The sequence below is a fragment of the Durio zibethinus genome, chromosome 25 (genome assembly GCF_047325235.1).
Source record: "Durio zibethinus cultivar Kanyao isolate XHJ-2024 chromosome 25, ASM4732523v1, whole genome shotgun sequence".
NCBI classification, from domain to species: Eukaryota; Viridiplantae; Streptophyta; class Magnoliopsida; order Malvales; family Malvaceae; genus Durio; species Durio zibethinus.
The window spans coordinates 11834588-11906676 of NC_143186.1; the positions used below are offsets into that span (position 1 = coordinate 11834588).

General features: G+C 34.5%; 3 protein-coding genes and 3 pseudogenes across 8 annotated transcripts; 2 read left to right on the forward strand and 4 right to left on the reverse strand.

Moving 5' to 3' along the window:
• The first annotated feature begins 22242 nt into the window (after positions 1–22242).
• LOC111275974 (tyrosine--tRNA ligase, chloroplastic/mitochondrial pseudogene) lies at positions 22243–24023 on the forward strand (annotated as a pseudogene). The gene has a single exon (XR_016333794.1). The product of XR_016333794.1 is annotated as a tyrosine--tRNA ligase, chloroplastic/mitochondrial pseudogene (transcript).
• Positions 24024–25535: 1512 nt separating this feature from the next.
• Positions 25536–27667, reverse strand: LOC111275976 (protein SRG1-like; annotated as a pseudogene). The gene is made up of 4 exons (XR_016333790.1): positions 27281–27667; positions 26505–26752; positions 26098–26425; positions 25536–25913 (listed from the first exon to the last, which is right to left on the reverse strand). The product of XR_016333790.1 is annotated as a protein SRG1-like (transcript).
• A 1455-nt stretch (positions 27668–29122) lies between these two features.
• Positions 29123–31444, reverse strand: LOC111275977 (protein SRG1-like). Its single transcript, XM_022861652.2, has 4 exons — positions 31120–31444; positions 30396–30643; positions 29765–30089; positions 29123–29653 (listed from the first exon to the last, which is right to left on the reverse strand). The coding sequence occupies exons 1-4, from the start codon at positions 31366–31368 to the stop codon at positions 29411–29413; spliced, it is 1065 nt and encodes a 354-aa protein (XP_022717387.2). The 5' UTR covers positions 31369–31444; the 3' UTR covers positions 29123–29410.
• Positions 31445–32457: 1013 nt separating this feature from the next.
• Positions 32458–41963, forward strand: LOC111275972 (SART-1 family). 3 transcript variants are annotated; one of them, XM_022861645.2, is made up of 13 exons: positions 32458–32596; positions 33241–34082; positions 34547–34688; positions 34803–34857; positions 36174–36287; positions 36383–36479; positions 37944–38010; positions 38162–38221; positions 38326–38935; positions 39299–39681; positions 40221–40441; positions 41104–41188; positions 41536–41963. In XM_022861645.2, the coding sequence occupies exons 2-13, from the start codon at positions 33271–33273 to the stop codon at positions 41608–41610; spliced, it is 2721 nt and encodes a 906-aa protein (XP_022717380.2). In that variant the 5' UTR covers positions 32458–32596; positions 33241–33270; the 3' UTR covers positions 41611–41963. The 3 variants fall into 3 exon arrangements, with proteins under 3 accessions (XP_022717380.2, XP_089610973.1, XP_089610974.1); XM_089754847.1 differs by having other exon boundaries at positions 41104–41192; positions 41540–41827; XM_089754848.1 differs by lacking the exons at positions 40221–40441; positions 41104–41188; positions 41536–41963 and adding an exon at positions 39757–39934.
• Positions 41964–42686: 723 nt separating this feature from the next.
• On the reverse strand, positions 42687–43965 carry LOC111275971 (protein SRG1-like; annotated as a pseudogene). Its single transcript, XR_016333843.1, has 3 exons — positions 43820–43965; positions 43289–43613; positions 42687–43084 (listed from the first exon to the last, which is right to left on the reverse strand). The product of XR_016333843.1 is annotated as a protein SRG1-like (transcript).
• Positions 43966–46428: 2463 nt separating this feature from the next.
• Positions 46429–50019, reverse strand: LOC149511633 (uncharacterized). Its single transcript, XM_089754361.1, has 7 exons — positions 49739–50019; positions 49344–49649; positions 49157–49240; positions 47982–48142; positions 47687–47741; positions 46755–46805; positions 46429–46462 (listed from the first exon to the last, which is right to left on the reverse strand). The coding sequence occupies exons 1-7, from the start codon at positions 49981–49983 to the stop codon at positions 46429–46431; spliced, it is 936 nt and encodes a 311-aa protein (XP_089610487.1). The 5' UTR covers positions 49984–50019.
• Between the last annotated feature and the right edge of the window lie 22070 nt (positions 50020–72089).

The following is a 72089-nucleotide window of genomic DNA, read 5'->3' on the forward strand; positions in this document are numbered from 1 at the left end:
TTTAAAATATTAACTAATTTTTATTTATTATTATAAAAAAAGAATTTTTTATTTTAAAAAAATTGAAGAAAAATGAAAATTTTATTATATTGAAGATTTTCTATAAATATTTCAATACACTGGTAATATTTTACAAAAAATCTTCTCACTTAGAGATTTTGTAGGCATTACTATTCAGAATATCTTTGAATCTCATCATCGGATAAAAATTTAATTTTCCTACATTTTTTATTACTTTAGTATTATTATGTTTATTTTTATATTATTGTTTTTAAAGTTTATTTTAAAAATTAACAAAATTACAAAAAATTCAACTACATATTTCATCACTTAATCTAACAAATATAATTATTTTAATATGCATAAATATTAATAAAATAATATATAAAAATAAAAAAAATTCAAAAAAAAAAATTTTTTACCTGAACTGGACCGGTCAACGGTCTGGTCAACGTACAGTTCGGTTCGGTGGTTCGGTCTGGTAGTTCGGCTCGGTCTGAAAACGGTTCAAGCGCGGTTCGGTTCGGTCTGGGCGGTCTGGTTCGGTTCAGATGGATCGGTCAGTGGCTGATGGAGAAGTGGGTCATCGGGTCGAGTGCGCGGACCCCGGGTCAGGTCACGGGTTGACGCACGGATCCTCCTTGGTCTAAACGACATCGTTTTGGGCGTTTATTAAAACGACGTCGTTTTGGCTATTGACAGTTTATATAAAAGTTAAAAAAAAAATTTTCATTCATTTCTTCCCTTTCTCAGCAAAAAAACCTCTTTTTTTTTGTTTCTCTCTTCCCAGCCGACCTGGGGTCGGTGGCCGTCCGTCGCGACGGCTGCCGCAGTCTTTGCCGACTGCGAGCTCCGACCGCCGTCGACGATGTCGAAAAATTTTAAAAATCTCTCACAAACTCTTTTCGACCCCCTGAACACAGATCCGACGTCCTTTTCACCAAACAGAGTCTCAAAATCCATAGATCTGCTGGTGAAGTTTCGGTGAAACTATAAATTTTAGTGTTCTGACTCTTTTTTTTTTGAAACTAACTCTTTTTTTTCCTTTTTCGTGCAGAAAACTCGGCACTGGGTTCCTCTCTTATGAGGAGGACTTTGTATATTTTTTTGTGTTTTTTTTTCTTTTTTTGGCAGCCTCTTTTTCCTTCTCCTCTTTTTTTTTTGCTTCGCCAGGAGCTCTATTTATAGAGCTTTGTGTGTTTAGGGGGAAGGGCATGGGGCTCGACACGGGTGTAAACACGAGCCCCATGCGTCTTTTATTAATCTTGGCTATATCTGGTAGTTTGTAAATGAAAAAATTAATTAAAGGGATGGAGGGTAGGGTCTGGCGATCACGGGTGGTGGCAGTGTAGGGTCTGGTGGGTTTAGTGGCACGGGTGGTGGTAGTGGTGCCGGGGATGGCACTACTGCCATCCTTGATTTTTTGTTCTGTTCTACTTTTTTTTGTATTTTTTTTTATATTTCGTATTTTTTTTATATTTTGTATCTTTTTATTATATTTCATATTTTATACGTACTTTGTATCTTTTTCTGGATAAATTGATGTCTACAGCTGCCTCTCTTTGCACATTACTGGTAGTCAGTAATAGGGCAAAGACGAAGACAACAATTTTGTCCAGAATCCAAATGATTTTTTTTTATCGAAAATGCTCCTCTCACTTGAGGCTCGACAACTTTCGAAAACTTAAAATCTGAAAAAGCTCCTCTCAGCAGAGGCCCAACAACTTTAAAATCTCATTTGAAAAGGGCTCCTCTCAACAGAGGCTCAACAACTTTAAAATCTTGAAAAAGGCTCCTCTTAGTAGAGGCTCAACGACTTTAAAAATCTCATCTTGGAAAAGGCTCCTCTCAGCAGAGGCTCAACGACTTTAAAAATCTCATCTTGAAAAAGGCTCCTCTCAGCAGAGGCTCAACAACTTTAAAATCTCATCTTGGAAAAGGCTCCTCTCAGCAGAGGCTCAACAATTTTAAAATCTTGAAAAAACTCCTCTCAGCAGTGGCTCAACAACTTTAAAAATCTCATCTGAAAAAGCTCCTCTTAGCAGAGGCTCAACAACTTTAAAATTTCATCTGAAAAAGGCTCCTCTCAGCAGAGGCTCAACAACTTTAAAATCTCATCTTCTCTCAAAACTGAGTTCTTTTCTTTTAACAAGTAAATTCTTCTCTTTTGAAATCTTTTATTCGATCAGGAAATGGAAAGTCTCCGTCCTTATTAAAACTGTTCATGGATGCATGTACTGAGTGCTCTAAATGCAATGCATGTAATGCAATCAAAATTATTCATTGTAGTAAAAAGGTTCTCAAAATCTCTCACTTTTGGCTTCTTTTATCAGAATTTTTGTACGACCAATCTATTCTTTAACATCTGACCACAATATTTTTTTTCTTTAAAAGTCTGCAACATCAATGTCTTGTCATACTTTTCTCATCCTTTTTCATTTGCTTTTGTCAACTTTTAAAAAGTAATGCCAAGATCTTTCATGTTTGTTTTTCTTTTCATCATTTTAAGTCCAAGACCAATAAAATGCAATCACACATTTCTTCTATTCATATGGTGGACAAAAATAAGAATAAAAAAATGGATATGTGTTATTTTCAAAAGAAAGAAAGCATATTTTATTAGATTGGTAACAAGTACATGGTAAAGTATTTGAGTTTAAACAAAGGTGCTCAAAGGATGATCATAAGATAATCATGAACAGAATATTCCCAGATCTTTTTTCTAAAACTAAATTAGATGACTTCCTTGATCTTTCAGAGTTCATCAAACTACACTTACCCCTGTATTATGGAATGATGCTTCTTCTTCGCATCCAAGCCACCTTTTTCAGGTTTTCAGATTCGGATGAGTCATCATTTTTTTCATTTTTTTACCTTTTTTTTTTTAAGCAAAATATTTCTTCATAGCATTTGAATTTATCGGAGCAGGTAAATCACTTCCGTCCATTTTTGCCAAAATTAATGCCCCATCAGAAAATGCCTTTTTTACCATATACGGGCCTTCTCAATTTGGTGTCCATTTTTCTCGATTATCAGGTTGATTTGGAAGGATCTTTTTCAGCACTAAATCTCCTTCTCTAAAGCAACGAGGATGAATTTTCTTGTCATGTGCTCTCATCATTCTTTTTTGATATAATTGACCATGACAAAGTGTTGTAAGTCTTTTCTTTTCAATGAGATTCAACTGCTCATAGTGATTTCGAACCCATTCTGCTTCCTTTAATTCTACCTCTATCAGGACTCTTAGCGAGGGAATTTCCATTTCGATTGGTAGCACAGCTTCCATTCCATATACCAAAGAAAATGGAGTGGCCCCGGTAGATGTTTAGACTGATGTTCTATAAGCATGTAAAGCAAAGGGCAACTTCTCATGCCAATCTTTATAAGTATCAGTCATTTTTTTCAAGATTCTTTTGATATTTTTATTTGCGGCTTCTACTGCCTCATTCATCTTTGGACAATATGGTGTCGAATTACGATGACAAATCTTAAACTGAGTGCAAACTTCATTCATCATCTTGCTATTTAAATTTTTGGCATTATCAGAAATAATTATCTCTGGAAGCCCATATCTACATATTATCTCTCTTTTTATGAACTTACATACCACAGATCGGGTCACGCTAGCATATGATGCAGCTTCTACCCATTTGGTGAAGTAATCAATCATCACAAAAATGAATCTATGCCCATTCGAAGCTTTTGGAGTAATGGGACCAATGACATCCATGCTCCACATAGAGAATGGCCACAGATGAGTCATAACGTGTAATGTTGATGGCGGAGCATGAATCTTGTCAACATAAATCTGACATTTATGACATCTCCTAGCATAATCAATACAGTCACCTTCTATTGTCAACCAATAATAGCCAGCCCTCATAATTTGTCTAGCCATCATATGACCATTTGCATATGCCCCACAAACTCCATCATGCACTTCTTCAATAATCTTTTTTGCTTCAGCTGCATTTACACATCTTAAGAGCACTTGATCTCGACCTCTTTTGTAGAGGATATCTCTATCAATGAAGAAACTCACAGCCAATCTTCTAATAGTTCTCTTATCATTTTCTGTTGCATGTTCTGGGTATTGCTGGCTTTTAATGTATTGCATGATATCATGATACCATGGCCTCCCATCAACTTCTTTTTCAACACTTGAGCAATGTACCGGTACATCTTTTACATCCAGCTTGATGGGTTGGATTTCAGTATTTGCATCTATTTTAATCATTACAGCTAAAGTAGCCAGTGCATCAGCAATTTGGTTTTCCTCTCTGGGTAGATGCTCAAATTGAACTTCTTTAAATTGTTTGACCAACTTAGAGATGTATTTATGGTACTGAATCAACTTAGAGTCTCTTGTCTCCCATTCACCTCGTAACTAATAGATAACTAAAGCTGAATCTCCAAATACATCTAACACTTTGATCTTTTTTTCCATTGCTGCTTGTAGACCCATAACGCAGGCCTTATATTCAACCACATTGTTTGTGCAATTAAAATTTAACCTGGCTGTGATGGGGTAATAATGTCCATCAAAAGATATCAAAATTGTCCCAATACCATGACCTAAAGCATTAGCAGCTCCATCAAAATACATCCTTCATGATTTTTCAATAGGTTCATTTTTTTCAATGGCCATCACATCCTCATTAGGAAAATCTAATTTCATTGGCTCATAATCTTTGACTGCACGATCAGTAAGGAATTCAGCTATTGCACTCCCTTTAATAGCCTTTTGAGTCACGTAAATGATATCATATTCTGAAAGCATAACTTGCCATCGCGCTATTCTTCCTGTCAATGAGGGTTTTTCGAAGATATACTTAATAGGATCCAGCTTTGCTATGAGCCAAGTAGTGTGATAAAGCATATATTGTCTAAGCCTTCGAGTTGTCTAAGCTAATGCACAACATATCTTCTCTAATGGTGAATACTTAGACTCATAATTAGTGAATTTTTTGCTCAAGTAATATATTGCTCGTTCTTTCCTATTAGTTTCATCTCTTTGTCCTAACACACATCCCATAGAATTTTCATGCACTGTTAAGTACAAGATCAAAGGTTTTTTTGGGATTGGAGGCACCAATACAGGTGGATTTGACAAGTATTCTTTGATCTTATCAAAAGCTTCTTAGCATTCATCATTCCATTCTCCTGGATCATATTTTTTGAGAAGCTTGAAAATAGGATCGCACTTATAGGTGAGTTGAGAGATGAAATGAGCAATATAGTTCAGTCTTCCTAGGAAACCTCGCATTTTTTTGAGGTACGAGGAGGAGATAAGTTTTGGATGGCTTGTATCTTATTCGGGTCCACTTCAATTCCTCTTTCACTGACCACAAAGCCCAATAGTTTTTCTGACTTGACACCAAATGTACATTTAGCAGGATTCAACTTCAGCTGAAATCTTCTCAACCTGTCAAACAGCTTTTTAAGATTGATTATATGATCTTCTCCTTCATGAGATTTTACAATCATATCATCCACATATACCTCTATTTCTTTATGCATCATATCATGAAAGAGAGTTACCATTGCTCTTTGATAAGTGGCACCAGCATTTTTTAACCCAAAAGGCATGATTTTGTAACAGAATGTTCCCCACATGATCACAAATGTTGTTTTCTCCATATCATCTCGAGCCATCTTGATCTGATTGTAGCCTGAGAAACCATCCATAAAGGAAAATATGGAATACCTAGCAGTATTATCCACTAGAGTATCGATGTGAGGTAAAAAAAAGTTATCCTTAGGGCTTGCCTTATTCAAATCTCGATAATCGATACACATTCTCACTTTTTCATCCTTCTTAGAAACTGGCACTATGTTAGCTACCCATTCAGGATATTTTGCCACTTCAAAAAATCCAGCATCGAATTGTTTCTTCACTTTCTCTTTAATTTTCAACAGCATCTCTGGTTTCATGCGCCTTAGCTTTTGCTGCATCGACTTACATCCTGGTTTTAAAGGTAACTTGTGCTCTACAATATCAGTGCTGAGTCATGGCATATCCTGATAAGTCCATGCGAACACATCTATATATTTTCGGAGTAGTTCTTCTAGCTACTGTCTTTCAGCTGGTAAAAGAGATGTACCAACTTTGACCTCTCTTTTGTTCTCACCATCTCTCAAATTTACTGATTCTGTAATTTTTTTGTGGGATTCAATTGGCTTATCTTCATGTTCCATTAATCTTAACAAATCAGGAGGCAGTGTATAGTTATCTGAATCTTTCTCATTATCAAGTTCATTAACATGAATTAAGTTTTCAAAATCAAATCCAAGATTATTGTCATGATTATCTTCGTATTCATTGTTTGGGACCCTGCAAAGGGTAAGATGAAGAGAATATTGGCATACAAAAATGGAATGGCAAGAAAATGATGGAAAAAAAGAATGAAAAGTAAAATGAAGATGAAAATAATAGAAGAAATGCAGATGCATCTTCTAAGTCTTTTATTAAAATGACAAACATAAACACACCATAAAAATGTCCTAATACTCGTAAAAAGTAATTAGGGATTTAAAGTATCACATTACTTTTCCAAAGTTTTAAAAACAACAGGTAGCTCTGTTGCTTTCCAATTATCCAGCTCAAAATCTGAAAGACAATGGTACACGAACAGCTTTTCACTTCGACTCTTTTTTTCTCCATCATCCACCATTTGAATGGCCAGCTCTAAAAATTTTTTCATGAATCCTGCACTTGAAGTTCCCGGTAAATCTGGATAAATGTATCCTCCCGAGTGAAAAGAATCATAGAGGTATGGAATGACTATAGGCTCTGACTCTGGCTCATATCCCTTAAGATTAGCTATCCTCTTATCTCTTTTCTCATTCACCATTCTTGTTCTGTCCCCTCTCGTTGGCTAATATCCCAAGCCAAATCTGTCTCTCTTTTCATATATGACCGATAGCTCTGTGGTTTCTTATAGGTTTTTCCCAAATTCGACTTCAGGTCGCCATCCCATCTTGGTAAGCTGTTTGACTACCATTTTAGTCATTGTAGACAAGTGTGGCGAATACAATTTAGATTCTTCAGCTATATATGTTACATTGGCAATCTCGAAGGATCTATAAGAGCATTCTAGAGCTTCATCTGTCGATTTCACATAAGGAGTATTTATCAGTTGAGTTACCAATAAATCTTCTTCTCCTACCACACATGTTAGCTTTCCTTCAACAATGAATTTAACTTTTTGATGTAATGAGGACGGGATAGCACCTGCCATATGGATCCACGGTCTACCCAATAAATAACTGTATGAAGGAGAGATGTCCATAACTTGAAATTTCATGTTGAAAGTGCATGGGCCAATCTACAATGGCACTTCTATATCTCCTAACACCTCTCTTCTGGTTCTATCAAAAGCTCTCACTATCATATGACTAAGTTTCATATAAGATCCATCAACAGGGAGTTTTGTCAGAGTAGTCACAGGCATAACATTGATGGATGAGCCATTATCAATCAAAACCTTAGCCATTATATGACTTTTACATTTCACAGTAATGTGAAGAGCCTTGGTACTTCTTCTACCTTTAAGAGGAATTTCTTCATCATTGAAAGAGATATAGTTTGAAATCATCAGATTACCAACAAGCTGTTCCACATATTCAACAGAAGCATTGTGAGACACATATGCTTGATTTAGCACCTTCAGTAAAGCATTACCATGTAACTCTGAACTGAGCAATAATGACAATAACGAAATTCTAGTTGGCATCTTGTTAAGTTGTTCTACCACGCTATACTCGCTATGTTTTATTAACTTTAGAAATTCACCTGCTTCACTTTCAGATACTGGCTTCTGACATTCTTTTTTTGAGATTGTGTCAAGACCACTCTGACTTTCATTTTTTTCTCTTACCTTGGCTTTCTCTTTTCTAGCTTTTTCTAAAGCCTTTGGGGTATAGCACCTACCACTTCGAGTTATGCCTCCTACACCCGTTATGTTGGCAGTATCTGAATTGACTACGACATCATAATCATACTTTCAAGGTACTGCTTTATCATTCTAATATGAAAAAGGGCTAGAAACTTTAATTGTCACCATAGGTCGGGAGATAGGCTTTTCTAGCTTCGATGTTGGCTTTTCATCATAATAGATAGTTTTCGGTCTACGCACAAACTTATTCTTTGAATCAATGGTAGACACTTCAGCTTTCACCGACTCTTTCCTTTCTTGGTAAAACTCTATTCGACTTTCATTCATCAATTTTTGCACCTCTCGACGAAATTGGTGACAATTTTTTATAGAATGCCCCAGAAAGCCTCCGTGATAATTGCAGCTTTCAGTTGAGCTAATTGCTTTAGAGTAATTTTGAGGTTCTATTGGCTTCAACATGTCAACTTTGACCAAGACTTCGAACACCCTAGCCATCAAAGTTTTAACTTCATTTATTTTTTCCTTCACGTGGCTTCTTTGCCCATCAATTAAGGTATTTATTGATGGTTTGGTATGATTTGGTAGAGGATTCCTATTGACATTTGGAGTCCCTTATTGGTTGGTATCAAAATTTAATACTCCTTCATTGATTAACCCTTGCACTTTACGCTTCAAAGCAGTATAATTTTCAGTGGAATGACTTGAATTCCCATAATGATAATCACAATGTGCATTGAGGTCGTACCACTTAGGAAATGAAAGTTTCAAGGGTTCAACGATAACAGGAGCAAGCAGATATTTATCAACAAGTTGAGGATACAAATCTGTGTATGTCATGGGAATGGGATCAAAAGTGATTTTTTCTTGGGTATTTCTCGGGGCTCTCAAACCACTATTAGGACTAGGTCTCCATCCTGGTCTAATAGGTACAATAGGACGATTATAAGTGGATGTCTGAAAGGATGACTGAAAACGGGGTGGATAAGCTGGTTATTGTAGCGGTTGGTATGGTTGATATGAATGAGGGATGGATGTAACATGGTTTACAGAAGGGTAATGGGTTTGGTAGACTGGTACAGAGTAGGGTGTGAAACCTCTAAACTATTGCCCTACATAGTTTACTACTTGGGCTTCATTCTCTTTCTTTTTGAGAGTTTCACCTTTTTTTGCTCCACTTGTCTTTCCTATATCAAGCTTACCATTCTTTATGGTATTTTCAATGATCTCACCTGATATCACCATATCTGTAAAGTTTTTGGTTGCATTACCCATTAATCTCTCATAATACGGTGCTTTTAAGGTGTTCATAAATAAAACAGTAGTTTCTTTCTCAGTGAAAGGTGGTTGAACTTGTGCAGCAACATCTCTTCATCTTTGTGCATACTCCTTGAAGTTTTCAGTTGTTTTTTTTTTCATACTTTAAAGAGATGGACGATCTGGAATCATATCCGTGATATGTCGATATTGTGTAAGGAATATCTTTGTAAGCTCTTGCCAAGAATGAATACGAGTCCTATCTAATTGAACATACCATCTAGCTGCAGAACCCGTAAGACTATCTTGAAATATATGTATTAACAACTTTTCATCTCGAGCATATACTGCCATCTTTCGACAATACATGGTGATGTGGGTCATCGAACATTTTGTACCATCATATTTTTCAAATTCAGGAACCTTGAATTTAGGTAGAATTGTCACATCTGGAACTAAACAAAGGTCAGCCGCATCTGTGGAGCCATAAAAATTCATTCCCTCTACAGCCCTAAGCCTTTCTTTCAATAACTTCATCTTTTTTCGGGCACTGGTATCTTCTACTTTTTCAGGTGTCTACATCCCTAGCTTTTCTCTTTCCTTGGGATCATCCAAATCAGGAACTAAGATTGGCTCAGGTGATTTTTCCATCATAATGGGATTAACAAAATTTTGAAATTGTCTTGGAGCAAGTGTGGATGTCATTCCTGGATAAGGATTAGGATATCCACCGGAAAATAGGAATTGGTACTCTAGTTTCTTGTGAAGGTTGGTTCAGTCGTGGCTCAAATCCTGAAGGATAGACAGGATCTACCATATCTGATGATTGCTCTTGAAGACTAGGATTTTCTTCCACTACTTTTCCCTTATCAAGTTTTTTGAGCATATCCATTATTGTACTAAGATCCCCTCTTAGTTCTTCTTGAGCTTTCTCAATTCTCTCAAATCGACTGGCATGTTCTTGCTCCATGATTCTTTTCTGTGTCCTGGTATTGTATAAATGGCGAGTGGGTTGAGTCAAAATTTTTAAAGGGCGAGCTACTCTTGAACCTTTATTACCACAAAATTTTTTTTAAAAAATCAAAATACCATGTGTCAAAATTTTTATTTTTGAAATTTTTTTTTAAAAAATGATGCAAATGATACATGAATGCAAAAAAAAAAATATTTGATATGATTAATGAAAAAAGAAAAAGAGAAAGAAACAAAATGGAGTTAGTGTGAGGATGTGGTTTAAGAAAAAAATATTTTTTTTTGTTTTTTTTTTTCGTTTTTGTGTTTTGAGATTTTTTTGTTTGTTTTGTTTTGTTTCGTATTATACACAACTTTTATTCTTGGGTATTTTCTACAAAAATGTGGACGGGGCTCTACATAAGGTTGGTTTCCTAGGCTTATTATATGCTAGGTTTGGATTGACAGGGTCTAAAGGTTTTTAAATTGTTCCTCACTATCATCCATGATGGACTAGTAAGGCACCCCGATCCTCACCCATTACAGGCTACGAACGGAAAGTATTTCGCTTGCCATTGCGGAGGTTATCACCTCACGAGAGCATAGGTACTTTACTTCCTCCTATAAAGGACGGAGCCCGGGTATAGAGCTCATGTATGAGATGCATCGTGCCATTGTGTGCAAATATATCCTAATTTATTGAGAGCAATATATACAGAAAAAATAAAACATAACAGGCATAGTAAAAGAAATGTGTGTGAATTTTTTGGTTTGCTTTTCATTGTTAATTTGTTTTTTTTTTGTTTTTTTGTTTGTTTTTTAACTAAAAATGAAAAATAAAAATTTAGGAAATTGATTAAAACTGTTTTAAATCAAAATTTAAGGATAACAAGTAGTTAACTTTGGCCTGACTCTCGAAAACAAAAGGTTTCTCCAGTGGAGTCGCCAAGCTGTCGTAACGGTTTTATGTCCGCCCGACTAATTTGGAAACTAATAAAAAACTAACGAAGTCGCCACCAATCTTTTTTGGCTAGGTGCGATTGGCCACCTACTAAAACATATCCTTTTAATAAAGTTTTAAAATTAATTAAAATTTATTAAAAAGATAATTTTACGACCTGCGAAACAGTTTAGGTTCGGGAGTCGGTTACGCGTGGGGAAGGATTAGCACCCCCACAACGCCCGTTAAAAATGGTACCAATTAACAACATGTTATCCTTTGATTTTGATGAAAATAGTCCAATTTTCAGTGTTCGAAAAATAATTTCCTTGATTTTTTTATTTATATAAAAAAAATTATTCTCGAGAAAAACAAATCAAAACCTTTTTATTGAAATAATTCTTAAAATGTTCCAGTACGTTGGTAATATTAAAAGAACTCTTTCTCACCTAGAGATTTCTTAAAGCATCTCTACTCGGAATACTTTTAGAATCTCATCTTTGGAGGCTCGAATTTATTTTTCGTAAGAAAATGTCATGTTAAAAAAAATTTATTCTCGAGAAAAATAAATTAAAACCTTTTTATTGAAATAATTCTTAAAATGTTTCAGTACGTTGGTAACATTAAAAGAACTCTTTCTCACCTAGAGATTTCTTAAAGCATCTCTACTCGGAATACTTTTAGAATCTCATCTTTGGGAGGTCTAAATTTACTTTTTATAGAAAATTATGTCATGTATGCAATGCAAATAATACACATGTTGATGTACACATTTTATTCTTTTTCAAAAATTTTATTAATTGTTTTATTAATATTCTTATTGAAATTTTGAAGAAAAAGGAATTTAATTATATTTAAGATTTTCTATAAATATTCCAATATTTTATAAAAAATCTTCTCACTTAGAGATTTCTTAAAGCATCTCTACTCGAAATACTTTTAGAATCTCATCATTGGATTAAATTTCTTTTCTTTTCATTTTTATTACATATATTTTTAATATATTAACCAATTTTTATTTATTATTATAAAAAAAGAAAATTTTATTTTAAAAAAATTGAAGAAAAATGAAAATTTTATTATATTGAAGATTTTCTATAAATATTCCAATACACTGGTAATATTTTACAAAAAATCTTCTCACCTAGAGATTTCGTAGGCATCACTACTCGGAATACCTTTGAATTTCATCGTCGGATAAAAATTTCCTTTTCCTACATTTTTTATTACTTTATATTATTATTAAGCTTATTTTTATATTATTGTTTTTAAAGTTTATTTTAAAAATTAACAAAATTACAAAAAATTCAACTACATATTTCATCACTTAATCTAACAAATATAATTATTTTAATATGCATAAATATTAATAAAATAATATATAAAAATAAGAAAATTTCAAAAAAAAAAATTTTTTTACCTGAACCGGATCGGTCAACGGTCCGATCAACGTACGGTTCGGTTCGGTGGTTTGGTCCGGCGATTTGGCTCAGTCTGAAAATGGTTCAAGCGCGGTCCGATTCGGTCTGGATGGTATGGTCTGGTTCGGATGGATCGGTCAGTGGCTGATGGAGAAGTGGGTCGTCGGGTCGGGTGCGCGAACCCAGGGTTGGGTCACAGGTTGACGCGCGGATCCTCCTTGGTCTAAACGACGTTGTTTTGGGCGTTTATTGAAACGACGTCGTTTTGGCTATTGACAGTTTATATAAAAGTTAAATTTTTTTTTTCATTCATTTCTTCCCTTTCTCAGCAAAAAAACCTCTTTTTTTTTTGTTTCTCTCTTCCCAGCCGACCTGAGGTCGGTGGCTGTCCGTCGCAACGGTCGCCGCAGTCCTTGCCGACAGCGAGCTCCGACCGCCATCGACAATGTCGAAAAATTTTAAAAATCTCTCACAAACTCCTTTCGACCCCCTGAACACAAATCCGACGTCCTTTTCACCAAACAAAGTCTCAAAATCTGTAGATCTGTTGGTGAAATTTGGATGAAACTATAAATTTTAGTGTTCTGACTCTTTTTTTTTTAAAACTAACTCTTTTTTTTTCCTTCTTCATGCAGAAAACTCGGTACTGGGTTCCTCCCTTACGGGGAGGACTGTGTATATTTTTTTATGTTTTTTTTTCTTTTTTTGGCAGCTTCTCTTTCCTTCTCCTCTTTTTTTTTGCTTCGCCAGGAGCTCTATTTATAGAGCTCCGTGTGTTTGGGGGGAAGGGCATGGGGCTCGACACGGGTGTAAACACGAGCCCCATGTGTCTTTTATTAATCTTGACTATATCTAGTAGTTTGTCAACGAAAAAATTAATTAGAGAGGTGGAGGGTAGGGTTTGGCGATCATGGGTGGTGGCAGTGTAGGGTCTGGTGGGTCTGGTTGCACGGGTGGTGGCAGTGGTGCCGGGGATGGCACCACTGCCATCATTGATTTTTTGTTCTGTTCTACTTTTTTTTTGTATTTCGTATTTTTTTTATATTTTGTATCTTTTTATTATATTTCATATTTTATACGTATTTTGTATCTTTTTCTGGACAAATTGATGTCTACAGTATTGAAAGGAGGAGACTATGGTCACATTTGCTAAAAGTTGTTACGCCTGAAGCAATAATCACAACAATACAGAAGCAATAGACAACAATCAATAATAAAAAATATAGGAAAAATAAAGCAAACCAAGATTTACGTGAAAAACCCTTCAGTGTAGAGGAAAAAAATCACGGACCACCAAAAAAATCTTCACTATCAAATAATAGGTATACAAAGTTCTTTTCTAGTTAAAACTAAAGCTAATCAACAACTAGAGAAACAATTGAAGAAATCTCATCAAATAAGTGACTCAATAAATACACCATGGATTTGTTCCTAAAGAGCTTCAAACCCGATCTTCACCATTCAGAATGTAGAACTCTGAATCATAAACCTCTTGACAAGGTTTCAACTCAATCGGACCACGGATCGACTTTCGTTCAATCAACTCTCCTTTCTCCTTTTTCTCTCTACTTTTTTTGGCTTTTCTTCTTTCTTTACTTGGTTTTCGACACCCACTTAAACAACCCCACCTTTTTTTTATTAAGTAGCTAGGGCTCTGTGTAAAATGAAAGATCAAGGCCTATGGCTTTTACTTGGTCCAAAATCACTTACATGAGGTTGGACCCCATTTTTCTAACAATCACCCCCTCCAGTCCCATTAGGAGGAGATTCATCACCATAGTAGTTTCATTTGGAACTTACATTGGCCAGAAAACTCATTCTGACCAAGTTACTGTAAAGCTCAAACTTTTTCCTGGAAAGTATCTTAGTCAACATATCTGCTACATTCTTATCAGTATGGACTTTCTTCAATAGCATCTGTTGTTCTTCAATAACTGAACGTAACCAATGATATTTAACATTAATGTGTTTTGTTCTAGTATGGTACATGGTATTCTTACTCAAATCAAAGCATTCTGGCTATCACAAAATACCACATACTCTTTCTGATTCAACTCCAATTCAAGAAGAAAATGTTTCATCCAAAGTATTTCTTTACATGCTTCGGTTGCTACAATATACTCAACCTCTGTAGTTGACAAAGCAACACACTTTTGTAACTTAGATTGCCAAGATACAGCTCCTCCTGTAAAAATAAACAAATACCCTGAAGTAAATTTCCTATCCTCAAGATCACCTGCCATGTCAGCATCAGTAAACCCTTCTAGAATTGGTTGTGAAACTCCATAAGTCAAACACATTTTTAAGGTACCCCTCAAATATCTAAAAATCCATTTCACTGTTTTTCAATAAACCTTTCTCGGATTAGAAAGAAATTTGCTCACTACACTAACTGTATGAACAATGTCAGGCCTTATACAAACCATAAGATACATTAAAGAATACTAGACATAGCTAGTTACTCTTCTTTAGACACTGGACAAGATTTCTTACTTAGATGAAAATAGTTGGCAAGTGGACTGCTAACTGATTTAGCATGTTGCATGTTGAATCTACCAAGTACTCATTCAACATACTTTTCTTGTGACAACCACAGCTTTTCAGCTCTCCTATCCCGGATAATATCCATATCAAGAATCTGCTTTGCTGGACCTACATCCTTCATATCAAAAGACTTAGACAATTGTTCTTTCAACCTGCAAACTATACTAGCATCTTGTCCTACAATCAACATATCATCAACATATAATAATAGGATAATGAAGTTACCATTAGGGAATTGTTTAACATACATACAAGAATTCGCTTGCAAGAATTCGCTGCTATTTTTTTATAGCTGTGACTCACCATAAAAGAATCAAACTTCTTATACCACTGTCGCGGAGCTTGTTTCAAGCCATACAAGCTTTTATTCAATTTGCAAACTAAGTGCTCTTTCCCTTTTACTTTAAAAACCTCCGGCTGATTCATATAAATGTCTTCCTGTAAATCACCATGCAAAAATGCAGTTTTAACATCAAGTTGCTCAAGCTCAAGATTCAAACTAGCTACTAATCCCAGTACCACTCGAATAGAACTCATCTTTACAACTGGAGCAAAAATCTCATCAAAATCGATGCATGATTTCTGAGAAAAACCTTTTACTACCAATCAAGCTTTGTACCTCACTAATTTGTCACCATCATTTTTCAACTTGAACACCTATTTATTCTTTAATGGCCTCTTTCCTGTTGAAAGTTTAATAAGATCATAAGTACCATTCTTTCATAATGACTACATCTCTTATTTCATTACTTTTAACCAGTGCTCTCTATCCGGAGTAGCCTGCACATCTTGAAAGCTTTCTGACTCCCATTCACTGGTAACTAAAATAAAATCTAAACTTGGATACTTGGTAGATGGCTTGCGCTCTCTAATAGATCTCCTGGGTTGAGACTCTACATCACTTAATGCCAAAGGTAGCTCTCCTTGCTTAACACTCTTAGGTAGAAAAGATTGCTTCCCCTGCTCAAAACTAATTGCATCTGGCTCATCACTAACTGTGGCTGGCTCATTCATATTCCCAAATTCTGTTTCTTGCTCATTTCTACCATCTGTGGCTCTTTTTTATAGAATCTCTGTCAGTGTTGAAACATCACACTCAATAATAACCCGTGTAATCTTCTCATTTTTCTCAAGGTCTGCTATGATTTCTTTTTCATGAAAGACCACATCTCTACTGCTGACTGTCTTTTTTTTTACTGGATCCCATACCCTGTAACCAAATTCTTCATCACCATATCCTACAAATACACACTGTGTGGTTTTACTGTCAGGCTTTGATCTTTACTCTTTCGGCATATGTATGAATGCTTTATACCCAAAAACTTTCAAGTGAGAGTATGGAGTATCTTTTCCTGTCCACACTCTTTTTAGAATGTCAAAGCCCAGAGAAACTGATGCTGATCTGTTAAGTAAATAACAAGCTGTGTTAACTACTTCACCCTATAATGGTTTTGATAATTTTGCCATCTTCAACATACATCTAACTTTTTTCATAATGGTACGATTCATTCTTTTAGCTATACCATTATGCCGCGGTGTTTCAAGTTTTGTCATCTCATGTCTGATCCCATGCTTTGAACAATACTCTTCAAAGTCTTTAGATGTGTATTCCCCATCATTATCAGTTTGAATACACTTCAAGGATAACCCTGTAATCCTTTCAACCATAGCATAAAATTTTTAAAAATACTGTAGTACCTGACTTTTGTATTTCAACATATACACCCAAGTCTTACGTGAAGCATCATCAATAAAAGTAATAAAATATCTGCTATCACCTAATGACTCAACTTTAATGGGACCACATACGTCAGAATAAATTAATTTCAATCTATTTTCTTTTCTCTGAGAACTTTTATGAAAAGAAACTCTATGATGCTTACAAAACAAATAATAATCACATGAATTGAGAGACATACCTTTGATCAAGGGAATAAGAGATTGCCTTGCCAAAACCTGTAACTTTTTTTCACTCATGTGTGCCAGCCTCCTATGCCATAAGTTTACTGAAGCATCATTTTCAATGATATTTACCTGGTTACCGTTCAATTGCATCCATATCTTATACATTGTGCAGCATAGTTTTTTCTTTGCAACTACCATAGATCCTTTGAAAAGCTTTCACTGTCCATTCTTTTGTCGACTTTCATATCCCTCCTTATCAAGGACATTAATAGTAAGCAAGTTCATTCTCATATCTGAAATATGTCTGACATCTCTTAAAGTCAACATGCAGCCTGTACTAGTTTGTATAACAATATCACTAATCCCAACAATCTGTGACACACTCTTGTTTCTCATCTTGGTACAACCAAAGTCTCCTGCTTTGTAAGTTGTAAACAACTCTCTCTTAGAAATACAATAATATGCCATTCCTGTGTCAACTATCCACTCAATATCGGGATCACTAACATGATTACAATCACCATGTGTATAAGTCAAAGTAACTGAATTATTATTTGAATTCACTGCTGCAACATTGCCATCATCTGAACTCTTGCATTTCTCATCTTTTTGCTTTTGCTTCAAGATTTTACAGTTTCATTTTATATGACCTGCCTTACCATAATAGAAACACTTCACTTTACCTCTAGACTTGGATCTATGTTTAGACTTATCACGACCTTTTGAGTCCTGACCTCTATCGATGTTTCTACCCTTGCTCTCTGTGATCAGAGCTTGATTCCTAGGATCTACATCTTTTCACCTTGCTTCTTCATTAAACATACTGTCCTTTACCATATCCAATGTCACCTTATAATCAGAAGCTGAATTAAGAACAGTCACAACTAGAGTATTTCAACTATGTGGCAATGAACCCAAAAGAAATAACGCCTTTATTTCATCATCCATCTTAAGCTCTATAGTAGTCATCCAATTAAATATATTTTGAAAATCACTCAAGTGCTCTGTAATAGATTGTTCATCCTTATACTGTAAAGTTGCAAGCTTTTTAACAAGCGTAACTTTATTCATACATGTTTTTCTCTTATACAATGCTGCCAATTTTTTTCAAACAATGTGAGCATTTGACTCCTGCGCTACATGATGAAACACGCTGATATCAACCCATTTTCTGATTGTAGCCAGCGTCTTTTTACATAGCTTCTTCCAACTTTCATCTTTCATACCTGCTGGTTTAGCCAAATCACCCAATATTGGCTTATACAAATCTTTGCAGTATAGTTGATCCTCCATCATAGGCTTTCAAATTGAATAATTTGATGCTATCAATTTTATCATGGAACCTGTATCACCCTCCATGATTTCAAACAGAATTTACTTCTATCCTGGGTTGCTTTTGTATCGATGTCTCAAAATAACCCTCGCTCTGATACCATTTATTACGCCTGAAGCAATAATCACAACAATACAGAAGCAATAGACAACAATCAATAATAAAAAATGTAAGAAAAATAAAGCACACTAAGATTTACGTGGAAAACCCTTCAGTGTAGAGGAAAAAACCACGGATCACCAGAAAAATCTTCACTATCAAATAATAAGTATACAAAGTTCTTCTCTAGCTAAAACTAGAGCTAATCAACAACTAGAGAAACAATTGGAGAAATCTCACCAAATAAGTGACTCAACAAATACACTCTGGATTTGTTCCTAGAGAGCTTCAAACCCAATCTTCACTGTTCAGAATGTAGAACTCTGAATCATAAACCTCCTGACAAGGTTCCAACTCAATCAGATTACGGATCGACTTCCGTTCAACCAACTCTCCCTTCTCTTTTTTCTCTCTACTTTTTTTGGCTTTTCTTTTTTCTCTACTTGGGTTTCGACACCCATTTAAAACAACCCCACCTCTTTTTTATTAAGTAGCTAGGTCCTTGTGTAAAATGAAATATCAAGGCCTATAACCTTTACTTGGTCCAAAACCACTTATACGAGACTGAAACCCATTTTCCTAACAGCAATGAGTGGCTAAAAATCAAATAGGTTTTGAATCCTTGCATTAGACTTCAATGTCATAGCCCACCCAAATGAAAGTTCAGAGTTTAATGACTCTCAGGTTGATAACTCAAAAATGAGAGAGTTTCAGGATTGGCCCGGATTGATTGTGCAGCTATTGGTCCGTTGTTTACTTGGACTAATCATCAATTGGAGGGTATTTTGGCAAGGAAGCTGAATAGGGCAGTCAGGCTAGTTAGTCTTGCTCAATCCGAGGTGGAATTTCTAGCCCCAAAAGTGTCTGATCATTGTGCTGCACTCATAAATCTTAAGGAAGACCACCACTCACGTCTTAAGCCATTTAAATTATTTAATTTTTGGACTGGGAATCAGAGTTCATGAAAATTGTTGAGAACTCTTGGAATACGCTAACTACAGGCAATCTATTATCTAAGCTTTACAAGAAATTAAAGAGGCTAAACGGGGAACTAAAGAAGCTAAATAAATTGAATTATGGGGATTCGACAATGAAGGTGCAAGAAAAGAGAGAGGCATTGGACTTAATTCAGACGCAGATATTGGCTAACCCGCGGAGTACTGAAATGATACAGGAGGAAAGCAAACTGGCAGCGAAGCTCAGGGTGCTAATAGAAGTTGAGGAAAGTTACAACAGACAAAAATCCAGAGTGTAGTGGATAAAAGAGGGAGATCAGATTACCAGATTTTTCCATAATATGGTAGCTGTAAAACAAAAGAGGAATACGGTGAGAGTGCTTATGGATAATGAGGGCAGATTGGAGAGCTTCTCTCAAATTGCTAGAGAGGTAGTGACAAATTTTCAAAAATAATTGCCATGGCAGATCAGGAGGTAATAGGGTGTCCACAAGAGCTGCTTGAAAAACTGCTGCAAGTGTCAGTATAGGCTGAGAATACAGAAGCTCTTATAAAACCAGTAACGAGAGGAGAAGTAAAAGCTACTATGTTCTCAATTAATAGCGACGAAGCACTCTGCCAGTGGATTTACGGCACGTATTTATAAACAAGCCTGAGGCATTGTTGGGAAGGAAGTGACTGAGGCCATACAGCACTATTTTGACATAGAGAAGATACATTCAGCCTTCAATTCAACCATTACGGCATTAGTACCAAAGAGCTCAAATCCAAGTAGGATAAAAGACTACAGGCCTATTTCATGTTGTACTGTCGTTTACAAATGTGTCACAAGAATATTGGCAAATAGACTCAAAAAGATTTTACTAGCTATAATTAGTGAAAGTCATAGTGCTTTTATAGAAAGGAGTATTACAGATAATGTACTCATGGCACAGGATATGGTAAGGGGATATGGCAGAACTATGTTATAAAGATAGATTTGTAGAAGGCGTTTGATACTGTGGAATGGAAATTCCTTTATGCTATATTAGTAGCAATTGGATTGCCCTCACAATTCATAGGATGGATCACAGGTTGTATTACCACCTCTATGTTCTCAATTTCTCTTAATGATGGCTTAGTAGGATTTTTCAAGGAGCTAGGGGAGTGCGACAAGGGGATCCACTCTTGCTTTACCTGTTTGCATTGGTTATGAATGCCCTGTCGAGGCTGCTTGATGCTGTTGCATAGCATAAGGTGTTTGACTACCACCCAAAGTGTAAGAGAATTGGACTGACACATTTGTGTTTTGCTGATGATCTGTTGATCTTTGGTAAAGGCAATAAGGAGCCTTTTATTGGGATCAAGGAGATGCTGCAGGTGTTCTACTCATATTCTGGATTGTTGCTAAATTTTGATAAAAGTGAGCTGTACATAGTCTAGGTAAGCAAAGATGAAGTCCATGCAATGCAGCAAGCTACAGGGTTCAAGCTGGGGGCTTTACCAGTCAGGTATTTGGGGGTGTCGCTAGTAACGAGAAGGCTGACGGAGAGAGATTGTGCTCTTCTCATAGAGAAGATTACTGCAAGAATCAGAGGATGGGCTATGAAGCAATTATTAGTGCAAGCACTTTGTGCTCCCAAAGCATGTGATTAAGAAAATCAACCAATTATTTTCAAGTTTTTTTTTTTTTTTTGGAAAAGGGACTGCCAGGAAAGCAATAGTTAGCTCGGAAGTGATTTGTTATCCAAAATCTGAAGGAGGGCAAGGTCTGAAGAATTTAATGGTCTGGAATTCGGTGTGTATATTAAAAAATATATGGTCAATCTTGTCAAAAGCTGGGTCAATATAGGTAGCATGGATTGAAGAATATGAATTGAAAGGCAGATGCTTATGGCAGATTTCACCTAAGCAGGGTAGCAGCTAGAATTGGAGAAAAATACTTCAATTAAGGCACATTGCACTCCAAGTTATCAAGTATGATAATGGGGTAGAGGTGTGGCCTTTTCTTGGGAATGGCTATTCAACTACTTCATTGTGGAATGAAGTCCGACTCAAGAATGGCATAAGCTAATATGGTTTCAGCACCATATACCAAAACACTCTCTAATAGCTTGGATGGTTATTCTCAATAGACTTCCAACTAGAGATAGATTAAGAGTATGAGGGATGGAGGTTGATGAGAAGTGCTGCATGTGCCAACAGGGAAATGAGTCTAGGAATCATTTGTTTTTTGAATGCGAGTATGCAAAAACAATTTGGTAAAGATTATTGCAGAGCTACAGAATAGGAAGAAGAATAGGGGAATGGGAAGTAAATTTACAATGGGCAGTGAGATACTTGAAAGGCAAAGCATTGATTTCAATCCTTCTGCGCATTGCCTCGAGCGCGTGCATTTATCACATATCGAGGGAAAAGAACTGCAGGTGTATAAGAATGAATAAGAACCAGCTGAACGTGTGATTGAACGAGTTAAGGAAGTAGTGAATAACAAGTTGGATGGTTTACATTCGATTGCTGCTAACCTAGTAAATAAGGAATTATGTGCTACTGAAACATCAACACTAATATACTGTATGATACGCAGTTAATGATTGGTAATAGATAGTGAAGATAATGCTAGTTGATTGGTTGATTGTTTGCGATTGAAGTGTAGCCGAATGGATAATAAAATTTAGCTTATCCAACAAAGATAAAGATAAGGGTTCAGATTGTAGCTATTGAAATTTATTTTAGATCAGTTGACGAAAAAATGATTATATTTTAACTAAAAAATATTTGTATAAATTAACTAAATTAAGCCTATATTAATACATAATATTTTACTCTCATGCTAGTTGCAGATATTTTTTTAAATAGGTTTCAAAATTTGGGCTTTAGGCTCTATCTAAATTCTAAAACCAAATGCTAGTAAATGGGCCGATAAGCTCTAAAATCCAGCTATTCTAAAGCTAGCCGGCGGCTTATCCGTTCTTCCCTTCCAAATCCCACATATTCTCTCTGATTCTCTCAGCTTTGAGGCTCAGCGGAAAGCCACAGCAACCCAGGTCTTCCTTTCTCTGTTTTTGTTTCTTCACATTTAGTATTTCATATTCAAAGAACGCATTGTTAATTACTTAATTACTTAAAATAGCTACACAATTTTTTTCTTTTTTACCTTGAAACAGAACACTGTTTATGGCTTCAAGGACTTTCCTTTACTTCCACCACGGAAAACTCTTCCTTCCCTTTACGACCACCAAGTTTATTCCTTCTTCTAAAAGACCCTTAAAAAATTTCAGCTTATCTTCCATAAGCTGTAGCCTAAACACTTCTCAGCATATTCTTGAATCAAAGTCTCAACTGGGTAGTCCCCCAAATGTTATTAAAATACTTGAAGAAAGAGGATTGCTAGAATCCGTAACCAATGAACATCTCAGGTTGGCTTGTTCAGACCAAACTGCTGGTCCTCTTAAGGTGTATTGTGGTTTTGACCCAACTGCTGAGAGCCTACATTTGGGAAACCTTTTGGGGCTCATTGTACTTTCTTGGTTCCAAAGATGTGGTCATAAAGCTGTTGCCTTGATTGGTGGTGCTACTGGTAGAATTGGTGACCCTTCAGGAAAAAGCCAAGAAAGACCTGAACTCGATTTGAAAACATTGGAAAAAAACATTGTTGGGATTATGGGTACTATAAATAAGATTCTAAGTAAAAATTCAGATATGGGTTCTCAAAAAAACTCAAACTTTGTGATTTTAAATAATTATGATTGGTGGAAAGAGATTAGGTTGCTTGATTTTCTTAAACAAGTCGGTAGATATGCTAGGGTGGGGAGTATGATGAGTAAGGAGAGTGTTAAGAAGAGGTTGGAATCAGAACAAGGAATGAGCTATACTGAGTTTACTTATCAGTTGTTACAAGGTTATGATTTTTTATACCTTTTTAAGAATGAAGGTGTTAGTGTTCAAATAGGTGGAAGTGATCAGTGGGGTAATATTACTGCTGGTACTGAATTGATAAGGAAAATTTTACAAGCTGAAGGAGCTTATGGGTTAACATTCCCTCTTTTGTTGAAGAGTGATGGCACTAAGTTTGGGAAATCAGAAGATGGTGCAATTTGGCTTTCACCTTCTATGCTGTCTCCATATAAGTTTTACCAGTATTTCTTCTCTGTTCCAGATGCAGATGTTGTGAGGTTTCTTAAAATTCTTACTTTCTTGAATATGGAAGAGATAAAGGAGTTGGAGAGTTCAATGATAAGACCAGGCTATGTGCCTAATACAGTACAGCGGAGACTTGCTGAGGAAATGACTCGTTTTGTTCATGGTGAAGATGGTTTAAAAGAAGCACTTAAAGCAACTGAAGCATTGAGGCCCGGATCAGAGACAAAATTGGATTGGAAAACTATTGAAGGGATTGCTGAGGATGTTCCATCTTGCTCCTTGCCATACAATCAAGTGTTGAATCTTTCGATTGTTGATCTTTCTGTCTCTTCTGGTTTGTTTGAGAGCAAATCAGCTGCCCGTCGTCTATTGAAGCAAGGAGGTGTCTACTTGAACAACAATAGAGTAGATAATGAAAGTAAAAGAATAGAAGCCGAAGACATTGTGGATGGCAAAGTTCTTCTTTTATCTGCTGGCAAGAAGAACAAGGTGGTTGTAAGAATGTCTTGACTGGTTGTAGTGGTACTTGATTCTTGTATGTTAAACAAAGTTTTGGATTTAATGATATATTAACAAAAGAAAGTTAATATTTTCTCATAAGGTGATTCTCATATCAGTTGCAAAAGTATTTATTGTTAGCCTTTAGACATGGTCTTTTTTTGTACACATCGTTTCTTTTCTTTGTCTTGTTTACAAATTTATATCCTTTGATTTTTTGAGGAAGGAATGGCCAGGTTTTCAATTTTGCTATCTGCCATCACAAATTGTTGAAAATACACTTGCTATTAAATTGTAAAATATGATATGATATACGGATGGCTAAACATAATGGTCTTAGCATGCATGTTATAAACTGTGAAATGCCACATTCTTTTCAAGTGTGTATACACTATGCAAATGCTTAGTACTGGGAGAGGGGCTTCTGCCATTGCCTGTAAGTGTGAAAAAGAGTGTAAAAATCTAAGACCTTAAAGGCTAATACCTAAGCTGGAAGCACGGGAAAATGCTGATGTCCGTCTGCATAAAGTTTATGCTTTTGGCATTGAATTCTGAAAGTTAAGGATCACTCAAAAACCCCCCAATATGATTTTGTGGATATGCCTGGAACCTCGAGCATTGCCATTCTTGTTTCAAATTGGTTTGATGCGCAGATCCTCGCAGGAGATCTAACTATTTTACTTTATCTAATACTATGCTTTTATGGCAACCTGTTCTGAGCATTTTAGGCAAGGGATTAAAGGTCAGGTAGTAATTGTCAGAAATGGTTTTGACTATCCTTTGGCTTGAGCTCGGCTTCATTGGTGGCATGCCATTCAGTTTGTGAGATATCAAGCGAGAAAGGTTGCTCGAAGTTTGACACTGAGAGCCCTTGACTATCTCAAATGGTGTAAGGCAAGTTCGTGATGTTATTAACTCTTTCTATTGCCATCTTCATTGAAGGGCAGTATAAAATGAGCGTAATCATAGTTCTACTGATAATTCAAGCTCTATGATCTAACCAAAAAAAAAAAAAAAAGAATGAATTGACTTTGAGCATGCAGGTTGAAATAAATATTTAAAAATTTTAGAAACCGGCATTCAGACCGTTATAGATATGGCAACTCTTGGCTAGGATGAAAGTAAATGATTGAACCAGATCTAATATCTGAGTTCTTACAATTCCCTGGTATATAGTTTATTAGTATATATTGCTGTTTGTGAAATATACATAATTTCACTCTGGGATTCCCAATATTTCAGCAAAGTTGCCTCCAAATATTAGATCTATGCATTGGCAGCAAATTAGATAGATCTTTTGATTTTGCAATTTAATTCAGAGTGTGTCCATTTCTTGCTCAAAAGATGATGATTTTGTGGACTGATCTAACGGTAAATGAAAGTTACCGAGCTAGGCATCTAGAAGATCTTCAATCCAAATAAGCATGGGAATTAAAAAAAAAAAAAAAAAGAAAAAGAAGAAGAAGAAGAAGAGAGATTAAGAACATAGATGAACAAGCAGAATGACAGCATTTATTCCTTTCTTATTAAGGTAAGTAATAAGGTTTATACTTTTGTGTAAGTATCTATATTTTGGATTTCTACAAGATTCAATGATAGCATATATATTGTACCATAACTCATCAGAGTGACTAACTTCACTGCTCCTGCAAGATTTATTTGTTATTCTAAAAACTGGATGCATGCTTTCTTGGAGCACTGCCCATCAACTGTAGCATTATGACTGCTAGAATCAATTGATTCCATCCTTAATCATGTTGTACTCTCATGTAGTCAAGATAAGATTTTCCCTGCAGCTTACGAGCAAATAGGCCTTTGTAGTATTGTTCAACTTGTACTCTCCTAAACATTGCTGGTGTGTGTTGTGAGATCAAGCTTCGTGCAGGGCCTATTTCGCCATCACACCTTGGGCTGCAGAATGTGGCAACTGAGAGTCTTTCTCTTTTGGAGTTAACAGTGTTCAATGCTACGGTACATCCCATTTGTTATAATCTGCCATATGAGAGCTCACATAAGCAATACGCACGCACACACAGACACTTATGGTTGGTATCAGAAACTTATTATACAGTTGATACTGTCTCAGTTGATGATGACCTTGGAAATTTTGTGATATATTTGCTGGTCAAATGATACTTCATTGTAAAGTCTTATAGTTTCATGATAATTATTTTACCTCTAAAATGTCTCCAATGTTTACAATGCAGGCATTTGGGAGGGGTTTAACAGGAACCCACTTCTCATCTTTCCTTATCTGGAGACCTTCTACTTCATTGACCGGAAGCAAAATTGTTAAAGCTGAAGCATCAGAATGAGGGGTGAGGCCAATGACCTGCTCAGGTGGATGACATGGAGTGTAATAGTTCACCCTCATTGCTTGCCTTCCCTCTCGACCAAAGAACTCCTTCATTTCCTCAGGCTTCAAATGAAGAGCTTGTGCCATCTTTGCTAGGATAGCCATGGATAGATTCTTCAACTCGGATGAGTAAAGATCCACTGTATCTCTACAGTAAAAAAATTGAAGTTAAAGCCAATTGGGCAAAATGCTTGCATTGCCATGCAAAAGAATGTAGAGGAGAGTACCTCAAAGGAAGATGGAGCTTGGGGAACAAGTGAGGTTTCCTAAAATGGACTAGAAGAGTGATCATGTAGAAGATGTCACCCCAATCAAGCTTTTGATCATCAGATACAACAAAGGCTTGTCCGAATCCTTCAACTTGTCCAGGATACTGCCAGAACTTTTTCTTCTCTTCCATTGGAAGGTTGAAGAAGTCCTGAATCTGCGTCTTTACTTTCTCCAACAAAGCTAGGCTCACTCCATGGTTTACTAGCTGCAGGAATTCAACAAATTAAATATTAACGGTGATAACAAGATGGACATATTGGCAAACGGAGTTTATACTTTTTAAGTACAACATTATATGCATGCATGCATGCATACATATATATACATATATATAGTTCAGATGCTAAATTGAACATTTTTCTACTCACAAGGATCCCTTCTGAAATTAACGATAAAGAATAAGAGGTGATACAAATATACCGTTGATTAAGGGACCCCAGGCAGGATTTTTATTTCTAAAAGAACTCGGATTAAACAGAGGAGAGACCGTGGAAAGGAAACGGAGAGAATACTAAAATCTGCAGCTATGTAAAAATCCTTAAATTTTTAGGAGAAAAAAAGAAAAAGTGAGATCAAACAGCAACCATAACAACAGGATTGAAATATGTCTCTCAACTAAGCTATTAAAGAAAAAAAAGAAGAAGAATTAATTGTGACTTTGGTTTGATAATGTTAAAGGAATGTATTAAGATTTGCCTAATGTCAAGGATTTGAGTGTATAGAGGCTTTTCACCTGGAAGAATCCCCATTCTTTACAAGCAAAATCAAGCTTGGCTATTTCAGAATGCATTGATTCTTCAGAAACCAATCTCTGCATATCAATAACTGGGATCTCCAGCACATGACCATCATCAGAAACCACAGTTTCATCAATGTCAGATCGAAGGTATCTGCTTGGAATGGTGGTTAAGGGCTGTTTAGCCAACTCTTGTACACATGGTACAGGCAGAGAACTCCCCAAAGTGGATGATTCTGATTCCATGTTTCTGCACAAAAAAAAAAAAAAGAAACAGAAATGGAAACAGCTTTTCTTGTCAACCCACTTCAGGTTTTCAAGTAACAAACTCTGATATTAATTTACTTTCATTCTGGAAATTTGAGTAAAGTTTAGTAGTTTGTAGACGTAGGATGTTTGTCAGCTGATGACAAAAGGTTAGCCTCACGAGTAAAAAGCTAAAAAATGTTTCGCTGCTTATGACTAAATTCAACGAATGACAAAAGATAACGTCACATTTGCTGCGTTTAGATCTTTTGATCGTATTGAAGAGTCAGTTTTGGATCAGGGGTTAAGAGTCAAGTGGACCACGGTGTCCAAACTGGACCATTTTACCCTCAAAAAATTTTGTTCATTCTTATATTACCCTGAAATATGTTTCTATTCACTAAAAAACTTAACATTTGTTTTTTTCTATTATGATTTTTTAGTTAAAAAATGTGAAGTAATTTTATTAATATTTAATTTAATATGATAAATAAATAAATAAATTTTATTATTATATACATCAAATTTATTATTATTTTAACTAAAAATAGATAACTACATAAATAAAAAAAATAAAAAATATTATTTGATATATTACTATTATTTTTATTAATTTTTAATTATTTATTAATAAAATTATTATTTAACCTGAAAATAATTTAATAAAATTTCAATTATTTAATAATTTTATAAATGTTAAATAATTTTAAAAATTTTTTAAATACAAATTTTAATCTAATGTTTGTACTGATCATTTTTTTCTCATTATAATTTATCGTTTATTTTAATCCCTCCAGTATAATAAATGATCCCATTGTTACAGTAATTAATGTTACTTCTATCATTATTTTTAATCTCATTAGAGTTAATTTCATTGCTCATCAAAATAGATCTTAATAATTATTTAAAACTCGAAATGATTGAACATAATTAAAAATCAAATTCAAATAATAACCAAATCAAAATCCAATATTTTTTTTATTCATCTTCTATAACAATTTAAAAGTTTTTTATTTAAGTTTTTTCTTTCATCTTAATATCTTATTTTTATTATCTTTATGGTTGAATTAATTAATTAATTTTAAGAGTATTTTTAAAGTAAAATTATAATTATAAGTAATTGAGTATACTTCTTTTTTTTTTTTTTGGATTTAGAATGATTTAAATTCAATTTTTTAAACAAAAAAAAATATACATCAATTATTGAGTCAAATTTTCTTGATTGCCTAAGTGAATAATTGAATATAATATAAATAGAAATAAATTATCACTTTGATTTTTTTTTGTGACTAATTGGATTATTTGATAACCTTTGATGTTAATTAGTTTAATATCTTAACATAATGAATAAAAAATCACTTTTCTTCAATCAAGGAAGAGACATAACATTGGCTTATATCTGTTTTTTTAATTAAAAACACTGTTTCAATGAAGTTTTATGCCAAACCTCCCCATCCTCAACAACCTTATTCACATATGGCTAAAGTTTTTTTTTTTTTTTTTAATAAGTAATGGTTTATTCAAGTGATAAAAAAATTATTTCTCCTTTAATTATTTGTATTTGAATTTATTGAAAAGTTTTAAGAGTATAAATTTTTATAAATTTACTAAATCCACAGTAAATAAACTTATTTAAATCGGTCTGAAAAAAAAATAAAAAACTGTGCGAAACTTAAAAATCTCTTATCCCTAAAAAAATATTATATTTTTCGGATAATTACTACTCTATTATTACTTTGACAATGAAAAGCATTTTCTAATTCTAATTGTCCTAAACCAATGCATACTTTTGTTTCAGAGCACTATACACCTAATCCAGAGGGCAACATTTTTGACAGCCAAATCAACCAATTGTTGCCCCAAAGCCCCCAACATAATTTGCTATATTCTCAGGGAATCTAAATGTGATTTTTCATGCAGCTCGCGAGCAAATAGGCCTTTGACATAGTCATCTACTCGAACTCTCCTAAAAATTGCTGGTTTTTCTTGACAGATCAAGCTTGGTGAAGGGCCTACTTCTCCATTATAATTGGGGCCGCAGAATGTAGCAATTGACAGTCTTTCCTTTTCTGAATTTACTGTTGCTCGATGCTCTATGCTACGGTATGCCCCGTTTGTTACAATCTGTAATAATAAAATAATTCACAAAAGCTTTATTCATGAACTATTTTTAATTAGTTTCTTCATATTTATAAATTTATTGAGTTGTTTTCTTCAAATTTCAAGTTATTTTACCTCTAAAGCGTCTCCAATATTGACAATGACGGCATTGGGGAGGGGCTTAACAGGAATCCATTTCCCATGTTTCTTTATCTGGAGACCTTCGACTTCATTGACCTGAAGCAAGATGGTGAGACCTGAGGCATCAGAATGAGGGGCAATTCCAATTACCTGCTCTGGTTCACCACATGGAGGATAATAGTTCATCCTCATTGATTGCCATCCCCCTTCAAAGAACTCCCTCATTTCCTCGACTTTCATATTGACAGCTTTTGCTATTTGTACTAGGATGGCCATGGCTAGTTTTTCCAACTCCATTGAGTATTGATTCAAGGTATCTCTACACAAGAAAATTAATTATTTGGTGTTAGAATTAGTCCAAATTTGCAAATGCTTGTCGCCTAAAGACCCACATCCGCCTCATGCATTCAGGCCTCTCTGTACCAACTAAACTAACCCTTGTGAGTGCATCCCCAAACACACATTTATTTTTTTTTAACATAGGAGACCAATACCTAAGAATAGAGGAAGAGTTGTAGGTATTAAAATTCGAACTCAAGACCTATTCTCTTAAGAATAGTTGCATGAATTATGTGAACTAAGATCTGAGTTCACATGCACATACATTGAAAGAGAGAAAAAGGACCTGAAAGGAAGAGGGAGCTTGGGAAATAAGTGGGGCTTCCTAGATTGGACAGGGAGGGTGGTCAAGAAAAACATGTCACCCCAATCAAGCTTTTGCTCATCTGATACAACAAAGGCTTGCCCAAATCCTTCTACTTCTCCGGGATATTGCCAGTATTTTTTCTTTTCTTCCACTGGGAGGTCAAAGAAGTCTTGAGTCTCTGTCTTCACTTTCTCCACCAGAGATAAACTCATTCCATGATTTATGAGCTGCAGATGTTAACAAACTCATCAGTTGTGCTAAGAATAATCCAAGCCCCCAAGGTTCAACATCCATTACTAAAGTGCCTGGATATATTTCATGTTAAATCGACATTGTAATTTATTTACTAGTTATTATTATTATTATTAATAAATTAAAGTCTCATAAATAATGAATTTGAAACTTAACTTAATTTATTTATATAATTATTTTTAAAATTATTTTTAAACAAATTTAAAATTTAAATCTCAACATTTATAATTCTTTTCATATCCTCGAGTTCTTGTCTTTTTTATAAAGAAAAATAAAAATAATGAAAAGTGACAATTCTATGTTTACACCGATTAAAATGTTTATTTCAATAAAAGGAAAAATGGCAAGAAAACTAATAAAAAAATTAATAAATTATTTGTAATTTTTTTTGGTGAAAAAAAGCTCCCCTGATTAATTCATAAAAGATTGCGATATAAAATTTTGAAATTACCTGGAAGAACCCCCATTCTTTGCAAGCAAAGCCGAGCTTGGCTAACTCAGAATCCATTGATTCTTTAGAAACCAAGCCGTCCATGTCGATAAAGGGGATCTCAGGCATCGAACCGGCATCTGAAACAATTTGGTTACCTTGGTCAGGACGTAAGTACCTCGATGGAATGGTGGTGAGGGGATTTTTTACCAACTCTTGAACAGAAGGAACAAGCAAGGAACTCCCAATCTTGACGACTTTGGTTTCCATATTAATTTTCTGCCACACAATAAAGTATGAACACTTTTCTCCGCTAATTTCAAGTTGTTCAGAATTTTAGAGCAAAGGGCCCGTAATTTGTAAGTGAAGACCCTTCTTTAATATATTATTTATATTTGATGCACAATTAATATATATTTATATATATATTGTTAATGCATCATATATTCTTTAATTTGTATATGAAATTTTTTTTTAATTATATTAGAAAGATAAAATTTTAATATAAGTAAAGAGAAGATGAGAGATTTGATTCGAAATCAAATTTTTAATATTATTTTAAATATTTTTAATCATTAAATAAAAATTTAAAGACAAATACAACCACTATATATATGACTTCAATTATTTAATTTGGATAGCAACAAACTTTCTTTATTTTTAATTATTAAAGTTGAGCCCTCACCTAACCTAAATAATTAAATGATACTTTGATTTATTTAAAACAAAAATTTCTACCACTAATTTTCAAAACCAAAAACAATTTCGGATTATTAATTTTATGAGTTGAAAGTTTTGCCATAACCACATGCATTAGTTTAATGTCATTGTCCTGAGATTAAGATTTTTTCCTATGGTTTAGGGTCGTTCATTTACTCAATTTAATATTTCTAGAAGCAAGATTTTTTAGTTTTGTTTAATTTGAAATCAATAATAATAATAAAATTAATAAATTTTGTGGTAAGATTGAGAGTTGTTATGATAAAATTAAATATGTTTGACAAAAAAAAACAATGATAATAAGATGAAATTTGGTGCGATGAGAGGAAAAAATTATCACTAAAGAAATTCGTTAAGGAAAATGTTCATAATATATGTGATGAAATTGAATTGTTAAGTATGAATTTTTTTTCGTACAGGGTCTAAGTGCGTATTTATGCAAAAGTTTAATGACCTACCATGCAAATAGCCAAATTTATAGCTCTTTCTTTACAATTCTCCAATTTGAGCCCTGGCCCATAACCAAACCAAGTTAAAGCACAAAAAGTAACTATCACAAACTCCAAAAGCCCAACCTATACAATCTCTAACCCATGATCCAAATATATCCACCCGACCCACCAAAACATTTTCTTCTCCAAAACAGAGGCAGAATTTTGCGAAGAATCCCCTTTTCCTTTGTGCGAAACAAGTTTTACTCTCTCAACTTCGTCACCTAAAATTCCATCTCCGGCCGCCGCTACTGCCGCCGTCTTCTTGGCATTCCTTTGAGATTCCGGTAGCAAACATCTGCCTTATTTTTATTTTCTTTTCCCCTCTTTGTTAAGCAAGAAATTATGGGTTTATGGAATTTAATTTTTATGTTTTTGGCCAGTTGGGTTTGAATTTGTTAAAGAAGCTTATTGTAATTGACATACTTTAATCCAAACAAGAACAAAAAAAATTATAATTTGAAGTATTTTTTCAAATCGAAAACTTTTTTAGATTCAGAACACTAATTTAGGTCCTGCTTGGTTTTTATTTTTTACTAAGTAAAAAAGAAAAAGAGCGCGTTTTGATGTTAGCAAAGAGTAGGCTTTGAAGAATTAAAAAAAAGTACACGATTCTAATTTTATATAGAAAAATTGCATTGCATTTTTACTCAATTTTTGTTTACTTTGAATTTACGTATAGTTTTGGATTTCCAAACTCTACTCTTTGCTTTTTGTAAATTTTGAGGTAGCAAAAAGTGAATAGCAAAAGCGATAACCAAATAGAGCCTTGTTTGATTTGGTTTTATTTTTGTTTCAATTTGATTAATATCTAGTGTTTCCTCAACCTTAGTATGATTCAAGGTTGTGCATCTAAGTTATGTTTTGTGTCACTATATGGAATGAATCACATGCCATTTTATGCTGATAGTTATTCATGGTTTCCTTGCAGATAAGTTTTTGAGTGTTTCTGTTATTTGCAATGGAGAAGGATAGGTATGATAGGGAAGATGATGCTTCCAGAGAACGCTGGGATGGAGGAGCTTACATTGATGAATTAGAGCAAAATGACAAGCATCAAAGTAAGGACAAGAAGAAGAGCAGCCGAGAAGAAGAAAAGGATCACAGAAGTAGGGATAGAGAACGGGACCGTTCTAAGAGAAGCAGCGATGAGGTCTTGAAAGAAAGGGAGAAAGAGTCTTTGGAAAAGGATAGAGTGTCGACCAGGGATAGGAGGAAGGATGATAGAGATGAGCATGGGAAGGACAGAAGTAGAGATAGTAAGGTAAGGGAAAAAGAAAAAGATTATGACAGGGATAAGTATAGAGAAAAAGAACATGAGCGCGAGAGAGAGAAGGATCGAAGGGATCGAGGAAAGGAAAAGGACAAGGAAAGGGACAGAGTGTCTGAAAAGGAGAGGGGAAAGGATAAAGGTAGAGATAGGGATAGAGAAAAGGAAAAGGAAGGAGACAAGGCAAAGGAATGGGAAAAGGAGAGAGAGAAACTTAAGGATCGAGAGAACAAGAGGGAAGGTGACAAGGATAGGGATAGAGAGAAGGGAAAGGAGAGAAGTAAACATAAAAATAGAGAGGCAGACCTAGAGAAGGAGAGATCAAGAGATAGGGATAATACAGTGAAGATAAACCGTGACGAAGATTATGAAGGAAGCAGTGATGGAGAGGTTGCATTAGACTATGAAGAGCATAGGGAAAAGGATGAAGCTGAATTGAGTGCTGGAAGCAATGCAGGTGTACTGCAGGCATCTTCATCAGAGCTTAAGGAGCGCATTATGAGGTGAGTCATTTAGTTACAATTCACCTTGAATTGTCTATATTAGACAAGTTCTTACTGCTTCATTCCATCTTTTTATAAAGTGTTTATGGTAGACTTGTTACGTAAAACAAAAACTTGGAAAGGTATAATGCTAAATAAAATATTTTACTCAATAAAAAAATTAAATTTAATCAGTAACTATGAACTTCAGTTTTATAAAGAATGAATATGATACTTAAATATTTAAATATTTGGTGATCGCCAAAAGGCTTCACTAATTAATAACTCAGGCTTTATTTCTGAATTTGATGACATATTTGGTCTTTGATCTGATAGTATATCTTGGTGTATTTGCATTAATAACTGGATTTTTAAAAAATAGTTGAGTTATAAATGTGTTGAATTATAAATGCTTTTTCTTCATTACAATGCTTAACCTAGTGCAAGTATTTATCTTTGCCTGTGCCTTCTATTTATCTGCTCAGAATGAAAGAAGAAAGATTGAAGAAGAAATCTGAAGCTGTTTCAGAGGTTTCAGCATGGGTTGGTAGAAGTCGTAAGCTTGAGGAGAAAAGGAATGCTGGAAAGGAGAAAGCCTTGCAGCTTTCAAAGATTTTTGAGGAGCAGGTATATTTCTTTGTTCTTTCTTTTCTACAATACTTGATTTCTTCTCACAATTTCATTTATTTGCAAGTGATATTATTGGTAGTAATAATTAATGCTATGGAATAAATTTCTCAGGATAATTTCATTCAGGAGGAAAATGAAGATGAGGAGGCTAATAATCACACTACTCGTATGTTTTCTTTCCTTTAAGACTTTTTCTCTTTGTAATAACAATTATTTATTTAAGGCTATGTTACATGGACTCAGTGTGGGTATCCGATATGGGTATGTATCCAAGGGTTAGACTCATCATTTGCTCAAAGTTTTGGACTCATGGAGTCGGGTAAAAAAAGGTCCAAAAATGGGATATGGGTAATGGATACGTTAATTAAAAATGTCAAGAAAATATTTATTAATATTATTTCTTATGTAAATAAAATTTCCTCTCACCAAAAGACCAATAAAAATAACTTTCAGTAGATATCTTTAAATACTTAAGTTCATTTTTTCTTAAATTAATTTTAAATAGTTAAATATTTTTGTTTTCATAACCTTAATCGCCACAAATTGAAGTCCGACTTTTTATAATCGAGCAAGAGCTGAAGATATGAAAAGGCCTAAGATACAACCCTTTTGTTTTTTCCGAACCAGGTTAAGGTTAATTGCTTTGTTAAGGTAATGGGATTGTGGGGCTGAAGATTTTGAAGCCCAATCTACAATACAAAAAAACTTAATCCGGAAATTCCAGTTTCCACCTCTTCTCTTTTATAGCTGCAATCCTTCTATCTCTTCGTTCTCTTTCTTTGTCTAAAAGACGGAAAGTTTCCATTTGTCATTTTTTTGCCCTAAGCTGTCAAGTTGCAAAAGCTAAGAACCCCAATTGGCATCGACAGCAATGCACAACTACAAGGATTAGCCTAGCATCTCCCTCCATCAACCCCTTCTTTCTTCTGCTCTGTTCTTGAAGGCCTTTATGCAATTTTCGATGAAGTTGAGTCCATATTTGTAGAGGTGAGTCAGACACTGATCTCGTGTTGATACCCATATTGTGTCGTGTTGACATGGGTATGGGACCCTAAAGTACCGAGACCATGTAAAAGAGATTTAAAGTAGTCATCTGATATTGAATAGAAAAGTAGAGCAGCATACTGTTAGTGCCCTATTCATCCATTTTTGTCCTTTTTGTGATTTCCAAACCAAATGCTGAGACTAAATATGTGAACAACTGAATTATAAATAAAGCTGATAATTTAGGATATTGGTTATTGTTCTGGATAGATGTACATTTCTTTATTGTTGTTTATATACCATTTCTCCACAATCTGTAACATGATTCCTGATTGGAAGGCCAAATGCTGTTCTTATGGCCGTAATATTTTAGGGTATTGTTCATTGTCCTCCATAGGAGCCAATTTTTCATTTTAACTGTCATGACTTTTTTTTTATACTTGTATCCCAGCATCTGATCTGATTGTTTCATTTTTGTATTGACAATCTGTTAAACAGATGATCTAGCAGGGGTTAAAGTTCTTCATGGCCTTGACAAAGTGATGGATGGTGGAGCAGTTGTTTTGACACTCAAAGATCAGAGTATACTTTCTAATGGTGACATTAATGAAGGTACAAGTGTTGGGTGCTACTTCTATATGTTTTGGCTATGTTTGTGAGGTGACGTAGATTTTTGTGTAACAGAGCTTTCTGGTATGATCCGACAGATGTTGATATGCTCGAAAATATTGAAATTGGAGAGCAGAAGCGGCGGGATGAGGCTTACAAGGCTGCAAAGAAGAAAACCGGAGTTTATGATGACAAGTAAGAATCTGTTTCTATAATGTGTTAATTTGTGTGCGTATCTGTTGATGAATGTGCATCTGCTTAATTTTAGCAAATTTATACTTAATCTCAAACTACTGTGGGTTGGCTACATGAGTGATTTTCCTTTTCTTTACCAAACAGTTAATGCCATACAATTTGAGAAACAGCAGTTATTTCAATCCATCTTACTAATTGATGTTGAACAGGAAATAGGGGTTGTATCACATCAGCAAGAAATTTGTAAAATCTTGCATGGAACAAGAAACTAAGGATTCGAGACAAATTTTAGCATTAGCTCAAAAGGATGGGAAATGGGGCCATTTAAACTTTTTGTTAGTTTTGGTATTGGAATAAGATTGGGTTGGAGAAATTGGGTTTTAGAAGACTACTTAGAAGCTCTTTTTTTCTTGTATGGTGAACACTAATTTAGGGTTGAGGATTGAATCTGGTTGGGTGATTGAGGTAGCAGTAGTTGAAATTAAGAGAAGTATGTATGGTTTCTGGCCATGTTTTGAATCTTAATTCTCAGTGATCACAGCAGAAAATTGAATAGAGAAGAAGAAATCCATAAGGTTCATACTAGGGTTCTTTAGGATTCACACAAGGTGGATTGCTTTACACATTTGCAAAAGTAATAATACTTGGAAAATTGTTTGATACTAATTCTGTATCCCAAACTCCTTGGAAATAAGAACTTTAACAAATGCTTTTTATAGTTTAATTTGTCATAATTTGGGTTTGAAATTGTGATAATGGTTGAAATTTGGTGGTTCTTGGGCCTCTTGGGTGGATTTGGGGTTATGAGTTTTGCATATACAGGTATAAAGCTATGGATTTAGGTGATGTTAGTTGTAGTGAGTTTTCTTTATTTAGGTTTGCAAATTTTCTTGCATTCTCTCTCTAGCCTAACAGAGGCATTTGTTTTGTGGAATCTAAAATTGTTTTTCTGAGGTGAATAGGCTGAGAGTGAGAATGGGGGAGGAAGAAGAGAGGAAGAACAAAGAAAAAGAGAAAAAAAGGGGTGGGCATGACTGCTGATGGAAAGCTTGACGCTACAGTAAATTGATGGTGGGCAGTGGATGCTGGAGACAAAAAGAGGGATAAGCTGGTCAAGAAAAATGGAGAAAAAAGAAAAAGAAGAAAGAACAAATGAAAAAAAAATGATAACCTTTACTTAATTTGTCTTTTAAATCTAGTTCCACTTGTCCTTTTCTAGCGACGTGGCTGGATCTAATGTATATAAAGGATTCTTTAATCATTTTACCTCAATTTAGTAAAATCAAATATGTGAAATCCTAGATTAAACAAAATAATTGGTCAAGTCTTTCATTGACTTTTTCCATCGAAGTTTAGATCCTAGTCTGGTTATTTAACCTTATGTTACAGTGTACCCTTTTTTTAGTATAATTTACTTATTAGCAAATTTAGTATTTACTTTTAATATGGATTCTGCTGATTTAGGTTCAATGATGAGCCTGGTTCAGAGAAAAAAATACTGCCACAATATGATGATCCTCTTGTGGATGAGGTTAGTTTATAAGCGATATCGTCATCCTTAATCTTTCTTTTCCTTTCTGAATTTCCATTAAAATCTTTTCTTTCAAAATTTCCTTGTATTTTGTTGGAAGAAAAGTGGCATTTGGTAATGGTGGCTGTTTGCACTTAATGTTTATTTTCAGGGGGTAACTCTGGATGAAAGGGGGCACTTTACTGTTGAAGCAGAAAAGAAATTAGAGGAGGTAATGTGTTTTTAATAGCCTTTTTGAGTTGTTATTACAAACATATTTTAACATTTTCCTGCTAATGATGTTCCCTCCTTATTTTCTTTTCTCTAACTTGGCAGCTCCGGAAAAGGTTACAAGGCGGTCCTACGAATAACCGTGTTGAAGATCTTAACAATGCTGGGAAGATTTCATCAGATTATTATACCCAAGAGGAAATGCTTCGATTTAAAAAGCCCAAAAAGAAGAAAGCTTTGCGGAAGAAAGAGAAGTTGGATATAGATGCCCTTGAAGCAGAAGCTATCTCTGCAGGGCTGGGTGCTGGAGATCTTGGTTCTAGAAATGATGCTAGAAGACAAGCAATTAGAGAGGAGGAGGCCAGATCTGAGGCTGAAAAGAGAAGTAATGCATACCAAGCAGCATATGCCAAAGCAGATGAGGCATCTAAATCACTGCGGCTTGAACAAACTCTTATTGTCAAACCTGAGGAAGATGAAAATCAAGTGTTTGCTGATGATGAAGAGGATCTTTATAAATCCCTTGAAAGAGCAAGGAAATTAGCTCTTAAAAAGCAAGAAAAATCAGGTCCTCAAGCTGTTGCGCTCCTTGCTACCACAACTGCTAGCAGTCAAACTGCAGATGATCAAAATATCTCAACTGGAGAGGCACAAGAAAACAAAGTTGTAATCACAGAGATGGAGGAGTTTGTATGGGGTCTTCAGCTTGAGGAAGGTTTGGTTTCTTTCGAAATCTATGCTACTATAATCTTGTTTAAAGCATCGCTACTTGTTTTTTTGTCTGCTGCCAGCTACTGTAATCATCTGTAAAAAATCTGGATTATCATGTGGCTTCACAGATTCCTGCTCTGGGTAGGTGCATGGAATGTTTTAGGTTCTAGATTTTCTACCAGTAATATGCATTTTTTTCTCTTAATTTTGATCTTATTTTTGAATATCTCCCTCTTTTTTCCATTTTCCCGCACATGCCTCTATCACACCAGCCTAGTTGACTTCTTTTTCTTTCAATAATAAAAAAATGAATCTGATGTTTGTGTTCCTGGTAAATAATAACATTTACTGTTGCTTTGGTCTTCAGAAGCCCATAAGCCTGACAGTGAAGATGTTTTCATGGATGAGGATGAAGTGCCGGGAGCCTCTGAACTAGATAGGGAAAATGGAGAAAATGAGGTGGGTGGATGGACAGAAGTTGTTGATACTAGTGCAGATGAAAAGCCTGCTAATGAGGACAAGGATGAGATTGTTCCAGATGAAACCATTCATGAAGTTGCAGTTGGTAAAGGATTATCGGGTGCACTGAAGCTGCTTAAAGATCGAGGAACGCTTAAGGAAGGTATTGACTGGGGTGGCCGGAACATGGACAAGAAAAAGAGCAAACTTATTGGCATTGTAGATGATGATCGTCAAAGTGATAGATTTAAAGATATTCGTATTGAGAGGACAGATGAATTTGGTCGAATTGTAAGTACTTCAATCTGATCCATTGTATTCTTTAGTCTGTGTCATGTGATTGTGGTTCTGTTATATGTTGTGCGGATGGTTTGGTTTAGCATTCTGTGTTATGCATGGAAAGGTGGGGCCTCTCATTGATTGGGAACAATGAAGATCACAGGCTAGATCTTCTGTCTTGCATACTCATGACTTTAACCAAATATGCTGAGACCACATTTCTTGCTAAACATGGTTCCTGTTTTAGACAGACAATTTGAATCTCCCAGTGTTATTTATTGACAGAAACTTCCCGTGCAAAATAGACCAATAATTAGTTTTTTGATATATATTTTTTTTCAATTTGGCTTGGTGAATAATGTAAAATAACAAAGAAACCTAAATGTGTCAAGGATTAGAAATGTTTTAAGCTAATGACCCTGCTGAAATGTACTGTTTTTTATATCAAATTTGTGATCTAGAACTAGTCCAATGTCAATATATTCAATAAAAATGTATGTGTTGTTATATTTGCATTTTAGCTTGCAAAATATGACTTTCATCTTCTGCAGATGACTCCCAAGGAAGCCTTCCGGATAATTTCTCATAAATTTCATGGTAAGGGGCCAGGCAAAATGAAGCAAGAGAAACGGATGAAGCAATATCAGGAAGAATTGAAGCTAAAGCAAATGAAAAATTCAGATACACCTTCACTTTCAGTGGAGAGGATGAGGGAAGCTCAAGCTCAGCTGAAAACACCCTACCTTGTCCTTAGTGGTCATGTCAAACCAGGGTATGTTTTTTTTTTTCTTAGGTCAATTTGTGATCTCTGCTGGCTGAGTTTAAACTAAGATTTTAGTTCAAGAAGTGAAGCAAATTCATGTTTCATATCAGCTACTACCTGTAGCTACAGAACAACATCCCCACCCCCTCCCCCGCGGCGAAGTCTCTCGTTTTCTTAACCTCCGCCTTTTGGATGGAGATAGTCAAAGCTTCATTTGTGTTATATTAGGCAGTATTTTTTATGGTGTCTGTGCAGTGGGGCAGTGGGGCAGTATTTAGAGTTATGTTGGTTTTTATCTGATGATGTGCAGTTCAGTCTCTGTTGCCATTTCTACTTGTATGTAGAGTCAAACAGTAAATTCAATATGATAGGATCTTCAATTTTTATTTTCTGAATGGATGTTTTACAATCTTGGTACTTGAAATCAACTCGGTCCTCTCCTTTGGTAACATTTCTCTGATTTGGGTTTTGCGACCTTGTGGCTATTAGTCTGATGTGCATTTACTTGGACTTGTCCTTGTGGTTAAATGAAGCTTGAGCTACCATTTCTGCTGTTGATATGGCTTGCTATTGCATATAATTTTGATCACTTATTAATTTAATTGTTTGTTTATTACATTTGAATGGATTGCAATTTTTCCTCATTTCTTTCACGTGTAATTATTTTCCAGACAAACAAGTGATCCTACAAGTGGCTTTGCCACTGTTGAGAAGGATTTTCCAGGAGGGTTGACACCTATGCTTGGCGATAGAAAGGCAAGTTGATTCTTAACTTGTACATAGATTGTCAGCATTACAAGATACTAAAAACCGTAGAATCTTTTTCTTTGCTCAGATGCTTAGAATTCAAGCAAATGGGAAGAACTTCCTGACGTTCTGGTTATTTATTTATTAAAATGTGACATTGTTGCCAATTATGATGTGAAAGTCTTTATTAATTGGGATGATTCCCAAATTCAATATTAAGTTTTTATTGGTGCCTCAAAAAATTAAACTTCTATTTTTATGATTTTTTAAGTTGAAAAAAAACATAACACTACTTTAACATACTAGCAGAAGATATTAAGTTTGTTTATCATTTTTTTTTTTTATCATTCCAACAGGTAGAGCATTTCTTGGGAATCAAGCGCAAGGCTGAGCCAGGGAATTCAAGCACACCGAAGAAGCCCAAAACTTGAAATTTGGATTTTTTTTTTAATGATATTTTAAGCTGGCATGAATGCTGGTAAGAAGTTATGTTGGGATATTAATTACCGTGATGGTGCAATTTTCATACGTAGAGACTGATTTTGCCCATTCTTGAGGCGATGACCATCGTTGTCTTGTGGAGCTTGCTGCAAATAAGTCTCGTAGTTTCAAAATACATGATAATGGTATTTTTTTTTCCTCATTTTATATTTTTGGCAGAATGTTTGTCAGCTGGAGTCATAAAATAAAGCGTCGTTCAGCTTGAGATGCTTGTTATCTTCACTTTATATTCATTGTTACAAACAGTTTAAAATCTGCAAGGGAAAATATTTGCATTAGAGAATAGCGTTTGTGAGTACAGTATACTAGTAAACAGAAGCTGAAGCATAGAATCCTATATTCCTATACAGTATTATAAGGAATTATACGATTAAGTTGCTGAGTAAAACAAAATTATTGGTTTACCTATACTATGATCCTTGAAAGTTGAATCCACCATTCATGATATGGATGAAACCCATGAAAAATGATGCTTCTCTTTGCTAGGATCATCTGCAAATGCATTACAAACTGCGTAGGCTCAGACGTGATATGGGGGAGATGAGCCTTGATCCTCATTCCCCCACGTAGCAGAAGCAAGACTGACCAAGTTTCCCAATTGAATCCTGTTTTCATTTTCTCTCTTACCGACCCCTACCACCCACTTCCCGCTAAAATTTGGCCATTGCAGCATTCAACTCCTCACAGCACTTTTTTAGTATTTTAAAACATGGCAGGATACGTACGAATTGCACTAGCCACTCCTTTAAGCTAAATTTCCTTACCTCCTTTTGATATATGTTTGCTAAATTCATTTTCTGCCCAATTGCTTGGCAATTCAAGCATTAGCTTTACAATTTTTTTCTTTTTTTCATTTTTTTTATATGCAATCCTTGAAATATGCTTTTATTTCAAGCTATGCTATAAGGGATTGCATGTGTTGCTACTGCTTAATCACAAGCTCTTTGTTTATATTTCCATAAAACCTATTTGTAGGTGGAATCAACGTGTAATTTCTTTTTTTTTAGTATTATTATTAAAAATGCTGTTGAATACAAACGGGAATTTAGCTAAATGCATTTGTTTCTTGCTGATGTTCATCATAAAAGAAAGACCATGAATGTTTAGTTCTCAATCCACATTTATTACCAATTGAGTCAATTGATTTGTGGCTTTGACGATGCTATACTCATAGTATCAAGGTAAGATTTCCCATATAGCTCACGAACAAATAAGCCCTTGAAGTTTTCTTCAACCCTTTAATGTTTTAAACAATGCTGGTTTTTGTAGTGAAATCAAGCTTGGTGCTGGACCTACTTCACCATCATATCTGGGCCTGCAGAATGTAGCAATTGAGAGTCTCTGTCTTTCAGAGTTCACTGTTGCACGATGTTCGTTGCTCCGTTAAGCTCCATTTGTCACCATCTACCCACAATATGATAATTTTAAAATGAAGCATGTGATTAAGTAATAAATGTATCCGAGCATTTAGCTTCAAAGAGTGTAGTTTGAATCTTCCGTAACCGATATAAGAAAAAAAATTATGCTGATATCCTTGGAAAATGTTTCTTAATGCTTTAACAAATCAGACTTATGCTTCTCCAAAGTGAATTGATGAATGATTATTACCTCTAAAATGTCTCCAACATTGACAATAAAGGCATTGGGAAGGGGCTTAACCGGTGTCCACTTCCCATCTTTCTTGATCTGGAGACCTTCAACTTCATTAAGCTGAAGCAAGATAGTTAGACCAAAAGCATCAGAATGAGCTCTAAGGCCAATGGCTTGCTGTGGTTGAGGACATGCAGGGTAATAGTTCATCCTAAATGACTGCACTCCTCCTTCAAAGAAGCCATTCATTTCTTCAACTTTCATGTTAAGTGCTTTTGCCATCTTTGTCAATAGAGTCATGGCTAGAGTTTTCAATTCCAAAGAGTAAGAATCCAATGTATCCCTACATTCAAAATTAAAAAAAAAAAATCAAGTGTCCCCATTTTCATGTAGAAAAAGTTTTAATCTGATCATTGAGTTATAAAATAGCTCGTATTGTTATGTAGCTCGACTATTCGATTAATTTTTTTTTTCCCTTCTTTTCCCTTTTTTTTTTTTTTTTTGCGTATCAAATGAGTGTTAAAAAGAAGAGAGAGAATTGGAGAGGACCTTAAAGGAAGAGGGAGATTGGGGAATAAATGGGGTTTTCTGAAATGGACAGGGAGGCTGGTCATGAAGAAGATATCACTCCAATCAAGCTTGTGCTCCTCTGATAAAACATTGGATTGGCCAAATCCTTCTACTTCTTGATATTTTCAAACCGTTTCTTATCCTCTGTTGGGAGGTTGAAGAAGTCTTCAATTTTTGTCTTTATTTTCTCCACTAGAGAAGAGCACACTCCATGATTTAGCAACTATACAAAGTAAGTTTCTAAACCTAAATTAAAAAAAAAAAAAACTTTGAAGTACATCAAAAGAATGATCTACTGTTTCTTTTCTTGCCCTTTTTCCTATCTCTCTACTCAATTTCTTTTCATTAATAAGCTCTTATTGTTTTAATGCAATTAATTAGATCTTCAAATATTTATTTTCATCAACTAAATTTTTACTAATTAATTATCAACATCTATTTTCTTCTAATGAAAGTTTTATTTGAATAAAAATAAACGTTTAAGAGCTCAATTGAATAAAAATAAATATTTAAAAATTTAATTAATTATACTTAAAATGATAGGGGGTTAGATGATTTTTTTTTATTTTAGTTTATGGATTTTTTTTTAATATTTAAACCATATTAGTATTACCACAAATTGTTAGTACAATGTCACAAACAAATGAATCATACAAATTCCATTTAACTTACACTCTATCAATACTACCTAGCATGATAAAAATATCAAGCACAATTTTGAATTAAAATAATTTATGTGAATGAAAATTTTTTTATTAAATATAATATTTTGAACAAAAATAAGAATATTTAAGTTTTTTTAAGTAATTAAAGAGATACATACACTTATTATAAGATAAATAGTCGAAAGGTATATATATGAATTTATTTTTAAATAATGATAGTGAAATTATTTAACGTCACAAACGAAATTAAAAAATATCATAGTCCTATTATTTTACTTATTTTTTTTATTATTTTAAGATATATGTATCATCAAGTTAATTTTGTTTGGGAAATTTAAAAATTTTAATTTTCAATAAATGTGATAATTTCACTACAGGGATTTTGATTTTTAGCAGCATTTTTTTTAATCGTTTAGCAGCGTTTATTAATGCCATTATAAGGTTGGCCATTTGCGAAAAAATATCACGCAGAGTGCCGTCTATACACACGTCGGGTAAATAGCAGCATTTTCGAAAAAATGCCTCAATATTAGTAGCATTTATATCAGAAGCACTGCCATTTTAGTGGCATTTATATCTTTGAGATGCCGCTACTTTATAGGCATTTGAATTTGAAAATAGCTTAATATTAACGGCGTTTGTATCTTTTAGTCGCCATTATTTTAGTGACATTTTTATGAGAAAAACGTAGTTGCATTGACAGCATTTGTAACAAAAATGTCACTACTTTAGAAGCGTTTAAATCTAAAAACGCCTCAATATTTATGGCATTTGTATCTTTTGGGCGCCGCTAATTCAGTTGCATTGTTATGAGAAAAATGCCGTTACTTTAGTGATGTTTCTATAAAAAATGTCACCTAACTAGCGACGTTTGCTGAAAATAGCACCGCTACTTATAGTGGCGTTTTATGCTACAAACACCACTAAATTATTCATTTAACGGTATTGCCCAATGCAAACGCCGCATAAAAATGTTTTTTTTTTTAGTTTCTTATAATAAATTTTATTTTCAATAAAGAGCTTAAATTCAGAAACTATAATTAATATTAACTTCATTCACGTTTAAATATACATCTAATTAATACAAAGTTTAATAATTAGTATAATAACATTCAAATATGATAAAAACAATAACCAAATAAAAAATTAAAATGTATGAAATGGATGACTATATACATTTTCCTGGCTGCCAATTGATGAAGAAAATTTTTCACCTTGGTAACTAACTTGCTCAATAACCTACTGAATAATACCATACAATTTTTAACATTTCATTGTATGCTTATTTTTTATTTAGAAATTTTAATATTTACTAAATATAATACCTGAGTTGATGAAGCATCAAGATCATTTCCTAGAAATTGTTGTTGCACAAAATTCATAAGATGATCGAATAATCATGCAACTGTTGAAATTTTACACGCTCTACCTCCATTCTAGCACGTTCTTCTTCAATTTTGGCACACTTCTGTTCTCTTTCTTCTTCTATTTGCTGAAAACATTATTGCATAGTTTGTAAATCCCCTTTCAATATTGAAATGTCTCGCGAAAACTGACTTGCTGAGAGTATAAATTACGAAGAGTTATATCCATAGTAGGCAGATGGTGTTGGACCCAATCCAAAGCCTCGGACCCGTCCATGCCTTTCTTTTCTAACAACTTCTGTGAATATCCGATTTTTCATTTCTTGCATGTTGAGAGAACCTTCAGATATTACTTCAATCTCAGTAGCCATTTTCTCTTTCGCTTTCTCTTGTGAATTTGTCATATCCAACAATCAAGTTTAATGATTAATTGATTATATGTTAAAAAGAGTTAATTTTTACTTTATGTTAAAATAGATGATACAAATTACTATAATTTCTTGTGTTTCGTTATTCATGTAAGAGCCGTCTTTTTTTTTTTGTGTTACGCGAAAAAGTTTCACACGTCCAATTGTATCGTCCATCTCATTCTCCTATACAAAAATATATGTTATTTGATAAGATACATATCAACCGTAACTTATTTATACATATCAATCCTGTCAACCAAGTATTAAAATTTTGAATAACTTTAATCTCCTTTATTTATATTTTGACCCTGTAATAACATAATAGTTTTAAATATATGCAAAGAATAAAAGCATTTTGGGCTTTCACACATATCGATCATGAAAACCAAATTCAATTATTTTTTTTCGGTTTAATATGAATGATTGAAGCCATTCAATATGTTGAAAGGCATCCAAAATTTATTTGTATATTTACCTTTTATATGCAAAAATATTCTCAAACAGACATAACTGATAACTGTTTCTCCTATATCAAGCATAGAAACCAAGTTCAATCAATCGGACAAGCTTAATATCAAGTATTGAAGCTATCAAAAGTGTTAAAATACAACAATAACAACAACCAGATAATAAAGGAGTAAATATACGTAAACAGTAACTTTCTATATATATCATCTATGTAACTAAGTTTAAAACTTTCGATAAGTTTAATATCATGTATTGAAACAATCAAATCTATTAAAACATAACAATAAATGTTAATTTTCATATTTACCTTTTAACGGCAGAAAAAGTTCATTCATTGGAATAAGTTAATTATCATAAACTTATGATTTCTTTTTGTTTTTATTGCAAAACTTTTTGATCCACTTGTGTGACTATATTTATGTTGTTTTCTGCTACTAATCCCAATCTACTCTCTTTTCTGTTATAAAAAATAATTACGTATATGATAGAAATATAAATATTACCAATTGAAACCATCAAACACTTTCATCATTTAGTTATATTATACAAAGTTATAAACTAGTATCTCTCATTTTCTTGAGAACCAAAATCTAACTAGTTATTCATATTGCCACCTAATCACATTACGGGATAGATTTTGCATCATTGCCTGTACAGTAGTATTTCAATCGAAATACTTATTCTTCAAACTATGCTTATAATCTTTCCATTTCTTTCCTAATGACTTAAGCACAAATGAAATTGGTATTTAAAGTACAAATCTTGACTGTAATAATACAATAAAAAAAGTTTCAATAAGTAAACAAAATGTAAAATAAAAATTTTGAATATATATAATTAATTATACTAATACCTCAATAAATTTTAACGTATCGACCTTAACTTCTTCTGAAATATTATGCTATGTTTCATAATGAATAGGCAATTTCATTCCATTACGGGCTAGCATGTCTAGAAATCCAGTAATAGTTGAGCATCTTCACCAATTGGTTGCCTATTAGAGTTTGCAGACACTACAATACGCTTGTTAGGAGGTAGTGCAAACAATTCCTTCAAAGTTGTCCGGCCTCTGGTCCTTCGTTGACCATTATTATCAATTGCAACAAATATAAAATATACCAAGTAAAATCACAATACTTTTATCATTATACTCGAATTATAAAATTGGAGTATATCATACATGCATTCAAATTTAAAGCATAATCAATTGATGGGGTACTATCTAAACCTAAACCTCCCGTATTGCTAAATCCAATATCAGTTGAAGGGTTAGAAGTGACGGAGTTAGATTCGACAGTATGTTCATTTACCTCTAAAAGATTCAGTCCATAACCAATATCTACAGGTGCCGCAGACGGTTCTGAACTAATATCTATAATATTTTTTCCTTTCAACCTACTTCTCCGTATTGTAGCTTACCTACATCATAAAAGTGAATATAGAAACAATGTTAGTTCAGAAGATATATAAAGACATAAACAATTGAAGAAATCAAAACCTACGATATATAAAAAACATTTCAATTTAATTAAATCAAAATATAATGTATGATTTAGAAGATAATAATTATACAATAGCGAATGTGACATTATTTACATACTATTATTTACTACATTATGTCTTAAACACTCGAATTATAAGTGCATGGAATCATGGTTCGTAAATGTCTTCAGTAACATTTTCATGAACCCACTGAGCATAGGTACTGGAGATATTCTCATCCAAGTTTTGTTCAGCAAAAGCATAACATTCAGTTTCATGTTCAACATCATCTTTGGTATCTAACCTCATATCAAATAAGTCTCTAGGTGTGTTTCACAGAACAACAAACTAACCTAATTCTTTCAGATATTAAGAATAAAATACTTGTTTGACTTGAGATGAAAATACATAAGGTTCATCGATGAGTTGTTGTCCAATGTGAACTAATTGAAAAAAATTCACAAGTGTAAATCTGTACTGATCTTTCTTAAGACCCATCGTACTATTCACATCTGCCCAATCACACTAAAATAAGATAACTTTCCACTTGCCATAATAATTCAACTCAATGATGTCATTAATCATGCCATAATAGTCAACATTTCCCTCTAAAGGGTTTGTGTCCCTAACACTAGCATAGCTAGTGGTTGATAAAGTCACAACAACTCATGAATTTTGTGTACTTCTAAATCTCTCATGGGATTTTGTATGAAATCTAAATTCATTGATGATAAAACCTTTGTATTGTTTCACAATTCGGTTCGAACCGTATAAAAGACACTTCACCTCTTCACTAACAAGCCTTCCACTCCAAACCTATAAAAGTGAAATAAATATATATATGTTATTAATGTTATAATCACCGTAAGCATTCTATGTAGATAAAAAATAATGGAAAGTATGGCATTACTTACAGTTGCTCCTAACCATTCATGAAAGTTTTCAGTGAACAACTTATCAACCTCTCGAGCGTTTGATTGTCGATAACGTGCATGATCTCTCAAATTATTTCTATACTCACTATAAAGCATCATGATAAAGTATTAACACTAAAAAAAAAAACATAATAAATTATGCCTAATGTAATGAATAATTTTCTTGCTAAACAACTTACATGCGAAACGATTCAATTGAGTCATGATGAATAAGAAAATATCGATGTGCTTGTGCCCAAGATTTATCATCTAACTCCACCAATTTAGCTTTGCCTATGGGTTGTCCAAAACTTTGAAAAATATAATTGTAGGTCGAGTCTGTATGCTGTATACCAACATTTTTTAAAGGTCTATTAAATCTTATTTCAACATCTTTCAAATAACTAGAACAAAATGTCGTACATTCTTCTGCTAAATATCCTTCAACAATAAAAGCTTTCGGATAACGTTTGTTGCGACAATAAGACTTTAACCTCCCCAAAAACCTATAGCATAAAACATTAGTCATATGTTATTTTAAATAAATTGGCTTGATAATCAATAAAAACATAATCAATCTATTAACAAATAATACCTTTCAATAGGATACATCCATCGATAATAAATCTGCCCTCTGACCATTGCTTCATATGGAAGATGGATAACCAAATGCATTATAATAGTGAAAAAGTTTAGAAAGAAGATCTTTTCTAACTGGCATAAAGTAATTACAGCTCGATCTTGAACTTTGTCAAGCTTTTCCACATTCATACATTTTTGACATAGAGATTTAAATATGTTACTCAATTCAATTACCACATAAATCACTTGTTTTGACATTGATCAACATAAAGCAATTGAAAGTAAGTCTTGCATCAAAATGTGATAATCATGTGACTTCAATGAAGAAAGTTTTCACTCTTTCATATTCACACATCTTGATATATTTGACGCATAGCCATTCGAAACTTTGATATTTTTCAAAACCTTACAAAACACATCTTTTTCGACTTTAGAATCCCAAAACAAGTAGTAGGCAATCAATATTTACCATTGGAAGCAACATCGGATGAAAGTTTAGGCGAATCCCCATATCAATTAGGTCAAGCCAACTCTTTAAGTTATCCTTAAATCTTCTATTCATATTAAGAATTATCCTAATAAAATTTTCATAAACATTCTTCTCTATGTGCATCAAATCAAGGTTATGGTGTAATAAATTAAATTCTCAATAAGGCAACTCAAAAAATATACTTCTTTTTTTTCACAACTCATACTCATTGGGGTCATCTACTTCATCATCCTCTTCATCACTTTGAATATCAAGATCACCAACTTCTGTATGACTATCACCAGGTTGCGTAATACAAGGCCAAACACCTTCAAAGATGTCCTTCACTCTTTTTCTTAATAGAATCATTTTTTTCATATGTGAAATTGATATATTTTAACTTTGATAAGATATTAAACCCATTAATGAGTAAAGGCGATCCCTTCAACTCTTTAGTTTTATCAAAGAGATATTTTTTTAATCTAAATCGATGATTATCATCTAACCATCGACGATGTCCCATATAATAGAACTTCTTATCATTACGTAATCATATCGAACATGTCTGTGCAGCACAACATGGATAAGCATAATGATCTTTTATACTCCAACCAGATAAATTTACATATGCAAAAAAAATCATAGATAATTTATAATAAAATAGCACGCATATTGAAGTTCTCTACTTTTGATGCATCATAGGTCTTAACTCTTTCTCATAATTACTTTACCTCTTTAATAAAAGGTTATAAGTAGATGTTTATATCATTACCTAAACTTTTTTGTCTAAAAATTATCATAGATAATATAAATGATTGTTGCTTCATAGCAATCCATAGTGACAAATTATAAAGAATCAATACAACTAGCGAAGTACTATAAAAAGTACTCATCATTTGGAATGGATTGAATCCATCAAATACCAGTCCAAGCATAACATTTCGAGGATCAAATGCAAAGTCTGGAAATCTAGAATGAAATAACTTCTATGCCAAAGAATTTGTAAGATGCCTCAATGATCCATCATCCATCCACTTCTCATGATGCCACCTTATTGAATCTACAGTTTTGGAAGACATGTAGAGTCGTTGACGTCTTAGTATTAATGAAAATAACGTAAAATCTTAACAGGCTTCTTTTTTATACATACCTCATCCTCATCATCGTTCAATCTTTCATCGAAGTTTTTGTCGACCCAACGAGAAGTACCATATAAATTACAAGATTCTTAATTTTTTTATCCCTCTAATACAACATGCAATTATTGGGATAATTATGAATTTTTTCATATCCAAAACCCAAATCCTTAATCATCTTCTTTGATTCTTTACAAGATTCAGGGATTTTTACAAAAGGAAACATTTCTTTCATAAACTGTAATAATAAAGTTAGAAAGTTTTCCATCTATCCACATAAGCATTTCAAGTGAAAAAGATGAACATAAAAAGATAACCTTGAATGTTTCGATCACTCAAAAAGTTCTTCATTCATCTCTTCAAGCAACTTATAAAACTTAGATGCTTCTCATCTAGGTTATTGGTCACGTACACTTATCCCAAGTTTACCAAATTCATGCATTTCAAAATTAGACTGATTAAATCTTTCATTTTGGGGAGATAGATTATGAAAATTTTAGTTATGAATGTTAAAAGTATCTCGCAATGTACTTTCAATATCATCTGCTATAAAGGGATCATGTTGGTGATGAAGGCCTTTAATGTTGAAGAAACTGTAGTGAAAGACCTTGGAGGTACAAACTTTCCATGAAAATATCAATTAACATATCTCGATAGAAATCCAATATAAATTAAATGCTCATAAACAACTTTATGCATTTGCCACTCGATATTAGCGCATTCACACATGGGCATAATATCATATTATCTTCACTTGTATTCTCAAATGCAAAATTAAAAAAAAATTTTACTTTATCTCTGTACTCTTGACTTAATCTTGACTTTTGCATCTAACTTTTATCCATTTATTACTTACTACATTATCAGACCAAATGTATATAAAAAATTAATATGAAAATGAAATGTAGAATTGCATAGTTTACTATATTTTAAACAAAAGATAATAACAAGGCCAATATTTACATAAAATGAGAACTCTTTATTGTGAAGTAATTTATCAGTTACCAGATATTATGATTGTTAAAACTATGCTACTAACGTAGACAGTACCCAAGAGTTTTTGTACTTGGGGTTGACATAAAGTGAAATAAAGTAGGTTTTGTAGAAATTTTTTTTCACCAAAAAGAAAATCATGAATTGCAAAAGTTGAAGGAATAGTCGAATGAAGTGAAAGCTAAAGTCAATAAGTTATGAATAGTCAAAATATGATTCTAAAAGATAATGCTTGAATACTAAAAGCGGAAGGAAAGGGAAAGTAAATTGTACTTGCTCTAGAAAGAGAAATAGTATAACAATGAAGATAAAGCTTGAAGTTGGTGATTGGATGCGTTAAGTTTGGGAAGATTTTTATTGGACAGGATTATGGAAGGCATTTACTAACAAAAAATGCCAACAACAATTCCCTCATACATATTTTTTAATATATTATAGGTGCCTTGAATATATCGCCACAGAAATTCTAACATTATTATTGAAGGCGTATATCTAACAAAAACACATTTAATAATTTATATCACAGTTTGTAGTTAATTACTAAAGGCGATTGCAGAAAACAACGCCTTCAATAATTTTTCTAAAAAAATTTTTTTCGATTATTAAAGGTGTCTTTTATTATGACACGTCTTTAATATACCATGATGGTAATGAAAGTCGTTTATTAGAAAAGACGCCTTCAATATACCTTTAAACTTAGTAATCTATTAGTGAAGGCATTTGTTAATAATAGATGCCTTCAAAATTTTTTCACTAAATATTTTGAGAATTATTAAAGGTATCTTCTATTGTCAAATGCTTTCTATATACCGTCACACAAATTCTAACACTGTTATTGAAGGCGTATATTTAAGATAGACGTTTTAATAATTCCTATCACAGTTTGTAGATAATAACTGAAGGCGGTTGCAAAAAACAATGCCTTCAATAATTTTTTTCAAAAACTTTTTATCGATTTTTAAAGGCGTCTTTTATTATAAATCGCCTTCAATATACCATGATGGTAATGGAAGGTGTTTATTAGAAAAAGGCACATTCAATATACCTTTAAACTTAGTAATCCATTAGTGAAAACATTTGTTAATAACAGACGTCTTAAAAAATTTATTCTTTTAACATTTTGGGAATTATTAAAGACGTTTTCTACTATAAAATACCTTATATATACCGGCACATAAATTCTAACACTTTTATTGAAGGCGTACATCCAAGAAAGATGCCTTTAATAATTCTTATCATAGTTTATAGATAATAACTTAAGGTGGTTGCAGAAAACAATACCTTCAATAATTTTTCTAAAAAAATTTTTGTGGATTATTAAAGGTGTCTTTTAGTATAAACCGCCTTCAATATACCACGATGGTAATGGAAGGAGTTTATTAGAAAAGTCACCTTCAATATACCTTTAAACTTAGTAATCCATTACTAAAGGCGTTTGTTAATAACAGACGCCTTCAAAATTTTCTCACTAAATATTTTATGAATTATTAAATGCGTCTTCTACTGCAAATACCTTCTATATACCGCCACACAAATTCTAATACTATTATTGAATACGTATATTTAAGATAGACGCATTTAATAATTCTTATCATAGTTTATAGATAATAACTAAAGGCGGTTACAGAAAACAACGCCTTCAATAATTTTTTCTCAAAAAATTTTCGTCGATTTTTAAAAGCATCTTTTATTATAAACCACCTTCAATATACCAAGATGGTAATGGAAGGTGTTTATTAGAAAAGGCGCCTTCAATATACCTTTAAATTTAGTAATCCATTAGTGAAGGCATTTGTTAATAACAGGCGCCTTAAAAATTTATTCTTTTAATATTTTAAGAATTATTAAATGTATCTTCTACTGTCAAATGCCTTATATATACAGCCACATAAATTTTAACATTGTTATTGAAGGCATATATTTAAGATAGACACCTTTAATAATTTCTATCACAGTTTGTAGATAATAGCTGAAGGCGATTGTAGAAAACAACACCTTCAATAATTTTCTTCAAAAAAATTTTGCTAATTTTTAAAGGCGTATTTTATTATAAATCGCTTTCAATATACCACGATGATAATGGAAGGTGTTTATATGAAAAGGCACCTTCAATATACCTTTAAACTTAGTAATCCATTACTGAAGGTGTTTGTTAATAACAGACGCCTTCAAAATTTTTTCATTAAATATTTTGAAAATTATTCAAGGCGTCTTCTACTGTCAAATACCTTCTATATATCGCCACACAAATTCTAACACTGTTATTGAAGGCATACATCCAAGAAAGATGCCTTTAATAATTCCTATCATAGTTTGTAAATAATAACTGAAGGTGGTTGCAAAAAATAATGCCTTTAATAATTTTTCTTAAAAAATTTTCATGGATTATTAAAGGTGTCTTTTATTATAAACCGCCTTCAATAAATTGTTATAAGTTTTGGAAATCCATAATTATTGAAGGCAACTTTTTTACTGAAAATACCTTTTATAATTTTTACGAATTATAAAAAACGCCTTTAATAATTTGGTTGGACAATTTTAAAGGCTTATAATTAAATGCATTTTTTTTTATAAAAAATATCTTCAATAATCTCCAATAAAATTTTTAGGTGATTATTGAAGGCATTGTTCCATGGAAATGCCTTTAATAATTAATTTTATATTCATTTCTCTACCTTGAACATAGGAATTTACAGAGGTTTGGTACACATAACGACTAAAAGATGCGTTATTCAACCAAACAAATCAAACCCTTAAACACTTTTCTAGCAGACCATTGCTTTCTTTCTCCCATTTCTCGCCATCGACCTTCCACAAATCACTGCTGCGAACTTCTGTTTTAACCGATAAATCTTTTTTTTTGTTTACTATATTATTTATGCCTTCAATAGTCAAATGTTTATTTTTTCAGTTCCTTAATATTAACATATGCGTTTATATATTTTCATTAACATCACCCTCAACATAGTCGTCTGAGATTCTATTCATATTGCAAGTATGTTGTTTCTATGTAGTATGCATTAAATATTATGGTTTGCTGAACCTTGTTGACTGATATTGTATTGTCAAATGGTATTGTATGATATTATGGGTCTGAATAATATTTCATGCTGAATGGTTTACTGAACCTTGTTGTCTGATATTGTTTTGTTGAATGGGTTTGTATGGGGATAGAATGATGTTTCTGAGTGGTTTGCTGAAGGGTGTGTATGAGCACATTGCTAAATGGTGTGCTAAATGTTGTTTCTGTACATAGTATGGTATTGGTTGTATTAAATTAAGTACAGTGATCAATTTAGAGGGTCATATTGTGTAATTCGTATAATTGTGATCAATATTACAGGTAATATGGACTTCGAACAACATCATTCTCCTTCTAATGAACATGCAAAAGAAATAAGTGTAGGCCAAAAAAAAAGAGAAAGGACCCAAATAAACAAATCAAAGTGACTAACACAAAAATTTATGTTGACTTCAATTAAAGTGGATAGCCTGTGTCGGAAGGAGCTGTCAAGATGGCTACTCATATTGGAGTTATTGTTCGTCGAAGGATTTTATTTACGTACACCGATTGAAGACGAGTTTCTGATGATCTAAAGGATGAGATATGGCAGTCCGTTGTGGTATGTTTATTCAACTATTTCGTAAAATTTGTTATATGATCATTTAATTTAAATTCAATGTGTTGATACTATTTGTGTTAACTTATTTAGGAACGGTTCGACATCCCAATTGAGTATAAAAAGATTATATTGCAATCTGCTAAGAAAGCTTTCAGAGACTTTAAAAGCAGATTAACAACACAATATATTTTACCGCTGACTAATGAAAGTGATGTTTTGGTTGTTCCACCTGCAGCATATGCAGATGTCATAAGTGTTGAAGATTGGATAAATTTTGTTTAACATCGACTTTTAGAAGATTTATCGGTACACAAACCCATTATCAAATTAGTCCAAGTTTATAAGTCTTTATGCAATATAGCCTTTGATCTTCATATGTGATTGACGTAATTTTTTGATTTTGTAAAAAATCAAAGAATAACATCGAAACATTCGGGCCAAACAGCAATATCACCATCGGACAGCAAAAAAAGGATATACAACTGTAAAGTATGAGCTTGTATGTATTCGCACAATTATTTTATACTCATTAATGAATATTTATGAACATTCATTTCATACATTCTAATTCTTTTTTTACGAAAATTTAATAGGAATCGGTGAGCTCAAACACAAAAATTTTCAGATGGGATGTCTGGAAACAAGGACATCTACGAAAGGATGGATCCTTCATAGATGAAGCAACCGAAGAAATGATAAAAAAGATTGTATGTATAACTATTTTTTTGATATAATGTATGATTGACATTGTGGTTGTATGCATGAGTGTATACTAGCTTGTGTAGATTTATTCTAACAGCCCTGTTTATTATTGTCTTTCAAGATGATTATGTTGTTTAAGTAAAATCTAGTGAACTGACAACCCAATATGACAAAGATGTTTTGTCTTTAGCATTAGGCACTAAAGAAAGGCTTGGTCGGGTTTATGGGATTGGTAAATTTGTCTTGTCATCAACGTATTTTGGTAAACAACCAAAAACTTCACGAATAAGAAATGCACAATATGAAGCAATAATTGAGCAACAACAGCAACAAATTAATGACCAGGAGCAATACCTCAATGACCAACAACAAAAACTCACTGCTTTGGAGTTCATGGTGGCAGCAATGCAGCAGGTTATGCTAGTACCCTAGCCTGATAGCATCATCCCCTTATAAAAAGCTTCTGTTGCAAGTAAAAAAACCATCCCATCATTCGGTACCACCCAAGAAGTATGATATTATTTATAATTTGAATATTAATTTGTTTATTATATTGATTGATTTGGTTTTAATACTTATATTTTATTAAATATTGTAGGAAGATGTACAGCTCAAAGTCTGACCCTTGCCCAAGCTTCCATGGATGAGTTAACAAAATATTCACTAAAGAATTGTACCGATGAAAACTTCATATCCAATGAGTATAAAGAAGACTTATTTGATAAACAATCATTTTCTTTCATTGGTGTGGATGAGGTGAAAGAATTTTGTGACATGGATGAATTATCAACTGCTGAAATCATTACTTATATGAGGTTAGCTTATAAATACAAATATGCATATTCAATATGTAGTAAGTTAGTATTAGGGTGTAATACTAACCAGCAGTATTGATTGTTATCGTGTAGCTTCCTGTATAGAGAGCTGAAGGGGAAACAGTTGACGAACAGATTTAAATTCATTGACCCCAACTTCATTAGTGAGCAGAGTGGTACAGTCGTGTATCCTACTAATCATGTGATCCTATGCATGAAAAGATCAGTTGATTATTATTTGCTCACGTATAATGCACAATAAGCTATATTCCAACCTTATTTACTCCAACCTGCTCCATTCTATGATCTGAAGCGTATTCTGAGTATATCACTGTTATTATTTTGCAGTCGTCATTGGGTGCTTATTATGATTGACAACAAATCCTTAACTTTATACTTTCTTAATTTAGTTAATCCAACGGCGATGCCTGACCCAGATATTCAAACTTTTAAAAAAAGTATTACAGTACTTTATTATATTATATATGTTTTATTTCTTCATAAGAAATTTTATTTATGTTTTCACTAATTTTTTTTTTCAATTTAGGGTAATATCTACATTCAATAAGAAGATAAAGAAACCGAAATGGGTGTCATTACTAGTAAATGTCAAATTTATTCTTTTAATGCTGAGTTTATGTAGATAAGTATTTTCTAAACCGACTTAATTTTATTTTCAGGTACCTCATCAACTTGGTAATACTGAATCTGGATATGATGTCCTTCGTTTTATGCGAGAGATAGTGTTATATGATTTTATGACCACACCATTCAAGGTTAGTATAAATTTCATAAACTTGTTATATATTCAAAAATAAAACGGTACATTATGTTCTCATTTCTTAACATTTACTTATGATTTTTTTTTTTAGTGGGAGGGTAAAGAAAGTTTCACGGAAGAGAAGCTAGATGAAGTCCATAAAGAATGGTGTGATTATGTATTGTAATTTATCAATGTTGATAAACTTTCAGGTTAGACATTGTTGGTTGAATGTAAATATATATGGAACAAATTGTTATAATGTTTTTAACATGCCATGTTGAACAGAAACTTTAAGTTTGTATATTGAGGGGTATTGGTTTAATATTATTGTTATACTTAATATGAGTAGACACCCAATTGGGTCCGACCCAGATCAATTGGGCTTGGCCCAAATGGGTAAGCCCAATTCAATTTTATCTTGTATTTTTTTTTCTTCTTCTTTTGTATTTTATGTATTGTATTATCTATTATTATTATTATGTATTAATATATGTATATATTTATTTATTTATTTATTGTTAATATTTATGTGTATTTTATTATTTATGTATTATTACTAATATGTATATATATATTTTTTATCTTTTTTATTTTATTTATTTTTGTATTTTTACTTATCTGATTATATATCTGATATTTTTTATTATTATTATTTTTATCCTATAATATCTTTTGATTTATCTTTTCTAATTATCTGATTTTTTTTTATTTTGATTTTTATTTTGGAGGGCTAGGATTGAAAGTTGAAGAATCCCACTTGGAGTGGGAATTCAATCAGAAGAGTCCAGACTGGATTCAAAGATTGAATTTCCATCCAAAGGGGAATTGGGATTGATCAGAAACTCCTGATCAATCCCTATATAAAGCACCTCCTGGAACAGAATGAAACACACAGAAAACAGTAAGCAAAGCTACTGATTTGAGAGAAAAGGAGGCGTATAGGAAGCTATGAAAAGTTTAGGAGTGGTCTGGGAGTGAGAAAAAATTTTTAGAAATTTTTGGCGAAAAATTTTTCTGGAAATTTCTGGGAAATTTCCAGAATCCGACGAAAATTCTGGTGAAATTTGAATTTTCCGGCAACAATTCCGGCGAACATTGAAGTTTTCGATGACCTACCCAGTTTCCGACGAAGAATCCCAGAAACCGGCGATCTTCCGGCCAACTTCCGATGAAATTTCCAGATTCCGGTGACATTTTCCTGAATCCGACACCGGTGTTCTTCGGTTTTTAGAGAGAAGGGAGAGAAAAAGAGAAGAGAGAGAGAAGGAGGAGCGTTCTGCCGAAAAAACGAAGGGGATTGCCTTTTATACTCTCCCAAAACGACGTCGTTTTGGCCTTAAGTAACCCAGAGGATCCGCGCGTTTTGTCGAACCCGACCCGACCCGGGCGTCGACCCGCTTTCTGACCCGCGCGTGCCAGCCCCCCTCCGAGCCGAGCCGAGCCGCCAAGCCGCTCCCCCCGAGCCGTTTCTCTTCCTTGAGTCGAGCCGAGCCGAGCCGCGATCCGAGCCGCTCTAGGTTTTTTTTTTTTTTCTTTCTTTGTTTGTTTATTTGTTTATTTTATTTTTTATTTATTAGATTAGGTTTATGTAATATTCTTTTTATTTATTTTTTATTATTTTATTTTCTTTAAATAAAAATACAAAATTTCAAAAAAAAATATTTTTGGGGAAAAGTTGAAAGTATTAATTTTCCTTAGAAAGAAATTTTCAAAAAAAGGGTTTTTGAGAAAAAGTTGAAAGTATCAATTTTCCTTGAAAATCAAAATTTCAAAAAAAAATATTTTTGGAAAAAAGTTGAAAGTATCAATTTTCCTCAGAAATAAATTTCAAAAAAATATATTTTTAGGGAAAAGTTGAAAGTATCAATTTTCCTTGAAAATCAAAATTTCAAAAAAAATATTTTTAGTTGAAAGTATCAATTTTCCTTAGAAAGAAATTTTCAAAAAAAGGGTTTTTGAGGAAAAGTTGAAAGTATCAATTTTCCTTGAAAATCAAAATTTCAAAAAAAATATTTTTGGGGAAAAGTTGAAAGTATCAATTTTCCTTAGAAATAAATTTTCAAAAAAAGGGTTTTTGAGGAAAAGTTGAAAGTATCAATTTTCCTTGAAAATCAAAATTTCAAAAAAAATATTTTTGGGGAAAAGTTGAAAGTATCAATTTTCCCTACAAAAAAATTCATTCTTTCCTTCCTTTCTATCTTAATTTTGATTTTGTTTTTTTTTCTTTAAATAATCCGACGATGGAGCCTCTGCAAGTGAAACAGTAGTTCTTTCTTGCATACTCCTGAGGTGAGGAAATTTTCTCAATTTTCTGCTAAAAGTATTAGAGTCAATTGAGAATAATTTCCAACAACTAATTACTTGGTAAAATTTTAAGGCTTTTTGGATAACACAAGTTTAAGCTGGTACCATCTTTTGATGGGCGTTGTGAGGGTGCTATAACTTTCCTCACACGTAACCGAACTCCCGAACCTTGTTCTGGTTAGCAGACCTGAATCTATTCTTTTAGGGACCCTTAAACTTAGGTGTTCCCTGAAAGGACAGATTCTTTAGGTGGCCAATCGCACCTAGATAAAAAAGATTGGTGGCGACTCCCTAAAAGTCAATGTCTAGCGATAGATCCCCGGATCTAGACGTTATGACAGCTTGGCGACTCCACTGGGGACTTTGAGAGTCAGGCCAGCAAATAATTTGTGTTATCCAAAAGCCGAATAAAATTGAACCTTTTTGTATATATGTATTATTGTTCATTCATGTTTATTTATTTTGTTAATTATGTCATTCATGTGCATGTGCATAACATGAGCTCTACACCCGAGTTCCGTCCCTCTAGGAGGGAGTAAAGTACCTATTGCTTTCGTGAGGTCTAATGCCTCCGCAGTGGCTAGCGAAATACTCCCACTCAAATTGAACATTTTCCGCTTATAGCCTGTAATGGGTGAGGATTAGGGTGCCTTACTAGTCTGTGATGGACAAAGATGTAAGGAACAATTTGAGGACCTTTAGACTTTGACCCTTAAAACCACATATAGTGAACCTTAAGAGTACCTAACCCATAGATAGAGCCATCACTCTTCCCTGATAGAATTAACCAAAAGCATAGGATTCATCCCTTTTACTTTGTGTGATGTTTAAATTTAGTTAGTTATTTATTCTTTTTTGGGTATACTAACCTTTTTCTTATTTCTTTTGCATTGGTTCATACGCATATCATAAAGTTGCATAAAAGAACATTTGCTTGAAAAACGGTCTTCAACAAATTTTTTTTCATGGACACCAATGAACGCCTAGTTTGCTCTTCATCAGTATTAGCACCCTGTGAGACACCTAACGAAGTAAGGGCCATATCAGAAAAGACTCAACTGAAGATGGGAGATTGCTTGCCAATTGGGTATGAGTCTACTCTGTCTCAAGAAACATCTATCCTCCTCAAACAGAACAATTTAGAAGATTTAGTGGATATCTGGAAGAAGATGAGTCCGTCAAGACAAGAGCAGTTTTGCCAGAAACATGGGCATATAGCACACCTTCTAGCAGTGGTTGTTGATGATCAACTAGTTAGAGCTGCAACACAATTCTGGGATCTTGCATACAGGTGTTTTATCTTTAACGAAGCTGATATGACTCCCACCATAGAAGAATATTCGATCTTATTGGGTTTGCATCTAAAGACTCCTGACAAGATATATGTCAAAAAACATAAGTCAGGATTTCGTAAAAGTCTAGCTCAACTCATGGGGATAGACAAGGAAGTTGTGGATTCTCATACAAAGAAGAAACAAGAACAGGTTTGCCTACCTTAGAAGTTCTTTCATGAGTTTCTGATGCAACATGTCAATGAAGAACGAGGGTTAGACATATTTGCCTTGGCTATATATGGACTGGTAATCTTTCCAAAGGTTTTGGGACATATTGAGATAGCAGTGGTTGATTTCTTTGAGAGTGTGATCAATGGCTGTAATCCTTCAACGGTAATATTAGCAGAGACTATCAGATCTTTGAGTTATTGTCGTCGGAATGGAGGGCGCTTCATAGGATGCATACAACTATTGTACGTGTGGATGAAAAGCCATTTCGAACAAGGAAATGAGGCTTTCTCGAAGATTTATATCCGTAATCGCTTTCCGATCAAAGAGTTCTACGAAAGTGGGTGGTCAAAACAGAAGTCTAAACAAGAATGGATAACTTTCTTGCAAAAGTTGGAAGGTGCCAGGGTGAGATGGTTAGCCTCATGGATGAATCGAGAGCCTATGTTATACCAATGTGGAGATAGTACAGTGGTTCCACTTCTGGGTTTATGGGGAGTGATGAATTATGCACCGCTCTTAGTGAAGAGACAATTGGGGAGAGAACAGTTTATTCCTATGACTTATGGGCTTTATCAGTTAGATTTCTCTTACAGTGAGCCTAAAGCATTTCAGAGGATATGAATGGGATGATCAAAGCATGGAAAAATCCCCAAAGAGTGAGTCCTGGACCATTCACTGAAAAAGTCACTCCAGGTTACTTGGTTTGGAGAACAAAAAGAAGACAAGAAATGGTATTCACTTATGAAGTCTCTCAACCACCGACAGAAGAAAAGCTTGAAGAGATACCATCAGAGTTAGAGCTGGCAACGAAAGAATTTGAATTTGAAAAGATCAAGTTAAAGAAAGAGATTCAAGAACTTCAAGAAGAAAAAGCCCAGTGGAAAGGTAGAGCTGAAAATTATGAAGTTAAAGTTCATAAGATTGCTAAAGAACGAGATACAGCTACTGAAAATCTAGCAAGGTTACACCAGGAGCATAAGAGGCTATGTGTGAGAGAAAAGGCCAAAGAGATAACCATTGTCGAGCTGACTGAGGAAAACACAAGACTGAAGCAAGAGTATGCCGAATTGGAAGAAGAAAGTACTGAAGCACAGGCAGAAATTAACATGCTAAACAGTTATTTGAGCGGGCTAAGTCAAAGGTTGGATGAACAAGGAGACCACATTGCTGCATTGGTTAGAGAACATAGAGAATTATCATACCAAGTCTGGTGTGGTAAAAGAGAGAACCTAGGGAGGCAGAAATACATTGAGCACTTAACAACCCAAATTCATAAAGGGGTGCGTAAGGCAAGAGAGATGGTGGAAGAGGCAGAGGCATTAAGACAAGTGGTGCCCCCAATAGAAGAACATGGACAGCGTCTCTTGAACTTCATAGAAGAAGCCAAAGCTCAGTATGAACAGATCAAACAATTTTATGGCTATAATGCTAGGATGATAAACTCAATGTAGACCAAAGTTTTTTTTTGAAATAAATGAAATTTTTTAGTTGAATGCCGTTTTGAGGCAAATGTTCTTTGCATACATGCATTTCTCATTCATTACATTCTCATTCATTGCATTCTCATTCATTACACTTACAAAATAACCATGTGATGATCATGCCAATTTACTGATTCTAAGATATGGTACTCAAGGTTCCAGGATAGCTCCGTCTAACGAAAATCTTGCCCATCGATTCAACACAAGATTCAGAGTAAGGCAAATGGAGCAGGAAAATTCCCAAAGATTTGAAAAGATAGAGAAAGCCCAGGAGAAGATTGAGGGTGAGCTAAGCAAGATTCTGGAGGCTCTTAATAACATGAACAAAGGAAAAAGAGTTGAAGGAAGTACAAGTCAGCAAATTCCCCCATTACAAGAAATAGCTGACCCCCTGTACCCTCCAGGTTTTGGCCCACCCCAAGCTCGGTCTGCTCAAGAGGTCCCACCACAACACTTCGCATATCCAACATATCCTGGAATGCCATCGACTTTCAACCCCGGGCAGTATAACAGCTATATAAATCCTGTCTTCACTGAAAAGGCAGTAGAACCAATTCCTGATCTAGATGATTTAAAAGAGAAGGAAAAGGAAAAGATGAGAGTAGAGGCTGAGGAAAGTTCCAAGATTAGCATGCTAGAGCAAAGGCTAAGGGCTATGGAAGGATTTAGCTTCTATGGGTCAGTTGATGCCGCTGGGCTCTGCCTAGTTCCTGATGTGGTTATCCCCCATAAGTTCAAGGTACCAAAATTTGAAAAATATGATAGTACAAAGTGCCCCAAAACCCACATCACCATGTATTGCAGGAAGATGGTAGCTCATGCACAGGATGAGAAACTTTTGATGCATGTTTTCCAAGACAGTCTTACTAGCTCTGCGACCAGATGGTATGTTCAGTTGGACAGGACTCGCATTCGCTCGTGGAACGATATGGCACATGACTTTATCAGTCAATACCGACATATCATCGATTTGGCCCCAGATCGTTTGTCTTTGCAGAATCTGGAGAAAAAGGCAAACGAATCTTTTAAAGAGTATGCCCAGAGGTGAAGAGATATTGCTTCTCAGGTACAGCCTCCTCTGACCGAGAAAAAAACTACAGTGCTATTTGTTAGCACTTTAAAACCTCTCTATTATGAAAAGATGATAGGGAATGCAACAAAGAATTTTGCCGATATGGTAATTTCGGGAGAAATCATTGAGAGCGCCATCAAGAATGGTAAGCTAGAAGGGAATGAAGCATCTGGCAAAAGAATCCCGAAGAAAAAAGAAACTGAAGCTCAGGCTGTGAGCTTTGATAGACAGCAACTTAGGGGTTATTCACCCTACCCCCCACCAGAATATCTACCCTATCACCCCACTGTAAATAACACTTCTTTTCACCCATACCAACCACCATACCCCCAAACCTATCAAACCTCTCATAGACCCCAAAACACCATGTACAGTTCTAACATTCAACCTACCCCAAAACCACAAATTCGCCCAACTAACCCTGTCGGTGGCTCGCGGGAGCAACGAACCACTCGCGAAAGACCTATTTTTGACCCTATTCCTATGACCTATACGGAATTATACAAGGAGCTCTACAATAATCATTTGATTGCTCCAAGTAAATTGGAACCCCTCAAGCCACCTTACCCCAAGTGGTATGATCCCACCGCCCACTGTGACTACCATTATGGGATTACTGGTCACTCCACCAAAAATTGCACTACCCTGAAATATAAAGTGCAATGGTTGATCAAGGATGGGATGATCTGCTTTGACACTGGAGGGATGACTGCACCAAATGTTAGTGGCAATCCTTTGCCAAATCATAATGTGAATGTTATAGGTGAAGAGCATGAGCGCCATGCGAAGAAAGAAGTAGTAGATATTAAGACACATCTCGATCAATTGTTTGATGTCTTACGAAAAGTAGACATGATACAACTGGTAAGTCCACACAGCTATCATGGAGCATATATAGCTGGTACTAGTTGTAAGTATCATAGTGGGGCAAGAGGCCACTCCAATGAGACCTGTAAACAGTTTCACCGAGAGGTGCAAAAACTCCTGAATTCACATCAGTTGAAGTTCTACGAAGAAAAAAAAGGCTTGAAGAATGCTGAGGTGTGCATGACTGATAGGCCTGAAAAGCTGTTTCCCAAACCAGTGACAATTCGGTGTGGAAACAAACCAAAATCAATCATAGACAAGCTCCTCCCTAGGTCGGTAACTTTTAAAGTCCCGACACTTTTTCCATACAAAGACGATAAAGCTGTGCCCTGGAGATATGGATGTGACACTGTAGCGCAAGGGCAAAAAGATGAGGTCTCCAAAGCTGATGCTTCCAATATTACTAGTGTAGGAGGCATTACTCGAAGTGGGAGATGTTACACCCCAGAAATGCTAGAGAAGGCTAGAAGGAAGAAGGCTAAAGAAGGAGAAAGATGAAATAATCCAGAGATAGAGCCTGAAGAAGATCAGCCAAAGCCAGTATCAGAAAGGGAGGTTTGTGAATTCCTGAAGCTGGTAAAACATAGCGAATATTCAGTTGTGGAATAGTTGAATAAAATGCCAGCTCGAATCTCATTATTATCATTGTTGCTGAACTCAGAGCCACATCGGAATGCCTTGCTGAAAGTGTTGAATCAGGCATACGTGGCACATAACGTGTCTGTCGAATATGTGAATCACTTGGCTAGAAACTTAGTCATGCCAAATCACATTTCATTCAGTGATGATGAGATTTCTTTGGAGGGAAAGAGAAATGCTAAGACCTTGCATATCACAGTAAAGTGCCAGAGCCATATCATAGCTAAAGTCCTTATCGATAATGGTTCTGCCATCAATGTCATGCCTATGTCAACTTTGGCAAGGCTACCCATCGACTATTCTCATATGCGAGATAGTCAGATGATTGTGAGAGCCTTTGATGGGACCAGAAAAGAAGTCCTAGGAGATATTGAGATGCCCTTACAAATTGGGCCATGCACCTTCAATGTAAAATTTCAAGTGATGGACATCTCTCCGTCCTACAGCTGTTTATTAGGAAGACCATGGATTCACATGGCAGGAGCTGTGCCCTCTACTTTACATCAAAAGATCAAGTTCAATGTAGAAGGTCAATTGGTAGTAGTAGTTGGGGAGGAAGACATGCTGGTGACTCAACCATTGAACACTCCATATGTAGAGGCTGCCGAAAAAGCATTGGAATGCTTCTATCGATCTTTTGAATTGGTCAATACTGTAGGTGAAGGATTCCAAAGTCAGCCTTTTTCAAAGATAGTGGTGAGCCAAGTCATCAATAAAGACTGGTGTCCAGGACTAGGGCTAGGCAAAAATTTACAGGGAATTAAAGAACCTCTAACAATAGCAGACAATAGCGATAGGGCAGGCTTAGGCTATGAGATGGTAGAGTGGGAAGTCAAAAGGAGGCCATCAAGAAAGACACCAAGACTGATGTTCATCCCACACTTGTATGAAACCTTCAGACCTGGAGGATTCATGAACCCAGATGCTAGAAAAAGTATGGAAGATGATTTTGCCCAGTTAGCCATTAATGCTGTTGAAGATGAGGTGAGGGTAAATCAAGAAGAGTGGGTTCGTCTCTGTCCACCAGATTATGAGTTGAACAATTGGAGTGCTATCGAGATGCCTTCGACTTTTGATTTAGATGCAATGTAATTGTAGCATCCCAATAGCTATTGCCCAAGGAATTAGGGTGATCTTTTTGTTCGGGCCATTCATCATTTATTATTTTTAATAAAATTAGGAAGAATGCATTTTCATTCATTTCTTCTTGTGTTTTCATTATTTCCATCTTCCCAAGCACATCTTGCCAACATATCCCATTTCATTCAATTGCAGGTCTTTAAATGAACATGAGGATAATCATGATAACAATCAAGAGGTTAGCTTTGAGAATTCAATTAATACTGATGAATTTGATAATGAAGAGAATTCTGAAGAATATGTTATGCCTCCGGACCTAATGAGGATGATTGAACATGAAAATAAGCCGATTGAGCCCCATCAAGAGTTAGTAGACTTAGTGAATCTGGGAGATGTAAAAAATAGGAAAGAGGTCAGAATGGGCACTTCACTTTCATCTGAAGATAGGCAACAACTGACAGACCTACTCCGAGAATTTGTAGATATATTCGCTTGGTCTTATCAGGATATGCCAGGGCTGAGCACAAAGATAGTGGAGCACAGATTGCCTCTAAGGCCAGAATGTAAGCCAGTTCAACGAAAACTGAGACAGATGAAGCCCGAAATGCTACTAAAGATTAAAGAGGAGGTGAAGAAACAATTTGATGCAGGTTTTCTACAAGTGGCTAAGTATCCAGAATGGGTAGCCAATATAGTCCCAGTTCCTAAGAAAGATGGAAAAGTATGAATGTATGTGGACTATCGAGATTTGAATAAGGCTAGCCCAAAGGATAACTTTCCTTTGCCTCATATTGACACACTAGTAGATAACACGGCTAAGCATTCAATTTTCTCCTTTATGGATGGTTTCTCGGGGTATAATCAGATAAAGATGGCTGCAGATGATATGGAAAAGACTACTTTTGTGACCATGTGGGAAACTTTCTGCTACAAAGTCATGCCTTTTGGGTTAAAGAATGCTGGGGCAACATATCAAAGGGCCATGGTAACACTCTTCCATGACATGATGCACAAAGAGATCGAAGTGTATGTAGATGATATGATTGCAAAGTCTTGTGGGGATGAAGATCATGTCACCAGCCTCAGAAAGTTATTTGAGAGGTTGAAAAAATTTCAGCTAAAATTAAACCCAACCAAGTGCACCTTTGGGGTAAAGTCAGGGAAGTTGCTAGGCTTCGTAGTCAATGAAAGAGGAATTGAAGTCGATCCCGATAAGATACGAGCCATCCAAAATTTGTCACCTCCCAGCACACTAAAAGAAGTTCGAGGTTTTTTGGGTAGATTGAACTATATTTCTCGGTTCATCTCTCAGCTTACTTACAAATGTGATCCCATCTTTAAGCTTCTTCGTAAAAATAATCCTGGAAAATGGAATGAAGAATGTCAAAAGGCGTTTGATAAAATCAAGCAATATTTATCGAACCCTCCAGTATTGGTGCCACCTATTTCAGGAAAACATTTAATTTTGTACCTAATTGTATATGAAAATTCAATGGGATGTGTGCTGGGGCAGCAAGATGAGGCTAGCCGGAAGGAGAGAGCTATTTACTAACTGAGTAAAAAGTTCACTGAATACGAATCCAAGTATTCTTCACTGGAAAAAATGTGTTGTGCATTAGCGTGGACTACCAAAAGACTTAGACAGTACATGCTCTATCACACTACATAGCTCATAGCGAAATTGGATCCCATTAAGTACATCTTCGAGAAGCCTTCTTTGTCTGGGAGAATCGCTAGATGGCAAGTAATGCTCTCGAAATACGACATTATATACGTGAGCCAAAAAGCAATAAAAGGGGGTGCTATAGCAGAATTTCTTGCAGATCGTGCTACTGAAGAGTATGAGCCGATGAAGCTAGAATTTCCTGATGAAGACTTGATGACTATTTCTCAACTGGAAGAAAGGGAGCATGGAGAAAAATGTTGGAGAATGTACTTTGATGGAGCTGCCAATGCCTTGGGGCATAGAATTGGGGCAATTTTGATTTCTTCAGAAGAACAGTACTACCCTGTAACAGCGAGGTTAAATTTTAATTGCACAAATAACATCGCTGAGTATGAGGCATGTGTTATGGGCCTGCAAGCTGCTATAGAAAGAAAAGTGAAAGCATTGAAAGTGTTTGGAGACTCAGCTCTAGTTATATACCAGTTGAAAGGAGAATGGGAGACGAGAGACTCAAAACTCGTTCCATATCATAAGTATATTCTAGAGTTGACGAAACAATTTGAAGATGTCCAGTTCGATCACTTACCTCGTGAAGAAAATGTGATTGCTGATGCATTGGCTACTCTGACTGCAATGATTCGAATTAATGATGACACTGACATTCAGCCCATAAAGTTAGATGTTAAGGATATACCAGCGTATTGTTCTAATGTAGATGGGGAAGAAGATGGAAAATCCTGGTATTATGACATCTTACAGTATGTCAAGGATCAGCAATATCCAGTTCATGCAACAGAAAATGATAAAAGGGTCATCCGAAGATTGGCTATGAGCTTTTTCCTGGACGGGGATATCCTTTACAAAAGAAGCAAAGATCAAGTACTATTGAGGTGTGTAAATGAGACTGAAGCGAAAAAAATCATTGAAGAGGTGCATGATGGAATATGTGGGGCACATACTAGTGGACATATGATGGCAAGACAGATTATGATAGCGGGATATTACTGGTTGATGATGGAGAATGATTGCATTGACTATGCTCGTAAATGCCATAAATGCCAGATATATGCTGATAAGATTCATGCTCCGCTATCTGCTTTACATGTTATGGCACCACCATGGCCATTTTCAATGTGGGGCATGGATGTCATTGGTCCAATCACCCCAAAGGCTTCTAACAGGCACAGATTCATTTTTGTGATGATAGATTACTTCACAAAATAGGTAGAAGCAGCTTCATATGCAAATGTGACACACTCTGTGGTTTGCAAGTTCATAAAAAAAGAGATCATCTGTAGATATGGACTTCTGGAGAAAATTATTTCAGACAATGTCAAGAATCTAAATAGCCAGATGATGCAAGAAATATGTGCTCAATATAAGATCAAGCATCATAACTCGATACCATACCGTCCAAAAATGAATGGGCCAGTTGAGGCAGCCAATAAGAACATAAAGAGGATTTTGGAAAAAATGATCAAGACTTATAAAGATTGGCATGAGAAGTTACCATTCGCATTGCATGCATACCGAACGTCAAGTCGCACCTCTACTGGGGCAACCCCGTTTTCTTTGGTTTATGGGATGGAAGCTGTATTACCAGTGGAAGTAGAGATCCCCTCTTTGAGAGTTTTAAAAGAAGTTGAGTTGAAAGAAGCTGAATGGATTCGAGAACGTTATGAGCAGTTAAATTTCATAGAAGAGAAAAGATTGACTGCACTGTGCCATGGTCAGCTATACCAAAGAAAAATGATGAGGGCTCATGATAAGAAGACTCGACCTCGTTGCTTTTGAGAAGGAGAGTTGGTTTTGAAAAGAATTCTCTCAATCCAGCACGATAGTAGAAGAAAATGGACTCCGAATTGAGAAGGGCCGTATGTGGTGAAACGGGCCTTTTCGGGTGGAGCGTTGATACTGACTGAGATGGATGGAAATGATTTACCCCATCCTGTAAATTCTGATGCTGTGAAGAAATACTATGCTTGAAAAAAATGACAAAAATGGAAAAATGGAAAAATGAAAAATGAAAAAATGAAAAAATGAAAAAATGAAAAAAATGAAGAAATGAAAAATGAAAAAATGAAAATGATGAAAAAAGGTGAACAAGGAGGACTCAAGGCGAAAACCCCAAAAGGGCGGTTTGAGTCATAGGGGGTTTGTCTAAGTTGAAAACCTGAAAAGGCGGCTTAGATAAGGAGAATACAGCATCGAATCTGAAAGTCTGCTGATATGGAGGTTAGCAAATTCAGAAGAGTTCCAAGTTGTTAAATACATCAGAGGGTTGAGTTTTCAGAAAAAACTTTGAGATGTGTTATCATGATTATCTTATTGTTCATTTTGGGCTTTGTCCCCATACCTATCCTTGTAATTCTTTCTTGGCCAAAGTTTACCGACATTTGCTAATAAAGAAACATTTTATTTCATTCTTTGCTCTTTTTTCTGATGACTGTTTCCCTACCATTCATATCCCTTTCTTCTTAATACCCCATCATGAAAGGAATGTGCAAATGCATTCTCCCTTTTTGAGTTGGAAATAATGATTGATGAATGAATAACAACATAAAAAGATTTTTACATTACATTGAATAAATCAAGAGTGATAAAGGCAGAATCGAGATGTTCAGCTCCTGATTAGGACATTGAATTTGAGAAGAGATTTTTGTTACAGGAAGAATATGAATGGAAAAAATAATTAAGAGTCACACTGGTTCGATCTTAGAAGAACAGTGCAATTGGATCCTTGAGGAATCAAAGGGCTTGACACCCAAGAAAGAAAAAAAAAGAGTTTGAGAAACTTGAGTACCATACATTGAACAGGAATTAATTGGCCAACATTTGCATAGCATGCATTGAAAATCATGCACATTGCATAGCATACACTACTTTCAGGAAAGTATAGTGTATAAATCCAAGAAGCAGAGGTGTTCTAAGATCCCACATAGAGAAGATAGATGTGAAGACACTTTCAAAATTGAGAAAGAAAAAGCTTGTCAGGTAAGTTCCTAATCCTTGAAATATGATGTCTTTTGGTATCAGGGTTGATTTATAAGACCTTTGGGCATAATCTCCTGAAATTCCTCCAAACACAACTTTCAACTCTTTCGGACATGATTGTCTAGGAGTATTTACTTTTCAAAGTTCGTTGCCTCTGTTTAGAGGAGCAATTTACTTTTCAAAGTTCGTTGCCTCTGTTTAGAAGAGCAATTTACTTTTCCAAAGTCGTGGTACCTCTGTTTAGAGGAGCAATTT

Coding starts and splice junctions, on each gene's coding strand:
- LOC111275977 (XM_022861652.2), bottom strand. CDS start 31,368: ATGGAAACCAAAGTCGTCAAGATTGGGAGTTCCTTGCTTGTTCCTTCT. Junction 30,644..31,119: donor AAGAATGGGGGTTCTTCCAG/GTAATTTCAAAA, acceptor TAACATCTGCAG/CTCATAAATCATGGAATGAG. Junction 30,090..30,395: donor AAGCTCCCTCTTCCTTTCAG/GTCCTTTTTCTC, acceptor TTTCTTGTGTAG/AGATACCTTGAATCAATACT.
- LOC111275972 (XM_022861645.2), top strand. CDS start 33,271: ATGGAGAAGGATAGGTATGATAGGGAAGATGATGCTTCCAGAGAACGC. Junction 34,083..34,546: donor CTTAAGGAGCGCATTATGAG/GTGAGTCATTTA, acceptor TTATCTGCTCAG/AATGAAAGAAGAAAGATTGA. Junction 40,442..41,103: donor AGTGGTCATGTCAAACCAGG/GTATGTTTTTTT, acceptor ATTATTTTCCAG/ACAAACAAGTGATCCTACAA.
- LOC149511633 (XM_089754361.1), bottom strand. CDS start 49,983: ATGTCAAAACAAGTGATTTATGTGGTAATTGAATTGAGTAACATATTT. Junction 48,143..49,156: donor ACTGAAAACTTTCATGAATG/GTTAGGAGCAAC, acceptor ACGGAGAAGTAG/GTTGAAAGGAAAAAATATTA. Junction 46,806..47,686: donor ATTTCTAGACATGCTAGCCC/GTAATGGAATGA, acceptor TGCTTGATATAG/GAGAAACAGTTATCAGTTAT.